Source organism: Misgurnus anguillicaudatus, chromosome 4 (genome assembly GCF_027580225.2).
Source record: "Misgurnus anguillicaudatus chromosome 4, ASM2758022v2, whole genome shotgun sequence".
NCBI lineage: Eukaryota > Metazoa > Chordata > Actinopteri > Cypriniformes > Cobitidae > Misgurnus > Misgurnus anguillicaudatus.
Window position 1 is genome coordinate 35,416,742 of NC_073340.2, and position 72,089 is coordinate 35,488,830.

General features: G+C 35.8%; 1 protein-coding gene across 4 annotated transcripts; it reads right to left on the minus strand.

The window, feature by feature from the left end:
* Window positions 1-2,196: 2,196 nt before the first annotated feature.
* Window positions 2,197-35,557, minus strand: pax2b (paired box 2b). Of its 4 annotated transcripts, none has more exons than XM_055176578.2 (10): window positions 34,514-35,557; window positions 33,199-33,364; window positions 32,228-32,425; window positions 28,644-28,723; window positions 26,962-27,081; window positions 16,021-16,196; window positions 11,362-11,463; window positions 7,104-7,205; window positions 5,814-5,900; window positions 2,197-3,473 (listed from the first exon to the last, which is right to left on the minus strand). In XM_055176578.2, the coding sequence occupies exons 1-9, from the start codon at window positions 34,554-34,556 to the stop codon at window positions 5,814-5,816; spliced, it is 1,074 nt and encodes a 357-aa protein (XP_055032553.2). In that variant the 5' UTR covers window positions 34,557-35,557; the 3' UTR covers window positions 2,197-3,473. The 4 variants fall into 4 exon arrangements, with proteins under 4 accessions (XP_055032553.2, XP_055032550.2, XP_055032551.2 ...); XM_055176575.2 differs by having other exon boundaries at window positions 11,358-11,463; window positions 34,514-35,554; XM_055176576.2 differs by having other exon boundaries at window positions 2,197-3,492; window positions 11,358-11,463; window positions 34,514-35,551.
* Between the last annotated feature and the right edge of the window lie 36,532 nt (window positions 35,558-72,089).

Sequence of the window (72,089 nt, forward strand, 5' to 3'; positions counted from 1 at the left end):
GAGTTTAAATAACATGTTATGACATTGGCAGCAATGAGGATTTCTACACAACTAAGTTTCTTAGTTGTCATACAAAATTTATTTCTCATTCAAACACTGAGATCTTGGACTCCGTACACAATATCCATCTTCACATAAGATCATATGAAGGACACTGCATGCCCTCTTGATCTCAGTCAAATGTTGTTTTTAATAATAAATTAAAGAGACATTAACTTTGTATAAGTAGATATAACAAAAGGAGTAAAAATAACTTGATGACATGTTTTGTAACAGTTAATACATTGTGAAGCAGATTCTGGTTTGGCAGTAATTGTAATGAATCTATTGTTGGGTGTCTGTAATCATGCAAACTTTCAGATGATGCAGATAACTTAATTTCTACCATGTCCAGTGAAACCTTTCTGCCATTAAATATAATAAATTATTTAACATACATTTATTCAAAGATGAAAATGATTGATGATATGAATGCAAACTGCACTGCATTGATTTAGAAGCTCATATTAGATGTTTTAATATCATATTTCTATTCAAGCCACGTGTGTCATATCCCCAAATAAAACCTTTTAAAGTTTATTTTAGTTATCTACAGATGAGCTGGTTGATAAGGGCCTTTGAGATGTATTTACACTACAGAAAGGACATTTCACACAAAATGATTTAGAAAATCATTATTTCACAAAGTAACATAAATAATGAATAAAACATGTCAGTAGTTTATATGCATACATGAGTTTTCTTTGCTCTGCATAGGATTTGTACATATATTGAAAATGTTTTGACTAGTTAAAAGAAACCATCAACAAAAGTCTTTGGCAGATGTGCTACATTATCTCAACTGTAAAATATTGATAAAAAACAAAGTCATATAATTAAACAGAAACCTTTAATGTACAGTACACGATCATGTGACATTTGTGAAATTGCACTTGTTGTAAAGCATTGAACAGAAGTTATATTTGAAGTAACTTTTTGTTTTTGTTCCCTCGGAGCAGAGTTCATAAATCATAAATCCAGCGCTCAATCTGTTTAGTGAAGCACTGCGGACTTCAGGTTTGGAGCTTTAAGTGCTTTATTTCATCAGTAGTAGGCCTATATATCTTTATCTTAAATGCTTCAATGCTAAAACTTACTCAGTATCCGATTAGACCAATTGATCTGATCTGATCAGGCGACCACACAGCTTCTGTTTTATTCTTTATTCAAAAAATCAGTCAGGATCTTTAAGATTCGCATTAAAACATGACCCATAGTGCAAAAAAATAATAATAAAATTATAATAAATGAGGGTGAATTCACTTAACAGTTCAATCACTTGTGTGTCACAGAACCAGACCTTTACACTGCGAAAAAAATGACTTTTTTACTTGATATTTTTGTCTCATTTCCAGTACAAATATCCAAAAAAAATCTCAAATCAAGATGCATTTTCTTGATGAGCAAAATGTCTAGTCTTTAGTTTTTAGACAAAAATATACAATTTAAGGAAAGTTTTCCTTTGTTAAATAAGGGGAAAAAATCTGCCAATGGGTTAAACTATTTTTTTTTAGATTTTTTTCTTGAGTTAAGGAAATTAAACAAAAAAAAATTATCCAAAAAAAATCCAATATTTTGCATGTTTTAAGCACAAATTCACTTAAATTATTTATTTTGTCTAAACACTACACCTTTTTTGCATCTTGATTTAAGAATTTTTTACATATTTGTACTGAAATGAAGACAAAAATACTAAGTAGGGAAGTCATTTTTTTGCAGTGTACACTTGTTTTGTTTTGTCTTGTTTTCAGAAAAAATATCTAAAAATTCATAAACTAAGATGCTTTTCTTGATGAGCAAAATGACCCAAGAAAATAAGTCCAATATTTAGACCAAAAATATAAAATATAAGTGATTTTGTGCATAAAACAAGCAAATCTGGCAATGGAGTAGCAAAAAAATCTTGAATTTTTTTTTTAAACACTAAATTCAAGAAAAATGTGTTTACCCCATTGGCAGATTTTTTGCTTGTTTTATGCACAAAATCAATTAAACTTATTTTTGGTTTAAAACTAGACTTATTTTCAAAGGTAGTTTTGCTCATCAAGAAAAAGCATCTTAATTTAAGATGTTTAGATATTTTTACTGAAAACAAGACAAAAATACATATAAAATGTTTTCTTGAATTTTTTTTTTTTTTGCAGTGTATTCACCAGATTCAATTCATGTTTACATTATCAGTGGTCAAATAATGTCTCAAATAAGGTAGAAAAGTATAATTGGGATTATTTCCAGATGCTGGCTGCAGTTTGAATCTCAGTGTAACTATAAACCAGAACATTTGGTTTTATTTTAGTGAATCGCTTACTATGAAAAGCAAACGGCACATACAAATAAATGATTTTATTCGTGATTCGACCCTAACGAATTCCCCCCTGAGAATTTGATTCATACTTTTGGGGATATTAAAAACAGAAAATGCATACTGTAATGTCCTTCATGGTATCTTTGCAATAATATATATTAAATAACAATGTACAAAAACATCTTAGAATAGCTCCATTTACAATCTGGCCTAAACAAGACCAGACAGCGGATCAGTTTCTCTTTTTCCATGTCTTTTCTTTCCTTTTTATATTTGATTGTTTCTCACGTCTTCTGCTGACATTGAAGAGAGCAGATCGCCTGTTTGATTTGTTGTTTCCATGCTGAGAGTTTAAGTACATATTTAGTAATAATTTACTGTGCAAAGGTTGGAGTTCTTGTAGGTTTTGTTCAGCAGTCATGCGATGGGTCTGAAAGACGATGTGTTTATCCAGGGTGATGGTATTTGCACGTATCCGTATGTAAGTGCACACGTACATTGTTTAACATTTGGACATACACTGAAATGTACCGTATCTATGTATTGACAGCATTTAAAACACAAAATGCAAAAATAAATTAAATCAGTCAGAATTGAATTTGCATTAGCAAGTTTAATAATCTGATACAATAATGTGAAAACAAAAAAAATCTTTAAATGAAAGCTGTCTATACGTTGATATCGTACATATCATTATTTACCCAAAGTGCTTAAAATGTTTGTGTGCAAAAACCATAATTTAGATACGAGTAGCAGAAAAACAGCAAGTAGATGATGTTGGCTCATCCATGAGGACAAAATAAAAAATATTAAAAAAGCAGATTTCCATGGTAGATTATAAAATCATTTTTACCCTCTGTCTTTAAGTTATACATTTATTGTTCACGTCATTTGAGTTCTCAGTCTTGTTTCAATGGCTGCATTGTTGTCAAGATGTTTTTCATCCTGATTGGTCTGTCCCTCATCACGTGACCACATGAAACCACTCTCTGTCCAATCAGCTTCACTGCTCACACTGGCAGAATATGAAGTCCAAGGCCATGGGCGTGGCGTCTAAATTGGTTTCCGTGGTAACTAGTGGCGGTCATAGGCAGTGGTAGCAGTTGGGGGGGCGGAGCCTCTGGATGCACTATAATAATAGGGGGAACCTGAAAGTTAATAAGAAAGGAATGCACCATTTCAATACACCATGAAAAGCTGCAGATATTTTTATACAGTATTGACGCTTACATGGTGCTTAAAAATAAATGAATAAAGAACTTCATGGCCAGTGGGCGCCGATGACTTCTTTCCGATGGGCAAAAAATCTAAATATGTGTTTGGTGTGTCGTGCATGGCTCGTCATGTCAAAAAATGTGTTCGGTGCGTCATGTGAACCATGTGCATCATGCGTCATGTCAAAATACGTGCCTGCAGCCCACGTGTCGAAAGGGTTTATGATAAAAGAAACGCTTAACAAAATACTCGTAAGACAATGACACTAACCTTCTCCTCACATCACTGCGATTATTCATTCATCTCTTATATCTGGTGTCATGCCTCAATCTCTTAAACATGCATTAATATCTCCTTTACTCAAGAAGCCAGGTGCAAATCCTACTGACTTCAATAACTTCAGACCTATTTCTAACCTACCATTACGGTCAAATTTTTTAGAACGTGTCGTTGTGGCTCAGATTCATGATTACCAACTAATTATTAACAACTTATATGAGGAATTTCAAACGGGATTTCATACCATGCACAGCACGGAGACGGCACTTGTCAGGATCTCTAATAACCTTCTGGTAGCCTCTGACTCTGGGCCTCTTTCTTTATTATTTCTTTTAGATTTAACATCAGCATTCAACGCTATTGGAATCAATGATATTCCTCTGACTTGGTTTACTTCTGGCTGATCGAACCCAGACTGTTCAGCTAGGTAAATTTAAATGTAGTCACTCTCGAATTAGTACTGGTGTTCCGCAGGGCTCCGTTTTGGGTCCTTTACTTTTTATTATTTATCTGTTACCGCTCTGTGTTATTTTTCGAAAACACGGAATCCACTTCCATTGTTATGCTGATGAAACCCAGCTCTATCTATCCTCCAAACCTGCTGCCAATCTCCCTCCACTAAGTTTACTTAATTGCTTATCTGAAGTTAAAGCTTGGTTTTCAAATAATTTTCTCAAACATAACATGAGTAAAACTGAAATTCTTCTTATTGGTACAAAAAACATTCGAAAGAGTACTGCTATTTTGGTCCATGCTCTTTTTTATGGTCTCCCGCATAAATCACTGAACCGGCTGCAACTTGTTCAAAACTCAGCAGCTGGAATTATTACTCCAACTCTCATTAGTGACCACATATCTCCCGTTATTCAACATCTGCACTGGCTTCCTGTTAAGGAGTTAAAAAGTCATCTTTTTAAGCAGGCCTATTATCAATGTTGTATTCTGTTTGTCTTTACTGTGATTTGACTGTTTTGTATTTTATGATTGTTTTCTATATTTCTTTGTTGTAAGGTGTCCTTGAGTGCCACGATTATTATTATTATTACTAAACTTTGATTACACATGATATTAAGCGAATATCTGGCATACATGAATGTCATAAACCCCTTCGAAGCGTCTGCAGCAGACATGAATTTTGACATGACGCATGATGCCCATATGTTTCCATGATGCATCGAACACATATTTTGACAAGACGAGCCCACACATGACGGGCTAAATACATGTTTTGACGAGCTTCGCATTCGTGCGCCCTCGAAAAAGAAGTCACCAGCCGCCACGGTTCATGGCCTAAAGCTGCTTGAAAACAGGTTTTCCTTGTGCAAGGTTTGCATTTGCTACTAATAAAGTACTAAAATATTTATATGCAGTTAATTTATTCATATGACCACATTCATACATTTTTGTATAAATTGCTGTTGCCCCGTCATATTGAGGTTAGGGCTGGGGTTTCGTTATTGTGTTTATGCTATTTGTAAGTTTAATGATTCACTTCGTACAAATTCATACAAATTAGTAAAATATGAATTCTTGTGAGATCAGGCTGAAAATTTCAAATCAATATTTAGTGTCCATATATTTACTAGTTTGGCAAGCAGCAGTTTAATAAGCACACATAAAGATTACAAAAGTGTTTTGACTGCAAAAATAATGCAAGAAGCACCACAAAATTGACCAAAGCTGTAATGTGAATCACTTCAGGCTGCAGTAGATAAAGCTCATCTTCACAAAACTTTCAGTTTAATAATTTTTACAGCAATTACTGTAGTACCTGCCAATAAAGCGGCTTAAACATTGTTAAACTATGAAACCGTACTAAATTAATAAACAATCTTTTGTAAATGCTATTTAGCTTTCATAATCGTTTCATTATTTTGTGTTTTGATGACAGTGGGTGCAAAATCTAGTTAACAGTTTGAATGTCTGGTCATTATTATGTGGTTTTATGAAGGAGCTGGTTTTCATTGTTACTCACTTAGTAGTGCTGGGTTACTGAATCTCCAGGCTTCATTGTAACTTGTGTACTGTGGATGGCTGTAGGGATTCCCTGAAAATTCACTCCCTGAAACAGGACAGACACAGATGTTTGAAGTAACAATTTCACATCACACTGCATGTAAATACTCTAAATCTGGAAGTTTACGGTTACATTTAATTGGTAAAATCTTCCACGTAATCTTAATATAGTGCACTGAGGTCTCTAGCAATCCTCACTATTAATATACAGGATTTAAACAGACCTTTAACCATACATATTAATCTTTAGTGTCTATAACTCATGCTGCAAACATCAATGTCACATTAAACATAAGGTTATGCAAAAGATTTAAGTGATTAGATGATTTTATTTGATCTGTATTTATCTAATAAAGGTGTTTTGAGGGCTGCAAGTCTCTTTAAAGCAGTAAAATAAAAAAAATGAGTTCAAATCATGTTTGATGAATTGATTTGAGCTCAATAGCCACAAAATTTCACTTGTAAGTCTTCTGGACCAGTTAATTTTTTAATCAATCGAGATTCGACAGTCTGGTTAAAGGTTTGCTTGTTCTAGAAGTCTGCCATCAGTTGTGAACACTTCAGGACTTCATTGAGTCACCAATGAACCCAGTTCACAAACGTGTGCCATTGTGGTATTTCTTTGTAAAACATTAATATAAATTACAAAAGTTTAGACATGTTTGATAAATCTTCTTTCATATAATCCTGAAACTTTTCACTTTGAAAGCTTCTGCTTAAATGTTTGAAATTAGTTTTGTAGACAAGTATAAATGGTTTCTTCATATAAATGTATAAGACATTCATTTTAAGGAAAATGGATTCTGGAGTTTGGCCAGATAATGTCTGAAAAGCAGCCAAAAATGTCTGACATGCATTTCTTTATTGCTTTTTTAAAAAAAACATCTCAGGACTTCATGAAGATGAGGGATGAATAGTCTGCAGAGATGTTGGGTTACTTTTAAGAAGGTGAAATAAAACACAGTTGTCCTTTATTTTATATTTACCATTTATGGTGACTGCAAACTTCTCACACTTCAATTTGTGTTATTTTTTGACTTTAATAGAAATGTAAGTACAGTTGTACAATGTAAGTCTCATAATCTGAATTGATTTGACTTTTAAGATCTTTCACAACAATGAATCATTATGAGTACACTTTGAAGCTAGATTTAGAAGATACTGTACTTCCTATAGTTTTACATTTTATTGCATCCCCAACTCAAATCTTTTTCCCATCTCAAGGCCTTGTCATAAGAGAAACACTCACCTGGAACCATTCCCGCCAGTGTGGATGTTGGGTAGCTGCCCTGTCCTGTGGGAGGGACATGAGGTGGATATCCAGGTAAGGTTGTGTTGGCCATATCCCGACCTGTACATACAAACATACGCGTTAACACAATGTCCTGCAGTCTAACATAATTTTCATTTGTCAAAGTGCAAACTGAAGTTTGTGAAAGCCCTATTCAAAGTTTTCATCACCCTATTTTTGTTTAATTTCAAAACAATAACACAACACACATAAAGAGTTGTTGATAGCCAATTAAGTTTCAACTCGTTCAACCTTGATTAAAAAATTGTATTCTGTAAATTAATTCATTTAAAAAGATTAATATTGGTTTTCTGTCATGCATGAACGTTGCAACACCTTGCAACAACATTTGCAGATAATATAACATCGTGTATGAAAGAAAACAAAGGTCATTCGGTCCGGCCCGTACCGGTCTCTGTTAAACAGTCCATTTCTCTCCTAAACACTAAGAAGTTCCACATTGAGAGCTGTAATTGGGGATGACGCTTGGCTGTGTTTCCCAACAACGTAAAGCCCTCGACCCAGCCGAGAACTGAAGCCTAACCCCCCCACATTCAGGTTTTTGTTCAAGAATAAGAGAGCGGGGTGGAGGCTTTAAAAGGGAAACTGGCCGCCAGTTTAATTTTAATGAGCAGGACAGTTTCCATCAAAGCTTCGAGTCTAATATGTGGACCATGACACAACAGATCTGCCAAAAAATGCAGCACAATGCAAAGACTAAACATCATTTAGAATTAAGTAAAATAAAGTTAACCATAACCTTTAATAAATGTGTTTCAGAGACAAGGCTTAAGCCCTAGTCCCAGACTAAAATGAAAATTTGATCTGTCTTAACTGAAAATAACGTGCCCTGAAATATCTTAAAATATGTCAGTGACATTCTTTTGTCTGAAGATGCACACCCAATGATTTTTATAAAGACATCTTTATAAAAGTGACTTAAATGTTCGTATTTAACTAAAGCATAGTCTGGATTAAGATAAACCTGTCTGTGAAACCGGGGCTTACTGTCCTCTTAGTAAATCTAAAGGTTATTTAAATTTATTAAATTGAGTTTGAAGAATTTATGGTTATTTGTTGTGTTTTCTGTACCAGTCCTCTTGATATATTTTTGTTGAATGAATGTAGAATAAACAACTTTTTTGAAGCAGTATTATAAAGAAACATTAAAATATATATTTTTAACACTTTTTGAATCTGATACAGCATTAAAATCTTAAAGCTTTCTTTTAGTGGTTTGACAAATAGTCTGTATTCAAGTATTTCTATAGGTCCAATAAGTGTCCATACTTTTTCATTTGGAAATTTAGTTACATGTGGAATAGATTGAATTATGGTATGGTAAGTATGTTGTACTGTATGGACCTAAATGTACAAATTTAAAAAAAAAATTCATGCTGAGAGCCGGCTTTCGGCATTTTTTCCGCGCTCAGCGCTTAGTGCCGAGAGTTGAAAAATATTCAACTTTGGGTGAAAAGCTCCGCTCGTCAATGTCAGTTCTTACACGGCTGTCCAATCACAGTGAAGGAGGGGCAGGACATTAACACAGTTTTGGTGTGTACAACCCCTTAAAGTTGTCTAAATTAACTTCTTAGCCACTAAATCCACTCACAAAAATAATATTTATATATTTACAGTAAATTTGCTAAATATCTTCATGAAAAATGATCTTTACTTAATATTTTTGGCATAAAAGAAAATTTATCATTTTGACCCATACAATGTATTGTTGGCTATACTTATGACTGGTTTTGTGGTTCAGGGTCCCATATTAGTTCTGCACATGATTACTTAGTGACCTGGTCAATACTAACAAGTTATTAGTGAAAGATCTGAGCTGGATATTTACAATGATAACATGCCAACAGGCCTTTAATTTGCTAAAACTTTAAAACAATGGGAAATATTAAGTAGAATCTTGATAATGTTTTTGTCTTTATTTAGTGGTCTGATGTTTGTGTAATATTCACTTGTTAAGCTGTAAGACTGGAAACAGTGTTAAATCTTGAAGTTACTGTGTAGAAAGTCTTCATTCAGCTGTCATGAGCTCTGTTAGTCCTGAACTCTTAATTAAAACGCACTATAGTATATCTGTCCCAGATGAAAAACACCACTGCCGATGCTCTCTATAGATACTGTACATCTCTCTTATAAACCCTGCTGTGAACACATTACATCTAGTATGATGGAAAAGACATCTGAAGGTAACTCTGTGATCCATTCGAGTCTTGAGGTTTTTTTTACAGTAATGCTACTGCATGAGCAGCGCAAAAGGTCATGGCTTCATTCCCAAGATACACATGTACTGATGAAATGTAGATCTTAAAAGTGATGTAAGTCACTTTGGACAAAAGTGCGTGCCAAACGCATGAATGCAAATGTAAAAATGCATATTGAGTCATTACATCAGGACCTTACTAGCACGTCTGCATTAGTGCAGCTAGAAAGGCTAAGGATACAAAGATCACGTTGACCTTTATTATTAGCCGAAAGAGTCAACAGGGTTGGGAAATGCTTCACCACAAACAGGGACACAGCAATGAGGCTACAGCAAACTTTGACCTCTATTTGGCGATTTATCACAAGCCAAAAAACACGGCACCCTAATTAATTACGACTAAGCAAAGGATGTTTGCAGAGCCAAATCGCTGAAATTCCCTGGATGCACAGTGAAAGTCGTTCGTTATCAAATGTGTGCTCAAAGGTTAGTTTGCTTTCCGTGTGGATGGAATGAGCATTAATTCGGGTGACTGGGAGCGTGCTGCCCTCGGGTGAACACAGGAATGAAAACCTGCCGCCCTTTTTTTTTTCTGGGTGCCAAAAACATTTTCAAGCAGCTTTGTGTTTAACTGCACAAAGCTTAAAGAAATCAGTGAACCATAAAACACTTACAGTGATACAAGTTGTTTAGGATCTCGTGTTAGCGATGCAACTTTAAAACTATAAATCTTATTCAGGTATATATATATATATGTGCTATAATGTTGAGTCGTATTATTCATAGGACGAGTGTAGGACACAGAAGATCTCTATCTGTGAGGTTTTCACAGTTCACCAAGAACCTGCATCTCCTCTGGCACGGACCGCTTCATGAATCATTCATTTTTAATAGATTATGCAAATTCCCCTGCATATAGTCAACAAGATCAATAACTGTGGGCATTTTAATTGGGGTTGGAAAACATTTTAAGGATGAGTGTAATCTGTGTTTCTTTTCCCGGAAAGCATCTATTCATCTCAAAATTGGATCTCGGCCTAAACAAGGAAATCGTTTAAATAACTTTGCCCGGCTTGAATTTCTATCCGGTACATTTATCATTTATATTTAAACGTTACTATAATCAAATTGAAAGATGTCTTATATTTCTATACATTTAACTTTTTACTGAGGTCATTTTGAATGTTTGTAATGTCTTTGGTGCAAAAATGATACTACTTTAGCCGTTTCCAACCTTTTTTTGACTTCTAAAATCAAAATTATTTGTCACCATAATTCACACCCCGATGCATTTTTTTTTTCATAACGCCAATGCACAGATCAGGTTTGTAAATACAGAAATAAATGTGATAATGTGTTTAAAATAAAATACTGTACAATCCTGATTAATACAAACAAGTACACACAATCTTCTCTCTCTCTCTCTCTCTCTCTCTCTCTCTCTCTCTCTCTCTATGAGTAGGCTGACACACACACAAACACACACCCAGCACAGGCTCTAATGGCTTCTGCATAATTATGTGAATTTTAATAAAAGCGCTGTATATTTATCTTTGACCTGAAGATGGTTGTGAAACTGTCAGTAAACTTTAGACATTTCACATTAATAACTGGCACAACAAGCGAGCAACGTTTTAATTAACCGTCCTATCATTTATTATTAGCGGGAGCGAGACAAAGAAACAAATACAGCACGTTGCCTGTCCGCCGTCAGCAAATGATGAATTTGTTTATGTAAATGCTAATATTTGATAGAATTCAGGGCTGCGATGCGGCAGCGCAGAGAACAAACGACTCGTTTAGTTTTAATTTTGGAAGTTTGAGATGTAAGTTCCAGGTCTGTTTTTAGACCAAAGTCACTATATTACAAGCTACTGAGTTTATAGTAACAAACTAGGTATGTAAACTGCAGACATTCGTAACAGTTTGACAGAATGCATGCTGGTCTCAGCAGTTGCCGATTAAGGTTAATAACACAGATCGAGTGATCTTACCTACAGGGTAGCTCTGTGACACGCTGGGTCCCAGGTCAGAGGTCGTGCTGGAGGATTTAACTTCGTCCAAGCCTGTGTTCAATGACGGGAGGTTGTACTCACTCGCCTAAAAAAAATCAAGAAAAACATCTGAGCATCTTGATTGTAAACTTCAAGCAATTATTAGGTTTTGCCATTCAAAACATTTTAGGGTGTAACAACTGGCAACCACCCACTGAAAGTTTTGCATGGTCAGGTGCTACTCGGATTTAATGAATTTTATGAATTTTGAAAGGTAGCCCTGACACCTCAGATGTTGTAAATGCTCATTTGTTTTAATCTTTGCACTTACAGCTATTAGAGCTGCTTTAGAAATGACAGCGATAAGATTTATGATACGGCAACCCCCTTCCATTACAGGCATGCTCCTCAGACCGTGTCAGCAGATGGGGGGGATTTCGTTCCCCTCACTCTTTTGTTATTTAATGAGATGAGACTTCCGGCGTCTGCGTGTTGAAAATGTCTGTCCAAAGTAAATGTGTGTGCGTGTCACATGGGAGGTTCCTGACCTCGGCCTTGTCTGTCTCTATCACAGATAAACTCTAATTGTGGGCTACAACTGTTTGCGGCGACCCTGCCTGATGTTTGCCTCTTTTCGGAGGAGTCTGTGAAGCAGAACAGGCCTTTTCTCATGCAGATGGGAGAAATGGTAAAAGGGTCGAGCACATGGATGGCAGAAGTGTGGGAGGAGAGTCTATCACGCTTAGCATCTCTGGAATGGCTTTTTAATGCCCCTAAACACAACCAAGACCCTGGCTTGGTTTCAAAATCTGGTGTGCTGTCTACATAAACTCTTAAAAATAAAGCCTCTAGAAGGGTTCTTTGCAGTGATGCCTTGGAAGAATCATATTTGGTTCCCTAAAGAACCTTTCAGTTAATAATTATTTGTTAATTATTAGTTATTAAAATAATACATTTTCTTATGTTAAAGGTTCTTTATGGAACCATACAGCATGACAAAGAACCATATAGAGCTAAATTCAGAGGTGCTCTCCTAAAAGCAAAGACTGTTCCAGTATGTTTCCTTATTTTTAGGGGTTTAAGAAAATATCTTTATTTTTGCAATACTGTATTGATTTTCTCAAATATGCAATATCAATATTTTTATCATGGCAAGGTTTATGGCAGTTGCTTCTTTTGGAGTTTACATCCTGACCACTAAAAGGCATTTTTATCTCTGAATTTAAACAGTGACAGGAAGTACTAACATAGGAGCGTGCCACAATTTTATTTACTAAGGTTTGCACATGGTGGTGTGTTCGCAATGACAGCTTTCCTAGAAGAAGAAATATCCCAATATATTGCCAGACTTTACAATAACGCAATGTATTGCAATATATTGCATTGCAACCCACATGTATCGTGATATGTATCACAAGATTTTTATTTTTATTTATTTATTTTTATTTTAAATTTTATTTTAATTTTAACCTAATTCAATGGTTGGATCACAATTATTGTTTGCAAAAAATACAAGGTCAGAAAAAAAGGTTTAAAACCTTTATGGGTAAACAACACATTGAAATGTTGTACCTTTTGGGGTACAATATTATACCTTAAGGACCAATTTTGTACCATTTTAATATTAAGGGTTCAAAACATTTAACTGTACCTTTGAAGGTACACAATAGGTCCTTAATGTACAGTAATAGGTACAACATTGCATTATGTTTTGTTTACTTGTAAAGGTAGAAAAGGGGGCCTTAGGGTACCATGCCAGCGACAGAAAAGGTAAAAAGTTGTACAAATTTCTTAAGAGCATAATGCATCAAATAAAACCTGTCCATGCACTTAATATTTGAGCATTTTCATTTTATCTTTGTTAATTATTTAGCTCTACAAAATTGACTTCTTTACCCAGTACAACCCATAGTTTGGTTTAAACAATTGACAAACCCAACTGCTGGGTTGTAAATAACCCTATGCTGGGTTGTTGTTACCCAACTAGGGGTTGAAACAACCCAGCATTTTTTTGTGTATTTATGCTTGTTAGATTTTTTTGCCTTGTTGATTGTCATTGACTTGAATGAACACCACAAACTACTAACATCAATTCAGTAAAGTGAGTCTTTCTTGTGTTTCACATTATGAATGTTATATACAGTATAAAGTGCAAAGTTTCTTCCTCTTTTAATAAGAGACAAACCCAGCCATTGGGTTTAATCAACCCAGAAAATTTCTAAATTTGACCCAACAGAAGGTTAAAACAACCAAGCATTTTGGGTTAAAATTGGTTGGGTTTGACATTTTTTCCAAAATAATATTTTTTTGAGTAGACTTGTTAGGTTTTATTTCACTAAAATGCTGCCTAGATAGACAGTACGCAGGAAGCCAACTCTCTGAATCTTTAAGTAGATCCACAAATTATAACCCGACAGGGACGGAGAGATAAAAATACAATGGTGGTCTGCATTAGAAATGGAGAGAGGTAAAATTAGGTCTATAGATGGGGGAAAATAGCCTGATTAATATTGCTTTAAATGAAAACTGATTTTTCTAGAGCGTTCCTTTACCCCATTTTTTCCCGTAAAGGCTTTCCGTGTTGCCTTCGTCTTTTTTCCTCCTTTTTAATACCCTCTTTGACGGCCTTTGTGATTGCGAGTCATTTCCAATTCATTTCGGTATTGATCTTGCAGTGAAAATCAGTTTTGTAATTAGCTGCAAATTAGGGCTTCTTCTGGAGGTGAGCGCTGTCGGCCTGATTAATCGCTGGAATAATGTCTCCCGATCGCCCCCAAATTAAAATGAACTCAATTACGCCGTTCCCTTTGCTTTACGGCTCTGACTCTCTGACTCGGTCTTTCAGGGAGAGAAATTAATCGTCACTTGTTGTTTAATAGTCTAATGAAAGTAAATAAAGGTTATCCATTATAATAAATCCAACACTTTTAATAAGAAATCGTACATAAAGGGTTTCATATGCTGGTGCTCGTGTCCTATTTATTCATTTATTTTCTGTGTGCTTTTCCACATTTAGATATTGTGAAGCAGTTCAGACGTAATGTTACAGGAAATGACATCATTTCTCATACGCTCAGGTTGTTTCTATGGGCGGTGATGGTGGTATAGCTCATCTTGTGTTGTTTTTACAGATAACATTTATTCCATCAGAAAATCAATATCCTCAATGCATAATCTGTGTACTGTAGCAACACTATTGCTTGCCAATAAACATCACATATGTTGTTTTCCACATGAACCTTAATACCTACCATGAATGACCATGTAAAACCATGGTATATGAATGTGATAATCATTCAGTACGTTGGTATATATCTGAGTAGAGGTACCATTATATTACCATTTGTTAAAATGGGCTGTATTATTGAACAATTGCCAGTTGGTGTGCTGTGATTATCTTCTTCAATGTACTAGTATTACTTTTAAATACCACTTTGCATTATTGCAAGTTTATAAAACAATTAGTTCCAATCCTTGATTCTGACTGGTCAACAGCTCATCAGCCCTATAGTCACGTAATTTTTTATTCTTTTTCTTGATACTGTCACGAATTTCTGCGTATTTTTGTGATTGTATCACCAATTTCTGTTTATGTGTCATTGTCACGTGTTGGTTACTCAACTGTTTTGTCCTATTTTCTTACCATTGTCGCATCGGTTTAGGGTTAGATTTACATAAAATAACATCCTTACCCAAACCCAACTCTATCCCTAACGCCAGGCGACAATGTTTTAAATTTAGAAAATATAGAAAATAAATCAGAATTTTTTTTTATAAACCAATACTTAAAGTGACATCCTAACGCAAACACCAAATCTAACCCTAAACCGAAGTGAAAATGGTTTGAAAAAAGAAAAAAACAGTTGAGTAACCAATACGTGACAATGACACATAAACAGAAATTTGTGATACGATCACGAAAAACGCGGAGATTCGTGACCGTATCACGAAAAAGAATAAAAAGATTATGTGACTATAAGTACGTAATTTTGTGAGACTGGGTAGCGGGTGCACACATCTTTGACCACTGCTCCTACAACACAAGCCCCACAACACAACAACCCAATCTCAAGTAAATTTGTGTTAGTCGCAAAATATTTAAATAAACGTATTCTTATTTTTGACACGATTTTACGCTGTTTTTGTCGTGCCACTGGAGCACAAATGTCTTTTCTATAAATACTTTTTCGTGTCTGTGACACGACTTTCTTTATGGTGTCATTTTATATTTTGTTTTCTCATTGTTGTTTCCAATTTTTTTTACCATTGTCGCTAAGGGTTGGGGTTTGAATCACTTTCTGTGACATCCTAACCCAAACCCCAACTCCAAGTGAGAATAATTTGTAAAGCGGAAAAAAAGATGTAGAAAACCAATGCATATAATTACATCCTAACGCAAACCTCTAATCTAACCCCAAACCCAAGCGACAATGATTTAAAAATAGGAAAAAAAGAATGAAGAAAATTATAATAAAATGACATAATGAAGAAATTCGTGCTGGGTGACACGAAAAAGACATTCATGCTCCAGTGGCACAATAAACAGCGGAAAAATCGTGTCAGTAACACAAATAAATTAATCAAATATTTTGTCACTATAACACGACTTGCCTTGAGATTGTGTAGAACACAAACAGAAAGAGAAAGACAGTATGTCTCTTACCTGTTCTGGTTTGATGTGATCAGAACTGGGAAAGACATCTGGGAATGCTGGTCTCTCAAACACTCGGTCCAGGGCTTCTAACTGTTGTTGTGTGAAAGCGTCTGCTCGTAGATGTTTCCTCAGACTCTCCACACTGCCTTGAGAATCACTGCTCTGTGCTGAACCTTCTGAACCATCTATACAAAAAGATAAAACACCATTCAGACTCTTCTGACTGTTTGAGAGATTCTGGGCGTTTGATTGAGGACAGCACAGATGCTTCTCCTTCGGTTTCTGAGATGCTATGAGACGTCTTGGGTAGATTGCTTTATTTATAGGAATAGTCTGGATACAATAAAATAAGTTAAGCTCTGCATGGTGTTGACACAAAAACTAATTTTGTAATGTGCTTAAGATGTAAGGCAGTCGTCTCCAACATGGTGCCCGTGGGCAACAGTCTGCCCGCACAGAGTCTGTGAGGTGCCAGCCAAAGCACATTCTATTAATAGCACATATTTTTTTAATAGCTTGCCTTCTTTTATGTATGTTACATTTTTAAACAATGATAAAACACATCAACAAGTAAAATAAAATAAAACCAACAAGTAAAACAAAAACTTTTGAGTAGTCTATATCAAAAAGGTAGCCCTCCAGATTGTTTTATCTGTTGTGTTAGCTCTTGCTCACAAAAAGGTTGGAGACCTGGGCCTTTATTTAAGGTCTATGGTGCATTTTTTTTATTTCAAGTTTATTTTCTTTTTTTTTCTAGCCATGTAGCACTGATTTAATTCTCCAGAGCCTCTTTATTGTTGAGAGGACAGACCCACACAAACCCGCTGTTATTGTTCACACTATCGGTTAAACGACGCTTCACAAACACAGCTCTTTTCCTCAGTTTTCCTCTAACCTGATTACATTCAGCAGTCGGGGAAAATTCCCTCAGCTCTGCCTTTTTTCTCACCCCGGAAAAACGCTTTAAAGGACCTTTAAATATCTTCAACTCCTGCGTTCCCTGGAAAGTCGCGTCTCCCTTACAAATGTGTCACTCTAAATTTGCAGCATATTATGTTCTGTGTGCAGCCCACAGGCCTTGTGATGTATGACAGGCACTGCCTTTATTGATCGAGAGAGAGAGAGAGAGAGAGAGAGAGAGAGAGAAGGAGAGAGAGAGAGAGAGAAAAAGGGAGAGAGAAAAGGCAGGTGTACACTGTAACTTTTTGTCCTTTGCAATCTTCCTGATTGTTACTTGCCTGAATAACTAAATGTCTCTCATCTCTCTCTTTATCTTTATTAATCTTTCTCTTTCTCTTTTTCTCTCTCTCTCCCTCACACACACAAAAGCTTGCATTAGTTTTTATTAGATGATTATTGCAGGAGCTATTGCAACTTCAAGACGTTTTGCACTCAGAAAACTTGTGGCTACAATCCTCATTTCCAAACCATCTAAGAATTTATTTGTCCACATGGTAAGCAAAAATCCTTATGGTCTTATCTGATTTTATACAGAGTTATTGTTAGCATGATTTCAGACCAATGGGATTTCATGTTGGGTTTGGTTATGACATCATGTAAGGTTCATAACAAATGCAATTAATCTGTGAGCATGTCTTACAAACCAGAGGTCTTCAACCTTTCCAGACATATTACCCCTTAATGGATATGTCAAATTATGCATTTACATACTTTATGACGGTTATGTTTAAAAGATTTTACAATTATGATTTTTGTATACACAAATAATTATACAGTAAAATAATACATACCATTTTAAATTTACTGAATAGATTTTAATGGGGGAAACCTTCATTTCAATCAAGTTTTGTTTATCATTTCTATGATTAGCCTGTAATGCATCTTTGTTGGATGCCTAATTTCTTTTTTTTTTTCAAAAAAAAATTGAATTTAAACTATATTTGGAGGAACCCTCAAAAAAATGAACTTTCGCCTTTGTCAGTTTTACTTAATCTTTTTATATTGTGATTACATAAAAAAAATAATTTAACAACATGAACTTAATTTAATTGAGTTTATTCAATAAAAGGTGTGTCTTGTCAGCTTTACTTAAAAATTATTTGTTCAGCCAACATAACATTGTTGTGTAAAATTAACAGATTAATAAAACCAATACAGACTGGCATCTCATTGGCTAATGATGTTGCAGTGTATTATGGGTAATTGTTGTTGTTCTGGCACCCTCTTGCAGAAGTGTAGCACCATTAGATTGGTACCTGTTGCCAACTATGAGTGAATTAACTTGTTCTGATATATTATTAGAACAAAAACAAACAAATTAATGGTTTGAAGTGTAACATTTCATTTCAAATATATTTGTTATGTACTTGATAAGTTATAATTAAGAGGCTTATATGATTAGTTGTATTAAGCAGCTGCACTATGATTGATTGATTGATTGATTGATTCAGTGTTAAGTAGTTATTAGATAAAAGGGGTGGAGATTATAAAATGGCATTATTCAAATTTTTGTCATAATTAATTAATTTTTTATGTACAATCAACTCAACTGTTGTTTGTTAAGTTTACTTAACTCTTTCCCCGCCATTGACGAGATATCTCGTCAATTAAGAGAAAACGCTTCCCCGCCAATTACGAGATTTTCCGTCTTTCCGCAATACCTCTATTATCCACCAGGTGGCGCCCTTCCGCAACTTTTTAAACCCGGAAGTATTGCCCTATGGCAAGCTGCTGCATGTCCGTGTCTGTTTTAAAGATCGCTCTGAATGGGATCTATATGAAAAGTCCGTCACAAACATGGAATTATCTCAGCTTTTTGCTCAAAATGTGGTGTTTTTGCAGAAACCTACCCATATTCAAAAGCTGATTACAAAAGAACTACTGAAGGTAGGATGAAAAGGTTTTTTTTGTTTGAAAGCAGAGGGTCTGTTCTTTCATTTGGTATATTGTATGTTTATATATCTGAAGAAGAACATTTTCTGGAAGGCATTAAACTTTGGTGAAAATCATGAAAAACGCTGGCGCTGGCTGGCAACTTTTTAAAAAAATGCTGCCGGTGAAAGAGTTAATCTTCTTTTGTTAAATGAACTTAATAATTGTTCGTTGAGTTTACTTAACAAATTATGTGGAACCTGTTGACAAAATATTTTTAAGTAAATCCAACATTTCATTTTTTTGAGTGCAGTAAAACCACCACGGACCCCAAGGGGCCCAGATCCACTTTTTTACGGTTACATATCACAAAAATCTGACTTTTAAGTGCTATAATTGGGTCCCCAGTGCTTGTATCAACCTAGAAAATGTAAGAGGACCAACTCAGTAACTTAGTTTCGGAAAACCATTCTCTGCAAGCATGTGAAAAATAAGTCATTGAAATTTGGCTCCCCCTGTGATGTCAGAATGGGATAATACCACCCTATTATCTGTACTATCCAACCATGGCACTGCCATTTAGTCCAAAGATCAGCTCATTTGCATTTAAAAGGACATACCCAAAATGGCACATTTTTGCTCATACCTAAAAAGTGACAATTTTAACATGCTATAATAAATTATCTATATGATATTTTGAGCTAAAACTTCACATATGCACTCTGTGGACACCAAAGATTTATTAAAAGTTTTGTGAAATGTACCCTTTAAGACCCATGTGTAAACCAAAACTCTAAAATTACTTACTGGATTAGTTTGTTGGGTTTGGCCATCTTTTATCTATGGATTGAAAACAACCCAGCATTTTTTTTTTTTTTGAGTAAACGGTTAGCAAAATATGTCTCAATAAACATACAATTATACAGTGTGTTTTTAAAGAAATATCAGGCAGGAGGAAAGGAAGGGAATGAAATGAAATGAAATGTAGGAAGAAAAGAAAGAAAGAAAGAAAGAAAGAAAGAAAGAAAGAAAGAAAGAAAGAAAGAAAGAAAGAAAGAAAGAAAGAAAGAAAGAAAGAAAAAAAGAATAGGATAGATGGATGGGGTGACAGAGAGTGAATGAAGTGTCGATGAGTCTCCTGGCTCATCGTGTCTATAATGCTCGCGTTGAACTCACATTTTTCACTGCTGCTGAATTCAATTGATCAATCATGTCTGTCTAATGGCACAATTTCAGCAGGTTATTACCACCGAGCTCGTCACTGTGACCTTTTCTTTCTGCACAGCTCAGTGTTTCACACACTCTGGACATTGCTCTCTCTCTCTCTCTCTCTCTCTCTCTCTCTCTGTGTGTGTGTGTGTGTGTGTGTGTGTGTGTGTGTGTGTGTGTTTGCGTGTGTGTATCTAACTAGATGTCTGAAGAAAATGTGAGTGGTGATTGCCAGTGCAGAACCTGACTTCATGATGTCGGGGTCATGTGAGTAGTTGCCAGGGTGTAACTATGTGGTTTCCATAGTGTTCTGAATAGCTGCACCATTGCTACGGTTGCTGGGTTGTTGCTAATTGATTGTTGCTTTGACTTGCAATGAAGTTCGATTATTTAGAAATGTACAGTTATTAAGATATCATTCATGTCTGTAGTGTAAACAATGCATGACGAGTGAAGTACTGAAGTTGAATACTTGAGAGTTTGGAATTTGCTTAAATGAGCAATAGTGATATTTGCTTTCAGTCTGTTAAAGCTGCATGTTTCTGAAGAGGCGTTTGGTGTGGACTGCTCCCGTGGGGGTCTTTCAGGTGGAGTGGGTATTTGCACTATTGGGCGCAGGGGCAAATGAAGTCATTAATTAGGTGCCATTAGGGAGCACAGGCTACAGACCTGATCAATACAACTGCATCTGTCATTTACAGCAGTGACAACAGCTTCCTACTCACTGATAAACAACACACACATGCACTGCTATTACTGCACAGACTGTGGCTTTTTGGCATTTGCCATCAACTTAACAATTCAGCTGCTTAGAAAAATAAATGACCAAATCAACATCCAGTCCCTGCTTTGTCCAGGAAACCAGCGTAATACGGTTATGGCAAAATCTGCTTTAACTTTATAGCCTAAAGATGATGGAAGGTGTTTCATTAAATTATAGAGAATACAAAGTCCCTACTACATAACTTCATTGTATATTACTACATAATAACTCTTTAATCTGGTTTTATAATTTTATAGCACTGAAACAGCCCTCTTAAAAGTGTATAATGATATCTTAATTTCGCCAGATGCTGGAAATGCTGTAGTTTTAATCTTACTCGATCTTAGTTCAGCTTCTGACCTGGCCAGTCACAACCTTTTACTCTCTTACTCAAAAAACTGTGTTGATTTGAGAGGTACTGTGTTAAACTGGTTCCAGAGTTTCTTAACGAACCAAAAGTTTGCTGTGCGGATAGGTAACCACTCATCTTCAAATGCCCCCCTTAATTGTGGGGTCCCTCAAGGTTCCATCCTTGGTCCAACCCTGTTTATAATTCATATGTTGTCGCTGGACACTATTTTAAAAAAATCTAAATTTATTTTCATTTATTTGCCGCTGATACTCCGCTGTACATTTCTTTTTAAGCTTGGGGATAAAATGGAAATGTTGTATGTGTTTTCAAGATCTGAAAGTGTGGCTTAAGAACAACTTTCTGTCACAATAGTGTTTGGCCCTAGTGATGCCTGCTCTTCTAAGGTCCCGATTGTGGACCTCGGTGTTTCAGCAAAATGGTTCACCCCATATGTAAAAAATGTGGATGTGTTTATTTCAACCTAGTCCTTTGGAAAATTAATGAATGCTTTTATCTTAAATAGATTTGATTATTGCAATTCGCTGTTCTATGGGATCAGTCAGTCTTCCATGGAGCGATTGCAATTGGTTCAAAATTCAGCAGCCAGGCTCCTGATGGGCACTCAAACCTTTCAACTCATTACTCCAATCTTGAACACATTGCAGTGGCTATCCGTCAAACTTAAGAGTAGAATATAATATCTTAATGTTGGTTTTTAAAGCAGCACACAATCTGGCATCATTATATCTGACTAAGTTGTTGCATCCTTACATCTCAGGTAGATCCCTAAGTCATTTTTATGCACTTTCACAATATTCAGATCGAAACTGAAACATGTCAATGACCTGATATAGATGTTCTTTTCTCTGTATATCCCTGTACTCTGTAAGTTTTTCACTTACAAAAAAATTAAATATAGATATAATTGTATAGCTTTATAGAAAGATAATGCACATCATACTTTCATTGCTTTGTATTTTGACAGCATTTGTTCACATTGTATGGTGTATGGAGCATTCTGCTTCCGATTTGGAAAGATGTGAGCTCACATAAAAAAAAATGAAAGGTGCGTGTTTCATTAAGGCACGACTCTCTGATCTTTTCTTGTTATTAGGTTCCCAAAGTAAAGTGCTCAGATAGTTGATCAAGACCGCAGCAGGGTTTCTTCAGCCATTTTTTTCTCATTAGAGCTTATGTAATGGCTTTTACCTGGAGCCTGAATGGCGCGCCGTTGAGCCGCTGGCACACAGTTGCGATGTGTGCTGTCCCGCTGCTGTGGTATTGATCTACGACTGAGTGGAGCGGATTTCTTCTGACGTGAGTCAGTATTAAGACTGAAGTAACGAGGGAACAAGCTTTATCAAAGCAGATAACACCACAGAATTCACACCTATAGGGCTTGACCCCATGAGAGAGAGAGAGAGAGAGAGAGAGACTGACTAATAATATGAGGTTAAAAAACACTAAAGCTCTTTCCCAATCTGCATACTTGTGCTACCCTATAAAAATACATGCATAGTATTTTGGATTGTTTAATAAGTCGTAGGTTTGGTGACAAGCAATGTTATGAAATTGTTGCTCGATAAACAGAATTATCTCTATACAACATTGTTAAGCCACATCAGCATGTCTTGGAGAAAACAATCTCATCCATAATGTTCATAAATGTTTATGACAATAATTATTGCAAGGTGTATTTTTTACAGCGAAAAATTAAATGTACGTTGTCCGGCATAAACACAAGCACTCAGTTTAATGTTACGAGAAAAACAGCCAACGCTCAGCTGAAACTGGAGCAGAACTGTGTGCTATTGGGGTTGGTCGCTGTAAAATCGCTCTCATCTTTTTAATGGTCTGCTCTTATCAGACAGCTGTGAAGGGGTTGGTCGTGATGAGGAGGGGCTCGGTGTGGATGTTAGATGTTAATTTGTGTGGTAATAGCTTTTCTCCGCGGAATTGCAAATTCTCTTAAATGTCACTTCCAGCTTCACAGCTCAGACAGCCAGGGTCCATGTGGATACCAAGTCTCTCTCTCTCTCTCTCTCTCTCTCCCTCTCTCTCTCTCTCTGTATCATGCTACTTTTAATTTGCAGTAATACAGTAGCGCTGTCAGATTAATGGCTGGTGTGACACCTGTGTCCCTGCGGCCGCTCTCTCAGCTTTGCCGTGTACATAACGCATGTCACGGTGCATTATCTCTCTGCTCGGCTCGTAATGGGGCCGTGTCGGAGGACGATGCTGACTGCACACTTACTGTAAGACCCGCAAGAGCTCTCAACCTCTCTGGGCCTGCCGTCACAACCGGGGCCACAACAACACCCATCTGTGACATTACATCAGATACTTGCTGTTGTTGTTTTCTCTGCGAATGTCTAGTGTGCTGCACCATCTACACACTTGTGATGTAAAGTTGTTGGGTTGGCATTTATTTTCTGCATGCTACTCCATAAAATAGATCACAGCTCCTAAAACCAGTGCACTTTAACAGTTAAAAGTAAAGGTGACAGGTTACAGCGATGCCATAGAGGAAACATTCAGGTTCCTAAAAAATAATTTCTTTAGATTATAAAAAAGTATGAAGGGAACTTTTTCACTAACTACAAACCATCTTTGTGAAACAGAAAGGTTTTTCAGATATTTAAAGTTCTTTTTGGAACCATACTTCCAAAAATAGTTCTTCTGGCATAGCACCTTCATTAGACAATGATCTCGCACATGCTTTGCATCTAAGATTTTATGCGTTATGGCATTACAGAGTTTCACTTTCTATTTTTACTAGATGTTGCTGGAGGGATGATGCTGGTTTAAAGCATCTTAAACTGGCGAGAGTTTGTGTGGCTGCAGGTTTCTCTGGCAAAGATAAAGTGCATCTATTCTGTACTCCAGGTGTCTGCTGTCTTAGAGCTGTGCATGTGCGTGTGTGTGCGTGCATGTGTGCGTGCATGTGTGTGTGCGCTTGCGTGCGTGCATGTGTTCAGGCATCACATGACCATTTGTGAAGTTATACATAAAAACACTGCACTCCTCATCAGCATCCTCTCTTCATCCTTAACACCCAGACAAATCAAGAAAATGACCACCCATCAAGAGGATCATATGAGAACAACACACACACAAGCAGACTTTTGATGTTGTGCTGATGTCATCTGATGCCCTGCAGCGTGTGGTAGCAAGAAAATGAATCGCAATGCAACACAAATGATTGCAAGCACAAGAACAACAGCATCCGTGTGTTGTAACAGCTGTATAAAATATCTTAGATTTTCATGTTTGAAAGATTAAACAGTGAGTTAATACATGTGTTTTTAACCCCCACTGTAGGACCATAAACATATGTGTTTAAAGGGGTCATATTATAAGATTTTTTTAAGATATGAAAGTGTCCCCAGAGTGCGTATGTGAAGTTTTAGCTCATAATACTTCACAGCTAATTTATTATAGCATGTTAAAATTGATAATTTGGAGGCCTGAGCAAAAGTGTGCCGTTTTGGGTGTGTCATTTAAAATGCAAATGAGCTGATGAAATGCAAACACTGATCACAATGATGGTGCTTTGTAGTAATTCAAACTTAAAAGTATTTCTTCTTTTTTTCCCTCTGCACTAAATGGCAGTGCTGTGGTTGGATATTGCAGATAAAGGGGCGGTATTATTGTAATTCGCCTTGCTACCTACCTCACAAAACAGGCAAAATCTGAACAACCTAATTTTCACATGCTTGCAGAAAATGACTTACCCAAACAAAATTACTGGGTTGATCTTAATCACATTTTCTAAGTTGATAGAAGCACTAGGGACCCAATTATAGGACTTAAACATGGAAAAAGTCTGATTTTCACGCTATGACCCCTTTAAACTACAAGGTCTTTATTACCTGAAGAAAGCTGTCTGTTAGCATAATTCGAATGTCTTGTGCACTCACAGAAGTATGTAACCTGCATGGCTCTTAGCTGTGTTACTTTATTTAGTTTTTATATCAGGGTACTTTAACCAAGCCCAAAGTGTTCAGTAACAATTTGTCTGTCAACTCAACATGATCTCACAAAGTTTCGTGGGATAGTCACAGAATTTTGTGCTCATTTTTCCGTGGCATTCTCACGGATCTCCGCATTTTCCGTGGCCCTGCTACGGACTGTCTGTTTTGGTTACTCAACTGCTTTTTACTATTTTCAAACCATTTTCGCTTCGGTTTAGGGTTAGATTTGGTGTTTGCGTTAGTATGTCACTTTAACTATTGGTTTATACTATTTTTTCTGATTTATTCTTTTATATTTTCTAAACTTTAAACAATTGTTGCCTGGGGTTGGGGTTAGAGTTTGGTTTGGGTAGGGATGTCATTTCATGTAAATCTAACCCTAAACCGAAGCGAAAATGGTAAGAAAATAGGACAAAACAGTTGAGTAACCAATCTGTGAGAATGCCACGGAAAAAGACAGTCCGTAGCAGGGCCACGGAAAAATGCGGACATCCGTGAGAATGCCACGGAAAAATGAGCACAAAATTCCGTGACTATGCCACGGAAATTCGTGAGATCAGGTCAACTCTATATCTGAATGACTCCACAGAAATGTATTGATGTAGTTCTTCTTTCGAAGTTGTATTGTTTCAAAACAGGTTTACATGAAGAAAACAGAAAAGTGTTAAATATGTAGTATAGAGTATATATAACCGAAAAAACATTTTGTAGCTTGCTGCAGCTGGTTAGGACAAAACACAGATTTACATGAAAAAGAGAGCTTTTATTGCTTGTCACTGTGTTGTCTTGTGTGTAGTTTCAACACCTTATAAGAAGCAACCATTAAAAATATATCATATTTCTCCAACATTATATTATAAGTCTTTAAATATATATTAGATTTTTAGGGCACAAGCTTGCGAACACCACAATAAAGATGAGCTAAAATTTGCCAGGTTAGTGGCTGTATTTCAATTATTTCTTTTTGTGTCATCTATAAAAAAATACTCACTCCTCAGAACTAAACATATCGGTCAGATCTAAACTTGTGGTTCTTTGCCACAATCAACTTCAAGGTGGATCAGACTTCATGCTGTCGGTCAAAGCAAGAGCCATAAAGACGGGGTGGGGATCTCTGGGCTAAATGTCCTCTCAACACTGTCGTTCTTGTTTGAGTGAGTTTGTTAGTTGGCTACATCATCTTGACATGTAATTACTGAAGCTCTCTTAATCACAGCGATGCGGATTAATAACAGAGGTCACATCGGCACATCAAACGCTCTCGGTCACACACTTGATATGTACTGCAGCCCATCATTACACATTCAAGGGCAATCTGCATGAAATATTTTAGGTAAAACAGAAAGTTGATTTAAACAAAAAGCCTAATGTGATGTTATCATTTATTGCAATTTGGCACACTGAACTATAGAATGGAGAGCCAGGTAGCATATTTTGATTTATACAGATACTTATGTTGCATGCTCAGTTATTGCTTATAATAAGAACAATAATAATTATTATTATGAATAATAATAATAAAGTATAAAATAAATATAATAATTGATCATACATTTAAATTATAAATGCAATCATTTATTATTAATTAATACAATAATAATCAATGTAAATATTATATATAATAATATATAACATTTAAATAACAAACTATTTTGGCTGACCATAATAATAACAATAATTAATCATTAACAAAATAAAAGTCTAATTTATAGTAATGTTGGTTCTATGCAGGTCTGCATCAGAAATACAAACCCAAAATAATGACGTCAAGCACAATTTTCTACAGCAGGTTGTAAATGAAAGAAAAACCGCAGACTAACCTGTATCTCTTTTCCGCTTTTCTCCATTAGAGCGAGGAATACCCAGAATCCCATTGATCGAGTAAGATCCCACGGGGTCATTGGAAGAACTGGAGACAGGAGGGGATACCGTATTGGGAACTATGGACCAAGAAAGAGACAGAATAGAAAATCAAAACTCTTCCTGTCAAATTACTGGAAACAATGGTTTATATAGCAACCTATATCGCCAACATTCACTGTGATGTCCAAGATATATTAGGGTTCAAGAATAAGCACAGTCCTGTGACCCAAAACCAATGTGGGAGGGGACAAATCGACTGACAACATACTGTACAGTATCAGGTGAGTGATGTGATGTCACTACATCTTACATCACGTACAGGTACACAAAGATAAAATGAATCTCCTAGAATTACAATAATGTCTTAATGCTAGTGCTGAGGGCTTAGTTTATATATGTTGAAAATAATAAACATCAGTAATGCTTTATACAGTAGCTGTCATTGGGTTATATATTTAAGCTTTTAATAAACATACTGTAACATTTATTTAGAAATATTAATTTTAGCAATCTGTAGCTGTTTATGTTGGTAGTTGCCAAGTGAAAACGTCCTTATTATAAGTCCTGCATGATTTAACATGAAGCTTAAATAAAACATAAAATAATGTAGTGAGCGGCCTGACGCCCCATTTAGACCGCCAACGACTAGCAGAGCAACGCAATCTCCTTCATTTCAATGGAAGCTCGGCAACACAAGCGAAAGTGACCGTTGGCGACTGGATGGGCGTGTCTAGCAACGCAATAAATTTATGCCTCGTTCAGACCACCAGTGACTTTCTCACTGTATGTTGCCTGTCTCTTTCAATGACGGCCCATTCAGACAGACAGCGGCAAGAAGTAGCAGAGCAACGCAATCTCATTCATTTCCAGAAAGCTTCCCGAGTTGTGGCAACATGAGCGAAAGTAACCTTTGTCGAGCCTATGGCCGTGTCCAGGGAAGCGAGAAAGTTCAGAAAGTTTAACTTTATACAAATAATGTAGATTTTCTGGAGCGACTACCACTGATAGCGAAGCAGTGGAGTTTATGTCTTCCTTCTCTCGTCAGTTACTGGAGATTTAGAAATGCTTCATTGAAAAAGAAAAGAGAGAAAGTTGCTGGTGGTCTGAATGAGGCTTTCTAAATCTGTTTTTCATAAACAAATGAGTACCGTCCACTCCAGTAACTGACGAGAGAAGGATGAAGATTAACTTTCTCGACAAGCCAATCCGGTCGCTAACGGTAACTTTCGCTCATGCCGCCGGAATTCGTCAAGCTTCCACTTAAATTAATGAGATTGCGTTGCTATGCTATTGCTAATTGCTGGCGGTCTGAATGGGGCATTAATAAAAGTAAAACTTTATGTAAATGATGAGCGATTTTTGGAGCGACTACCAATGGGAGTGGAGTTCATATCATCCTTTTCTCGTCAGTTACTGGAGTGGATGGTACTCATTTGTTTATGACAACCAGATTTAGAAACGCTTCATTTAAAGAGACGCTGGTGACACACAGCGAGAAAGTCACTGGTGGTCTGAACAAGGCTTTAGTCACAGATTATATCTAGCATTGACCTGCAGCCATTGGCCTCTAAAAAATTTAGTTTTTTTTTCAAGAAAGCTCCAAAAATGTCCTTTAGACCTAATGATGATGTGTTCTTACCCATAGTGTGTCCTGGGGTGGAGAGAGACGTCCCATCTGATGAGGGGTGAAACGGCTGCTGGACCTTTGTCCGGATGATTCTGAAGAGTAAACACATTTACACTTAAAACTCCAAAGCTTTCTGTCTGTGATAATCTCAGTTTTAGCCTATACAGTAGATCACCTAAGTCTGAGAGCAGGAGGATCTAACAAGACAGATAATCGCAGATCAGTTTTAGCCGAGCGAGAAACTGGCTAGCTTGTTCCTCTAAGGTAAAAATCTCTCTGAGCTGCTTCTTCCTTCAGTGATCTTGCAAACAAAGCATGAAATCACAACATTTCACCTCGATAATCATCCTTACAGCTTTCTCTCCCTCTCTCTCGTTCCTGAAGAGAGCCTTAGGCTCGGTTCTAGTGTGGATGAGGTTCTATTGATCTAGACTCTAGGATAAAAAGTTCTGAATTAGCCACATGGGTACCGGGATGCAAATGGAAAGCTATAAATTATATGTGACAGGAAAGCAATAGTTGCTCAGTGCAGTGTACAAGCTTACGCCAGCATCTGAGTCCGTTAATCTGAGCGGCACTTTGGGAAAAGAGCCCGCTGTCACGCTCATTTGTTAACTTTAGATCCATTCATCACTAATGCCACTTATTCTCTTTTAGCAGACATCTGCAAACAAACACATTATAGAGGGACGAAACATAGGTGAACCTTGCTATAGGTGTGTATTTTAGATAATGTGACTGGTCACAAGCTTCGTCAGTAAAAGTACAAATTGTTTATTAAAGCTCCATCGCTGTGTAGAAAAATTTGAGAAAGATGCCATCTGTCAAGAGACATTTGACAGTAAGGATATACAGTATCGTAGGTTTCCCATAACATATTTTTTATTTCATGCCCCATGAAGATTATTGATTGTAAAAATATTTCAAACACGCATTGTGAGCGTGCATCCTGTTCAAAGTGCACATATATAAATCCATTAAAATGCCTGCGCTAGTAATATTGATATCTGCTGAAATAACACTCAGCTTTAGAGACGTGTCCTCAGGGCAGAGTAAGAGAGATCAGACAGAGAACGTGTTTTCCACCAGTGACAACATATCAATATTATATTTCATTTCTCTCTTTTAAACCAGTGTTTGACCCTTTGCATGGCCTGGGGAGAATAAATCTGCAGACTTTATCCACAATCCATGTTTCTCTTATTGAATAAGTCATTTGGAAGAGTGAATTAATATCTTGGCTGTGTCTGAAAATCCTCTAAAGAAATATTAAAATGACTTTACGTGTGAATCAATAATATTGAGCGCCATTGGGGAGGTTTTTTTAAGTGCTGGCTTTGGTGCGTCACTTGTTGGTTGTAGAGACAGTTTTGTCGGATTTTAATAACGTATGTTGAAGAAACACTTTTAGGAGTCTTACGGTTTATGCAAATAAAATCTTTTTTCTTTGATGTGACATAAAATGAGTGAATAAGACTTTGTGAAAGCTTGTGGTTGACCGATTCTTTGCTTTTACACAACATGTTAGCTAATAAGTCAACAAACGTTGTTTTGAAGTTAAAAATTCAAGAAATTATTCTTATATAATCAATGCACTGTAAAAAAAATACTTCCTTAAAAAATGCTGCCTTAAATGTTTTTGTTAAATTAACTCAGATTTACAAGTCATGTCAACAGAGATGAGTTGTCACAACTTATAAAATATAGTTGAGAAAAGTCAACTTAATTGTATAAGTTATAACAACTCACCTGTAGTTATAACAACTCATCTCTAGTCAAGATAAATAATAGTAAGTTGAAATGACTTGTAAATCCAAGTTGATTCAACAAAAATTTTTAAGGCAGCAAAGTATTTTTTTACAGTGTGGAAATGGACTTCATATTGCAGTATAGATTATCTTTAATAGATTGCTTGTTTCTTGCCTTATCAAATGATTAAAGTCTCTCTCTCTCTCTCTCTCTCTCTCTCTCTCTCTCTCTCTGTGTGTGTGTGTCTCTCACTCTCTCTCTCAATTTCAATTTAAGTGTGCTTTACTGGCATGACCAAACTGTACATTTGCATTGCCAAAGCATTTGCAGCTGGGCTGCGTACAAATAGTGCAAATAAAAGTGCAAATAAAAGGGTATATAGTGCAAAATTAAAAGTAAAATAGTAAGTTATAGCAATAAAATAAAAGAATAATGACTAATACTAATCTCTCTCTCTCTCTCTCTCTCTCTATCTCTCTCTCTCTCTCCATACAGGACCTCAGGCATGAGTAAACCAACATACTGATAAATAGAAAAGTAGAAATACATTTTATTTATTAAAGTTAAACTATACAGTCTAAAAATTAATCACACTGCCATGCATTCATATTTTCATTTTCTTCATAAACAAAGTCATATTTTCTTGTTTCAGAATAGCCAGAGTGAATTCAATTAGATTTCATAGACGTTTAAGGACTTCAGTAATTACATGAACCTACATTTTGAATTTATCTCACAAGTTCATGCCAAAAGACGTTCAAATGGTCCTTTTTAGGCGACCACGAGGCATGAAATGAATTTTTTCTATCCTCCTCTTCTCTTGTGTGGGCTCTTCTATTCTTTGGCGTCATCTCATTAAAATGTAATGCAGAGTCTGGTTTTATGGAAGAGTGAATCTTAACCAAAGTTCAGCCTCACTGCTTCTTTTGACCTTCTTGATTTTCCACACAGGTCTAACACACAGCCGAAATCACAATTTAACCAATTATAAGGATGTAAATAGGATCATGTTGGATTATAGATTATAGTGCATACTGTAGATTCCATATATTTTAGTGCACATTAGCAACAAACGTCAAAACGCTAAATGTGCAATTTAAAAACTACAGCGAGAGAAAATCATAAACTGGGAAACCGATACATTCATAAACAATTAATTTCATTGCATTTCGTTTTCAATTTGTATTTGTGTACATAAAACTGTTATTTTTGCACACATTTTTTTTTAGCATTTAAGCATCTTCGTGGCATTTTAATAAATTAAATCGTTTATTCTTATAAACCGTGACCTAGTTTTTCTATATTTTCCTAAAATAAACTGAGCAGAAGAAGAACATTATAGAGTGTAATTGATGGTCTGTGTCTCTTTTAGCCAGTCTGATCACTGTTCATTGATCGGTTTTTACTCGGTCTGATAAGATTTTAGAGCTACTGTCATTGTTGCATTAGTTTGCAGCAGAGGATTGAATTACAACCATAAAACCACAGAACACAAAGCCATAAACCCTCTATACAAAATTACTAAACATTTTGATCTAAAAAATGTCTCCATCCATGTATGTTTTCCTCTTATTAACACAGAATGTTAAAATATATATCAATTTTATTTTAATAATATCCAAATATTGTTATATACTTGACATAATGCATAATTATTATTTTTTTAGGCATTATTCCAGTGAGGAGACGTATGTCATTTTTTACGTTTTTTACGCATTTGGCAGACGCATTTATCCATAACTTCCAGTGCATTCAATGTGCATTTTATCAGTGCGTGAATCAAACCCACAACCTTTACGTCGTTAACGAAGTGCATTAGTTGAGTACAATAGTTGTTGTTAATTCACCTGTTTATGGAGGAAACGCTTGGGACCGTGTCATTGTCACAGATGCCCTCCGCCAGCAGTCGATCACGGATCTCCCACGCAAACATGGTGGGATTTTGTCTCTTATAATCCGCTATTTTATCCACCACTTTCGGCGTGGCCACTTTGGGTTTGGATCCTCCGATAACTCCTGGTTTTATACTGCCCGTCTCATAATACCTGAGGAAACATCTGATATTCATAACATGACCAAAACCAATAAACAACAGCTGCGTGCTAACAAATGCATGAAAATGTTTAATCTAAACTACACGGATCATAACAGCATTATTCGGACATTATCATATATGATTAGAATACTGATGTAATATTGTGAGCTAACAGCCCATCTGTTTTAGCTATTCTCGTATTAGTCTCTTACAGCAAAGGCAAAACATCTCTCAAACAGCTACGTTAAAATCTTACATCAGTTTACAGGGTAAATGGATTTGGATTAACAATTATGTTTAACATTTTTTTGTATTTAATCTGTTTAATAAGCAAGGACTGTGCAAACTCATTAGCATTTTACATCTTGTGACCTTTTTATTGAAATAAGCCCAGTAATCGGATGCTGCTAACAAATTCCCATTAGCAGGTTTAAGTGGGCACAGTTCTGTTAAATAAAAGCTAGCTATTATTATTTTATTTTATATTTTGCCATTTTTACTGATTCCATGCGGAGATGAGTCTATTCAAAATTAAAATAATGCCAACAATAACATTAATAATAATTAAATTTTTCTTAAAATAACAGCCTTAGAATTTACTCAGGAGGCACATCAAGTTCCTAACACGGATTTTATATTTAGCTTAGAGAGGGGATCGTAATAAACAGATAAATATGAAAAGTTTCAATTTACTAGTATGATAACCTCATGTTGACATAATATTTATACATGCATTGTTCGTACATGGGCTTTTTTTGAGTGAATTGTTGTTTTTTGTCTCACCTGCCCAGGATTTTGCTGACACAGCCGTGACTGACCCTCAGCTGTCTCGAGATGTCACAGGGTCTCACCCCTTGATGCGCGAGCTCCACGATTCTCTGGCGCACGACGTCAGGTAAAGGCCTGCCGTTCACGAACACCCCGCCCAGCTGGTTCACTCCCCCGTGCCCTATACCGGAGACAACAACACCAAACCACAAACCATAACATTACATACAGGCCGTACGTTATTTAATACGGGAAACATGAAGTGGATTATCATTAAAGTACATTATAGTATATTACTGCCTTTAACTTACATTAACTCACTGAATACAAATCGAGAAGTTAAAAATTATGTTTATTTGCATTATTTTCGTTAAAAACGTGGAATATATACAATAGCATTATGCTATATAGCTTATGCGCATTAGCATATTTTCTATATGTACCCATCTTTATTTAGGCCAATGTGGTACTGTCACCAAACAAAAAGTAGTTTTAACCCCATTGCATAGATGTATTTTCCAAACAATTCGTTACAACACATAATATAGTGGCTAATGTTTTTATAAGGAGCATGCGAATTTTTCTTGGAGTATAATAGAGAATTTTTAATATATTTTTAATTTGTATTTGTTTTTGTAAAACACATTAAACTCCCACCCTGATAATGTATTCCTGCTGAGACAATAGTGGGGTTTGTTACTCGTAGGTGAGCGATTAAATTACACGAGCATTTATTGTTTTCATGCCCCCGGATTAAATAATTAAACAGTTATGTTTGATCGTATTACATATCGTTGTGCTGTTCATCTTATCTTTTCGTACTCTTAAAGTGTTGTTTTAATTTACTTAAAAATCAATACAGCATTGCATAAACAATTTCCTTAAAATTTTAGCCTATGTTGCGGTTCAAATATTATTATTGACTATTTTATTTTTATTTTATTTTTTTCGTTTTAAAATTGTAAATATTGCAAAAAATTTCGGCTTGAACATTTTAATCTTCCTTATAGCTTTACAACGAATTTCACCTTATTATATTTCCAAGCTTCAATTGTTTTCGTAAATATATAACCATATATAATTCGTATTTGTGATACATTATTTCAATGTTTTGGTCAAATGCATTTAAATGCATCTTGTTAATTGACTTCTTTATTGTTTACATTTAATGTTAATAATTATTGTTAGGCCTATTTGTTCTTTAAATGCAAAATGTATGTTTTTATCTGTTTTATATTTCTTAGAGCTCAGCTCTTAATAAAGGCGTTTTCAAGTGATGATCTAAATTGGCAGAAATATATTCTTCAGATAAACTCCTGTGGAAACTCACGGTGCATGGCGGTGAAGGGGTCTGCCTTACAATGAATATCCATTTGATAACAGAGAAAGGACAGAAAATCAACTGAAGTCGCCGTCTCGTCTTTCTTACACGAATAACAACTGTAAGAAACGAGGAAAGGTAACGTGAATCCAGCCGAGGACGAGGAAACTTCAGAAAGTTGCAACGGTCCGCTCAGTGCAAATGGACGGAGGATTTGTCAGGTGTCAGTCATGACCGCATGTTCTTCTAGGTCAGAACAAACTGCATTCAATGCAATAATTGTTTAGATATTTTGAGCATGCATGATTCATTCAGAAGTCGATTTCCAGTTTTCGTCCCGTCCATTCGGTTGTAATATCTGTTATATCCCGGTGGTTTCGTTCAGCAGGTGCAGGGATGCCGTGGTTCAGGTCTGCGCATGGATGACGGATAGCAGAACCATCGGAGACTGCGGGTTTCCTGTGTCTACCTGCCTTTCCCCCCTTTAATAATAACGCGATACGTTTTCATGTACACACGGGCCGGGACTGAACGACTTGGGTCGGTTGTGTTGGTTTGTAAAAGCTCCAGCCCCCCTCCTTTGCGCAGACCCCCTTTCTCCTCTTTGGATGAGTGTATCAGACAAAGGCAGTAGATTCCAGCACTTTGTGATTCGCTCAGATGTGCCTGTCACTCCAGAAGGGGAGGGAAGAGCTGAATGCAGCTAAATGAATGAGAGTTTAGTGGAAATTAGGCGAGGATATGAGCAAATCATTTCATTTTCTTTGTGATAATTGTTGGAGACCTTTAAACCGACGTGGAGTAAAATAACAGTTGCGTGATTTTTCCCATTTTAACAGTGAGTTATAACGAAGGGTGGTAATGACGACACAGAGCTAATTAGATGCGTAAAATGGGCATTTGTACTAAATTAACATGGTCACCTTCAGCCCTAAACATCCCATAATAACGCTTAAATATAAAAGCGCGCAGCTGTGGCCTTCAGAAATAATGCAAGATCAGCAGGTTGATGGTGAAGCGCAGCTCTCATTTCTCGCCCTGACGCCAGTTTATCTTTAATGGGGAGGTCGATGGTGTGATTATGGTTTGATTTAAACACCATCTTGTTTTGATTTTCTGCGCGTGTCTCTCCGGTGAGCAAGTTTGGCTCGGCTCAGGGTGCGAGAGACTGTCTGTAGGTGGCGCTGTATCGTCTCCATACTCTCCTGAGACTGCAAAAAGTGTTTGTTTTAGTATTTATTTATCTATCATTGGATAATGATGGGAATTATTAAATATGTCAGTGCTTTTAAAAGAATTCGTCTTACAGGGATTACAACAATGCATTGATATTCTTTAAGCATGTTTAATGTCCCCAACCCAAAATATTCCACTTCTGCAATTTATTTTACCATATTGGTATTTTTAATAATTAAATGTAATGTTACGTCTGTTATTTACAGTGAAATCTAAGATTTGTATTTGTATGTTGAAAACATCTTACATCTTAATGAGCAATCGCATCTAGCAGCATTACATTTAAAGCACTCTCTCTTATATACCTGATGCGTAAAAATATAAAATAAAAAAATCTACAAACTAAATTACTGATGCTAAAAAGTGCAATTATGCCTTACCTTGGGTGTCAATATGGAAATATGGAAAAGTTTGTAATAGTATAGTTCGAAAAGATAATTTGATTTAAAATATTTATGTAGACAGTATGGCTCCATACAATATTTAAATAGTTTCTTAAAAATTAGGAATAAAAATTTGAAATTTCTTAGAAATGAAAAACGTCTGATGTGAAAATAATTCGTGTGTCTAAAGCGGCAGTAGTTGAAATGTCCATGCAGTGTTGTCGGATCTCTGTGGAGCGCAGGGGGCAAGTCGGCTAGTCTGCCTCCTAGTTAGGTTGGAGGATGATTTTTCTTTCTCCTGGTGTTTTTGGAGAAGCTTCTGGTACAATATGTAGCACTGCGGGCTCTAATTTCACCCTCCGTTGCACACCTTCCCCAAAGCTGGGTTTTTTTCTGCAAGACCCCCTCCCAGCCTTTCCCCCTGCCCTTGTGCTCTCCGCGTCTCTGGCGCTTTTTGTAGACTTCTAAAATTAAGTGTTAGTGTTTTTGTCACCCTTGGAAAAAAATCACACTGAATTTGAGCAGCCATTGTAAATCATATTAAGACTTAGGTGTTGTATATTTGAGTGTATTCATCGGAGCCTTTATGGCGCCATCAGACAGACTGATCTCGAAAAGTGCTTATTAAAAACACTTAAATGTTAAATCATTACATAATTTATCATAAAAGCGATAAAACTAAACAATATGATTATATAACATGTTATACATAAAAACAAATTTCACTCGTTTGTCTATATTTTGTAATTGACATGAAATTGTATTATATAGCCGATTTCTGATCTTTTCACCTATTTCAAACAAAAAGTTTAAAAATCCCCAAAAACTAATATGAAATGTTACATCTTAAAAAAATAAAACATATTGGATCTTAATTTCATTAAGGCCTTGCGCACTGACAGTGAGTAATCCATCTTCACTGTGGCGCTGCGCGGAGACTCTGAGCTCTCCAAACACCAGAAGGGAACCGCTCACAACCCGAAGATGAATCTCTCGTTTTTACTTTCCTCTTCTCTTACTCGTCGTTCTCGTGAGCATTGAGGAAGCTCATTGAGGAAGCCCAGAGGTAAAGATATTTCTTCCTTCTCTCAGCCTCCCGTTCTCATGGCAACGCCACTAATAGATCAGACGCACCCTGCTCTTCATGTATACAACACTAGAAGTGAGTCTGTCTCTACACCATCCACACAGATAAAAATTTCGTTGTTCCAAATAAATTCTGCTATTGTTATGCATGCCGTTTTTATTATGCGCTTGTCCATTTGAGAGCTGTTCTAAGATTTTACGATAACCCCTCATCCAAAGATAACATTGCTTTTTGCTCATTTCAATAATGTAACAGCACACATATCATATCATTTTATATCATCACAATTTGCCATGCATGCCAATCAATATTAATATTTGATCTTTATGAGCAAATGTTGGTGCACATAACGTCTCAGCATCATTTATTTGCGTTCGATTTTATAATATATATATTTTCATTTCTATTACCTGCACAAAACATTTGAGTGAAAGCCATGAGCAGAATATAACCTAGTTCGGTTTTAAATGTCTGAATATGCTAAATTGTAGTATAAGTGATATGAAAACATCTAAACAATTATTGTACAATGAAAGGTTTGTCAGAAAATGAGCGGTATGATGTGTAATAAAGAGTTAAAGGTTCTCAGTTCTTATGTTGAGAGGGAGGCAGATGGAGGCTTTACGCGTGAGATTGATTCTGCGCTCGCCTTTAATTTCGACATAATTAATTAGATCATTACAACAGTTTTCCATTGATCTTGCCATTTAAGCCCAAAATTAAAAGGTGAATCAGTTAGCTGTTAGATATATGTTGTCTATTAACAACGGCATATTAGTTAGTAAATGGACACACACAATAAAATGCGGTGGTTGTTTTTCGGATTAATTTGTTTAGAGCAGAACTATATATTCATAGCAGATCTTAACACTAATAATAATACTTAATAATAATTTACTGCAATTAATCATGAAATTTATTTATTTATTTATTTATTTATTTATTTATTTATTTATTTATTTATTTATTTATTTATTTATTTATTATGCCAATTTTTATTAGTTCCAAACACGTTAATCTACTTTATAATACAATAATTTCCATGACAGACTGACTGAAATTTAAAGCACGTGCTGTCATCCACACAAACCATTTAAAGTTACTGTCCCCACAGCAAAGCATCAAAAAATACGCTGATAAATTAAAGTTCAATATTTAACTTTTACTGCTCTTCACCCTACGTTTTACACCATAAAACTGATTTCGCAAAAATGTGCTTTTTAGGATACAGCAGTAAAACGCAATACGCTGAAATTATAAATTGTAAAACGAAATGAGAAAATCTCCACAGATGAAATAACAGATGATTTCTGACTTTCTGTCCCTCCTTCTCATTATCTCTTTTATACTCAAATAATTACATAAAAATTACAATCCCATTCTACCAGACCATTCTATGCGGAATAATATAATATAATATAATATAATATAATATAATATAATATAATATAATATAATATAATATAATATAATATAATATAATATAATATAATATCTTCAAATGTCTTTAAAGTAATGTAAAAACCAGCTATGACAGCTCATGTCTGTTTTATTTTGTGTCCCACATGCTGATAATCAGGTTAATCTGTCTGATATTAAAAACACAAGGGATGTAAATCCTTCATACCAGGGGTTGTGGTTCATACAATATGCAAATTTAGAAAAGAAATCCTAAATGTGCCCTGAAGTGCTCAAATATAAATAGTGTTGGGGTCATTTTAAGATATTCTCTGTTGCTGTCATGGGAAAATGATCTCCTTGATTTTATACCTTATACTCTTTAATCCTTTACGAACTCATCTTACCACACTGATTTCAACTAAAAATGTTGTTCAGGTCAAATGAGCAGCTCTGTTTATAGCCCAGACCTCAGACATCAGACAGTAGATTAATCAATTCAGCTGTGTTTTATTAGCCATTGAATATAGTCACAATCTAATGATCTGAAGTTTAAAGATAGCAACAGACCATCTTTTCCCAGTGCATGCCCTAAAGCAGGTCTAGGAACTGTGTGTGTGTGTGTGGTACACAGCTGCGCTGCTCTGTGGTGACAAAAAACAGCTTTCTTGCACCCTGGTGCAATATGGGAACCAGCCCGTCTGTCCGAATCGGCCCATGGGCATAATCTCTCATTCCTGTGACTCGTGGCATCAGACATGGTCTCTTATAGAGCCTGTAGTTATGCTTATACTCTCATCAGTTATCTGGACACAAATATCTACTGTTGAATAAATGATATACAGGGTAAATACTTTGAGATGATAATGCTGGAGAGTCCATTCTGACTCTGCCTCTAACGATGCTTTGATGACTGTAGATAAATAAATGTTGGGTAAATGTGTTTTTCTCTATTTATTTTCTTTCTGTTTCTCACATACAGTACTTTCTCATTCACACTGCATGCTTTTGCTGACCTACATTAAAAGAAAGAAAATAGCTTTTAAGATATAGTGTCTGTTTAATATTTAAGATTTTTTTCAAGAGCACAATGAGATTAAACTGAGAGTTAATGGAGACTTTTAAACTGAATGCTGAGAATCCTGAGAAAATGACCACAGTAAGTTAACATTTAATTTGTGTATCAGATGAGAGCTCAACATTGTCTTAGACTGTAGTCTCATTTGGCAATATATGAAATTATGCCATCAATAATTAGCCATCAACATTTCTTATCAAATTCTTCCAAAATCAAACTTTCGGAGCAGTGCAATCCACACAATTTTATTTGCTCTTTACTCTATATGTAAACAATTATCTAATTTCTTTTTATATTATTTGTCCTAAAACACATCACAAGAAACATCTATTGATACATTTGGTAAATAAAACACAACTGACTCCATCCAGACTACTTTCATCAGTGGGATAGTCACAGAATTTTGTGCTAATTTTTCCGTGGCATTCTCACGGATCTCAGTAAAACTGCTGTTTACTATTTTCAAACCATTGTCGCTTCGATTTTTAGGGTTCGATTTGGTGTTTGCTTTAGTATGTCACTTTATTGGTTTATACTATTTTTTTCTGATTTATTCTTTTATATTTTCTAAACTTTAAACAATTGTCGCCTGGCATTGGGGTTAGAGTTGGGTTTGGGTAAGAATGTCATTTTATGTAAATCTTATCCTAAACCGAAGTGACAATGGTAAGAAAATAGGACAAAACAGTTGAGTAACCAATCCGTGAGAATACCACAAAAAAAGAGTCCGTGGCAGGGCCACGGAAAAATGTGGAGATCCGTGATATAGTGCCACGGAAAAATGAGCTAAAAATTCTATGACTATTCTACGGAAATTCGTGAGATCAGGCTGCCATTTGTGTTGTTAATAGGCCATCATTCTTTGAGCGTGGTGATTGTTTTAACATCATGTTCAGTTTGTGAATGATCAAAGGGATTAAGAAAATATGGCTTTACGGTTTTTATCTGTCCCATACATGACCCCCCCCCCCCCCCCACACTTTTAATTGAGCACATGTTTGAAAAATAAAAAAAGACAGAGTCATGTAAACTTGGTTTCAAAGTCAGCCGCTTTGCTGCATACAGTATTGCTTATAGTGAAACCTTAAAGAAACCAATTTGGCTGTACATAAAGTACATACTTAAAAGTAAATATACTGCACGATGCCATAGAAGAAAATTTTTGGGCGTTAACCTTTAACATCTGAAGAACCTATCTGTATCACAAACGATTCTTTGTAGTGGAAAATATTTTTTTAATGATTTGTTTAAGAACTTTTGACTGAATGATTCTTTGTAGAACCTAAAAATGTTTCTTCTATGCCATCGCTGACCTTTTAAGCACATTTATTTTTAAAAGGGGATGCAACAATTATGTGTATCATATGAAAAGGCTCGATCAAATTATTTAATATAGTTTGATTATAGCATGTTCCCAACTAATCTTGTCAATGAGTATGAAATACACATGGAATAACTGACGATGGGCTGTTGAATTATAAAAAATAATGCACACCCAAGGTGGTAATGCGGCATGACGCGAAGGGAGTGCATTATTTTCGAATAATTCAAAGGACCAGAGTGAATTATTCAGCTAATATCACGGTTACCTAAAACATTGTTCTGGTGCTTATTTTTAAGACATTTGACAGGTTAGGTGTGTGGTTTACAGAAAAATAATCAACACCCATGGAACATTTCTCAGCCAATCAGAATAAAGCATTCAACAGACCCGTGGTATAAATTAAAAATAAAATTTTGATAAAATATTCAATAATCAATTTAAAAATAGATCTATTTTATCAATATTTTTTTATATTGAATGAATATAAATATAAACATTGCCACTTTGATGTTATTTTTTTAACTGAGCTTGCATTATAACCTTCTCATTGTAGTGTGCATGCAATACTGCCAAAATTATGTTGTCTATGTTTTAAAGCATCATTGCATCTATATAGCACATAGGTTTTGGAAATGAGCTTTAAATGTATTCTTCTGGCAAAAGCGTTTTTCAAAGCATTTAAGCTTTGCTGTCGCTATTGCACAAGCAATGCATTTAGTTCACTTTGCATTACAAACCAATGCAAGTTATGATATACTTCATCACACATTTTAAAGCATCTACCTGTCCTATTCTGGTCCACAGTTAAACCAAGATCAATTACAATTAGACTGCACATTTCATACCTGTACTGGATGGCCCAATATGGCTGCCATGGGGCAGGAGTCAGTGGCTGAATCAGTCCATCACAAGTAATTAACTGCCCCCTCCATCGCTGTGACGCAACGGCCTCACCGCTCTCATCCATCCTGTGACACGGAGGAAACGAGCTCTCGTTTATCATTCCTGACTCACTCCTAACTCGCACAAACAAACAAACACATAAACAGCACATTACCACGGGTCTCAGACCTCGGCTCGTGTGTGCTCGTGTAAATGCTCTGAACGGAGATTATTTCTCGTTCCTGTAGAAATTTGGTCTCGTACTGTGGATTGCTGATAAATCTGTTCACCTTTCTACGGCTCACTCCACACATCTGTATCCTCTTCCTGTAAAATGAGAAACCGGTGGCGTGTTGCCGTGTGTTAGAGCACGTGTGTGTTTGTGGGAAGACTTCTCATCTCAGGGTCTCACCTGTGCCAGGTAAACATCTGCCAGGACTCCCAGCAGGCCGAGATCAGGGTGAAGGCGTGGCATGCTCATCGTGTGTGTCTGTACTGCAGGTGTACACCGGCGGACACGAGGGACCAATGGAGTAATTAACAGGTAAACAGGGAATGACACATAAATGACATCACCATCAGCCTGCAGAATGACATTAAATGATGTCATTAACTAAACTATGCATACTCTTTTGTTTTTTTGTCTAATTTCTTTCTTTCTCTGTTTGTAAAAGTTTTCAGTAGCTAATATTAACAAACATTATAAAAAAATGGTTATCTAATACAACAGCATCCATATATTTAGAGCGCCCAACCACATATATTCATAAATCCGTACAGTCAAGTCTTTATATAGTTTTAGCAATAACAGTGCATGATTGTTTGTTTGTGTTAGGTTATAATTGATTTGATTGGTTGTGTTGTTGATGTTTATTAGTATATTTATGTTAGTTGCTGTGTGTGTGTATGCCAGGCTAAGCTGTTTTACTAAGACTATTGATTGCAGGTGATGTGTGGACAAAGTCCATCTGACCCATCAGAGCCTTAAATACATCACTGTCCAACTCCAGAGTTCATCTCCAGAGATGAGAGAGAGATCTATCAGATCTTTCACTTATCTAAGCACTTCACATTAAATTGTTTATGAATGCATAAAAAACAGACAGTTTTTATATAAAGTACACTGCAGTTAACAAGCAAGCTGTCAGTCTGACATCCCAGTGTCCAGTAGAGGTTATACACACGCTGTAAAAAATAGTGTGATTAAGCCACATCAACATACTGTATGAAGAGATCTGATGCAAAAGCCACTAAGTGCGTCAGACATTTTTTTCTTGTAAATGAGCTTTTTTATTAGACTCTTAATGGATTCTGCCAACAAAGAGGTATTTCTGAAAGGACTGAGGATTAAGCGTATTTGAAGCGAAAGTATTTAATAAACGTATAATACATGCCGAGAGCATTCGTTTAATACCATTATCTCATTTTTGATGGAGGTGGCGTTTAGCGGTCTTTGCATTCTGAGCTGTTCATGTTTTTGTAAGACTGTTGCCTTAAAATAACGACCTAATAGTTTGTTTGTGCAAACTCCGTATTATGAGGTCAAGGTACGTCTAAGCGATTAATGCCCTCTAGTGGCTAGCAACTTATACAACCTGTGGTTACCTTTTAAGTTTTTTTACCTTATACGTCAAATAACCTTGCGAAATGAAGAAATTCATGAATGCAACGCAGAGTCAAATATCATTTAAACATAAACCAAAACATTAGAGCATGAAGCAATCGTTCACGACAGCCAAAAGTGCTTCACATTCTTACGTAAAGATGCAATTGGTCATGAGGTACAAGGCGCCAATGCTATTTCACAATGGGGTTTAGGCAAGATGGCGCCTCCCGTGGCAGACAATCCTCTAGTTCAATCTTGAATAAGACATAGACAGTTTTAGCAGTAACAACATAAACACACGGCTTTCTTGGAAATCACATAACTTCCGGTAAACTCTGAAAAGAACCAATAACAAAAAAGTCCTTTTAGAGTAGTTTATTTTTGATAACAAGCAAAAGTAGACTAAGTTAGTTCAAATCATAGCTAAAGCATATCAAAAACTTCACTTAGCTAACGTTACTGTAAAAAAATGTGTACTACATAATATATGCAATCTTAACTACAGTTCGGCTGCCAAACCTCCCATCAAATAGTGGTATTCCATGATCGCCATCTCCTTTCGTCTTTAGGAAACCAAAACATTTGTAATTTTCGACGAGGTATTTGTTCAAGAGACCAGAGACCAGAAGTTAGGTTGCACTAAGATGCGTAAATCGTGTCACCGCAGGTGCGTATACAATTACCGTCTATAATTGTATAACCTAATAAATTAAGTTTCACCTCCTGCCGGTAGAGGCACTTCTTTAGTAATCGCATAAACAAACGACCAAAGCAATAGTATGGGTTGGAAGAAAGTTTTGTGTTACTTTACCAAAATGTGTACTGTGATTTGAGTTGACAAAAAGATATGCAAGTAAACACACATTCAGTCTTAAAATGAAATTGAACCATCACAGATAAACATAACAATCTAAAAAATTGTAAGTTATTTTCAACCCAGCGTTGGGACGAAAAGGAATAACCCCAACCTTTGGGTTGTAATTCAACCAATGCTGGGTTCTTTAAACCCATTGTTGGATCGAATGTAAACAAGTTCTGGGTTAATTTAACCCAAAAGTTGGCTTTGTTCCTTTTTGACCCAATAGGTAAAAAATAAGGCAACATTTTTTTGGTTTAATGTATAGTCTCCGCATTTCCTTGGGCCAATATTGTTATGTTTAAGATTATTAATATTTTTTCCTAATGGCCTCTTTTTTGTTATGTTTATTTGTTGTAACACAGTCCAGATTTACATTTTACTGCAAGTTATATGCTGATGTGCATGTGAAAAATACACACATAAATGCATTGAATACACAGAAACCAACTTCTACATGAGTATTCAGGCTGAACTTATTCAATTTCGGATTTCCCTCTATTAATGTTTAACCTAAATCTGTTTACATTGTGGTTTTGTGTGTTAGTGGTGTCAGGTCTGAAGGGTAAATTAATTATAGAGTTGTTGACTAAAAGAGCATTTACTTAAAATTACATAAAAATGCTAATTAGCCCGGGGTGATGAACTCCCATTTAACCTTGTGAATGCGTTTGTGTGTGTGTTTGTGCGTCTGTACGACAGGCAGGCCGGAGTTTTGGGTCGGCCTGAAATCGTCACCTAATGGTTCTGACGGGCAACGCTCGCTGCGTCTGCGCTTCTTTTGTCTTCATTGAGATTGAAATGGACCGCTCGCAGCTCTCGCGTATCCATCTCACAGAACCCCAGCTGTTCTGCTGTCTGTAGCCCAGCGTCCACAGAGCGCTTTACAAATTGTCTGTGAATGCTGTGAGTAACCCCCCCCCCCTCCACCATACACAACACACTATTATCACTGTGTCCTGACAAATGGCCCATGTTCCTGAACTCATGTGTGTTTGATTGTACTGACTGTTCTCTTGATATCAAAACATCACACCTATGGTTCAGGATTTAAAACATTGATGGAACAGTTCACCTCCCTCCTAAAAAAATAAGATTTTTCTTATTAATTTTTTCCCCATTAGGTCTTTCCAAACCCATATGCTGTTATTTTACCAGGACAACAAAACCATCATTTTGGATCAGACTTCAGTCGTTCTTTAAAGTGAAGAGTTCTTCTTTTATGTTGTTTTTTACAAGAGCAAATGGGTTTGAAACGGCACAAGGGTGAGTTAATAGTTCTTGGGTGAACTTTTCTTTTAAATGTCCTCGGATGATTATATCGCTTCTTGTGTCTGTACTGGGTGTTATATTTCACATTTGTCCATTATTTCACGTGTCATCAGGGAACGAGTGTAAAAGAACTACATCTTTAAAAAAAAGATGCTTGATGGAATGGAAAGGAAACAGATTATAGAAAAACTGCAACTGTGAGACAAACAAATTGTCCTGTTTCCCTTTGTGAGAGTTTCAGAGGAAATAATTCAGATGGATGGCAAGATGAACGACCCGTCAGTCGAGGTCACATGCTGATTAGCCTTTTTCTCTGCTATTTCACTCTTCGCAAACCATTATCCCTGACACACACTCTGTTCTATCCATCCATAAAAATGAGAGAGAGAGAGAGAGAGAGAGAGAGAGAGATAGAGATGCTGTTGGTGTTCAGGTACATTACAGGTCTTATTGGGATTTGAGCCGTTGTCTGATTTTACTCTATAAATTAAAAATGTAGGAACAGACAAAGAAAAAAAAAAACAAATCAAACAACACTAGCTGAGTTTCCATTGAAGAAATTTCAACAAAAGACTATTGCGAAATGTTTCCAGTAATTGATGATATGTGACTAAAACATACAGTAGAAGTCATTTCAAACATCACGTCAACTGATGTTGGTACACTGTAAAAAAATCCGTAAAAATTTCAGTGTTATTGCAGCTGGGTTGCCGGTAATTTACAGTAGATTTAAATTTATGTTATTTACTGGCAAGAGTTTGTTCAAAGTTAAATAAATTTTTAATTTTAACAAGTCTTTATCTTTACAGAATAAAACTATATAATAACAGCCTAATGCAAAGCATTCTGGGAACCAGAAATCATCATCAATCTTTTTCTGTTTTTTGCTTCAGATTTTGTTTCCCAGAATGTTTGCTTGATGCTGTTTTTTTAGTTCTACTCTATAAAGACAAAGACTTGTAAATGTTTAATGTTCATTTAACTTTGAACAAAATGTTGCCAGTAAAAAACATAAATTTAAATCTACGGTAAATTACCGGCAACCCAGCTGCAATTTCTACGGATTTTTTTACAGTGTAGGTTTATTAATATCACCCAATATCACTAGGCATTATTTTTAACCGAAGGAGAGCATTATCCAAACATTATATAGGTGTTTCTTGGAGGTAATAGTACATTATTTTAAACCAAAAGAGATGTAGGAGTGTTATCCAAACGTTATTGGTAAAGAAAGCTTCTTATAGTTGGGAGCAGACATGTATTGAGGTGTTTCTGGGAGGTTTTAGCACTTACCGCGTCATCTTTAAATAATAATAATGACTTACTTCAGGCATCAGGTGATCTAAATTTTCATTGCAGTTTTGCGAAATACACCTTTTCCGAATTGCCTGAAAAACACCTCATGCAAGCGTAAAAAATATTTTGCGATATATGGGAGTTTTTGCAAAATTGACGTGTTTCCATTAGTCATATTTTCAATTGCAATGTCAATTTGCCCAAATAAAATGGTAGTGGAAATGCAGCTACTGAAAGATAGAAAATGGCAATTTTGGCAAATGTATTGAAACTATGGATTTTAATTTTAAGCAACTGAATGGCCAACATGATCTCATGGAAAGTCGTGTTATAGTCACGGAAATTTGATTAATTTATTTATGTCCATGGCACGAAATTCAGTTTTTTCATGCCTTGAGCACAAATGCTTTTTTCGTGTCACTTGCACAAATTTCTATAAATAGTTTTTCATGTCCGAGGCACTACTTTCTTTTTCGTGTCATTCTATGTATTGTTTTCTCATTTTCCCCCATTTTTGTACTTCTATTTATTGTTTGTTCTTCTGCTTTTAAAACTATTCTCGCCTGGAGTTGGGGTTTGGGTTAGGATGTCTAAAAATGTAACAGAAAGTCGTTCTAACCCCAACCCCAAACAACAATGGTAAGAAAATAGGAAAAAAAACAAAGGGGAAAACAAAACATAAAATGACATGAAAAAGAAAGTCTTGCAACACAGCCACGAAAAACTATTTATAGAAATCTGTGCTAGTGTCAAGAAAAGACATTCATGCTCAATGCAGTAAAAAGCAGAATTTCATACCATGGACATGAATAAATCAATCAAATATTTTGTGACTATAAAACGACTTTCCGTGAGATCAGTCTGGAATTGATCCATTTGGTTAAGCTTGCAGCTCACAATTCAGGATTCTGAATTCATTTTTTCATCCACTTTTATGAATTCAGACATTGTTTCATTCAGTTTTGATTTACTTTTAAATTCATATATGTGAGAGAGGTCTCAGCCAAACCAACACAGCTGTTTTGGCTTAGCAGTGACATAAAGTTGAGGTCTGTTTGTCTAAGCAATGGTTGACGGGGGACTGTCAGGAAACACTCATTGTTTCTGCTCTTTCATTTGCTGTTGCTAATGGTGCAGTAAATTTACACTGTCTCTTTAAATCAACCTGCCTTGTTTTATTATAAACCACAAAGTTATATAAACCATTATTATTATTATAACATTAAAAGATGCCAAATACTGCATTTTTGAAAAACACTGTCCTTTATGAAGGGTTGCACAGATAAATACTTGACTCTATCTTCATTGATGCTTGGACATTTTGCATAAATCCCACATGGAAAGGAAGTTTATCGTTTGTTTACTGGTTTATAGTGGTTAAAGTAACTCTCTTGTTATTGGATGGCTGTGCGGTGGTTCATTCCAACACTATCTCATGGCAATTCGTGGCTAATTCGTATTAATTTGTACTATCACATTCTGACATTTTGTATGATTTGCTTTTGCCCTTGTGACATTGAGGTTAGTGGTGGGGTTTTGTTATGTTTTTTTTTATGATAATCATTTGTTCGTGTGTTCATACAAATTACCCAACTTGTACAAATTCTTGTGACATCAGGCTGTTCATTAAGTTTCTTGTGTTTTAACATTTACCTGGTTAAAGTCTGATCACCTTGAAGTATAGCATCTCTGAGGTCTGGGATGTGTTACTATGTTCAATCAAATACGCAGATTAGGGATGTATTAATATTACTATCCCTGAGATAAATGAGCTACAGTAATAATGATGTTTGTATTAGCACAGTTTGGCAGATTCGCCACATTGACCTGACGGGAAAGATTGTTAATACATTCCAGCCAGGAATTTAGCTCATTAGTCATTTTTTTTCGCTGATTCGACTAAAACTTCAGAAGTTTAGTTATTCTATACAAGTTTCTTGTATATTATTAACTTATTCAAGTTGTATTTTAATATACAGGGTAGGACTTTTTAATATATTCCTGGCAGAATACCTTTACTCATATTATTGTTATGATACTCTGTACATCTACATTTAAGAAAGTAATTTCAGTATCATATCTTAGATGCATATATTTAACTATTTAGATAATTGAAGAAATCTTTTAATCATAGGGTTGAAATTAAAATAATTACATTTTGGTTTAGGTGAAGGTTGGCACTTTTGTACCTGTGTGTCTGGTATTCATCCTTACGAAAGTATTTAATTAAAATGAAGCACATGCAGATTTATTTTTAATAGTTACAGAGATCAAAAGATTTTGCATATTAGAAATGATCCTAAGAATAATGACGTGTGATAAGATGATTAAACGTTTGAATAATTTCTTTCAGTTTGTTTTATTGTTTCCTCCCTTCGTGAAAATATCTCACACATTTTGAGTTTAAACTGGATATTAACTGAGCAATGACAGCAGGAGCACATCAACCTATAGACTGCCTGTCACTTTAACTGTATATAAAGATGAATTACATTGTGTTGAATGCCACTTAATTACAAATGAAAATTTTCTGAACATGGTCATTTTCTAGCTGCTGCATTAAGTGTAAGAAGCTAATTAGGAGCGTTTCATTAGAAAAAAAGCGTCTCATTTTCAAGGATAATGAAAGTGAAACACTCCGGATTAATGGCACTATTTATCTTTTTTAAATTTCTATCTTTCTCTGCTGATGTCTGCCGTCCCTAAGGAAAATATTCATAAAATGAAATTGAAGTCGGAACTTAATAGCATATTAAAAATTTCTGAGTGCACATCACTTCCACCGCCTGTAAATTCAATTTCTTGTTTTTTTCTTACTTGATGAAGATACGCCGTGCATGAATCTTTGTGTGTGTGTGTGTGTGTGTTGGACATATTATCATACAGAAGTGTCGTTTGTGAGCAATGCAGCAGTTTAAGTGTTAGCAATAAAGAGTCTGACTCTACTTATGTGAGTCTGAAGGAAGATCATCTCAGACCATACTCGACAATCTACACAAATACATGTTAAGCACTAAGCTATTTGAAAATTGCTAGTTCCATTGGCTGGCCTTCAATGACTGATTTGGTGGATATAATGATGCACTTTTGATGTTGAACTAGTTACTGAAATTGCCAGGCTAGTATATATGAAGAGCTCAGATGCAAAACCCTCTAAGTGCATCTGACATGTTTTCTTGTAAAGTAGCATTTTTTATCAGACTCTTAAAGGGGACAATTCAATTCAAGATTTTTTAAGATGTAAAAAATGTTTTAGTGCCCCAGAGTAGGGGAGAGCGGGGTATGTTGTCACACTTTTCACACTGTCTAACATTTACTGAGCACCATACATCAAAATGGTATAAATCTCATACCAAATGAAAGAAGGAAGTCTTGGGCACATATGTTGTATTCATAACATCTTTATATCTTATCTCATTACAGAGTTGTAGACTGTTGAATAGTGACTGTGCACTTGTGACAATTTGCCCCATCGGAGGGTAAGTTGTCACACTAGGGCGGGTAAGTTGTCACACTAGATTATCTAAAAATAAGAACACAACTACTTAATTGTGAATATTGATTTTAATTTTTAAACTCAAACCAAACTGGAAATATAAACATCCGTGCCTGGAGAATCTGGAAAAACAATTATTTCAATCCAAATAATGCACATTTCAATTAAGTGGCAAGACCACTTTACTTTGAACTTTGGTTCAAATGTTCTATGGCTTTCACATAAAACCAGATAACTGAATGGAACGCTGCAGATAACTTGCTTAACTTAACATGTTGAACCTCTGAACAAAACAGATGCCCTGTATGACTAATAGGACTCATCTCCAGAATCACAATTCTGACACACATAAATTGCCTGGCCTGAGGTGCAAGCATCATGGGCCCAATTGTTGCATTTTACACATTTTACCCAGGTCTCCTTTGGACGACTCTTTGAAAATGGCTCTACACAGACGAGGCAGAAGCACTCTTCATCATCTGATGATGACTCTTGCATGATTTTTCTTCTTTTAGCTGCCTTGTTTTTCATAGGTCCAGATTTCTGCTTCCCTTTCTTTTGAAACAGCTTTTTGCTAGATTGAGGCTTATTCTTTTCTATATCATGTTTTCTGAGCATGTTCGATGTGTTTGTTTGTACAGGGGCAAGTTGTCAGATGTGACGACTTGCCCCAAAGTCATTGAGACAACTTGCCCCATACTTACTTGTGTGCTAATGTTGTCTAAATCTCAAGTTTAGCTCATCATATCACTTTAGCTAAAGTATCAAAAGACACTTTACGGTCTCCTCTATTTTGTGCAAAATAATCATTTTAAACATTCACACCTAACAAAGTTGTATTGCATAAAATGTAAAGTGATTTTTTTTACTTTTTAAGCAGAAAAATAAGAAAATTGTGCTAACCTCAGATTACAGTGATCTTGACCACATGTGAACAGGAAGTTCACTATAGAAGAAGAAGTCACATAAAGTGGCTATTTGATTTTTGAGATAGAGCCTCTAGTGTTGGAGTTATTAACAGTGTGACAACTTACCCGTGTGACAACTTACCCCGCTCTCCCCTACATATGTGAAGTTTAGCTCAAAATGCACAACAGATAATTTATTTGCTGTTTTTGGGTGTTTCCTTTTAAATGCAAATAAGCTGATAATGCAAACACTGATCGCCATGATGGTGGTTTGTTGAAATTGAAACTCAATTGTGCTGTCAATTATTTTCTCTCTCTCTCTCTCTCTGCACTAAATGGCAGTGCTGTGGTTGGATAGTGCAGATTAAGGGGTGGTATTAAGATCCCCTTCTGACATCACAAGGGGAGCCAAATTTCAATTAGCTATTTTTTCACATGCTTGCAAATAATGGTTTACCAAAACTAAGTTACTGGGTTGATCTTTTTCATATCTTTAGGTTGATAGAAGCACTGGGGACCCAATTATAGCACTTAAACATGACAAAAGTCAGATTTTTATGATATGTCCTCTTTAATGGATTCTGCCAAGAAAGCTGTATTTCTGAATGGCCTGAGATCGGGATTAAGTGGTTTTGAAGTGAAAGTATTTTATGTAAGGGATAATGTAGAGGCAGCCGGTAGTTATCGGGAAATAAGCCCCGACAGTGTGATCAGGACCCGACGCGAAGCTTATTACACGGCCACTTGCCACATAAGAAAAAAAACTGACATAAATATGAATTTGAAACATTTTATTGGCATATTTGTTTTAAATTAACATTTTTTTCCTTCCGCAAAACTTTGCACAGATGCATAAAATGATCGTAATACCTTATTTAGATCCTCTGCTTCATACTTGTCTGTCTCCATTTTTTTCTCTTTTAGCCAGTCTTTGAGAAGTTTTAATGCCCATTCTGTATTTTTTTGTGTGTTGGCTTCGTAGCTGTCATGCTCTATTTTGTCAAGTTCAGTCTCAGTCAGCTCTCTGTGTCTTGTCGTTCTTCTATCCATTGTTTAAATGTTTTGTTTTGTCCGTACATTTTAAAATGAATGTCAAAATTTTCCATTCTTAATTGTGGTTGTCCAGTGTTTGTCACAAGATGGCGCCAAACAGTAATCTTTGTTGGCGCGGAGGGATTTAAAACATACAAGTAGTACCGGCTATGCGTTATTACTTTGGAGTGGTTATTATTTGAAAAGAACGAACCTGCAAATGTCTCAACTGACCAATCAGAATCAAGCATTCCAGAGAGCCGTGTAATAAGAATGTATAATACATGCCAAGAGTATTCAGTTATTGTTTTAACGGAGGTGACGTTTAGTGGCCTTTGCATCTGAGCTCCTCATTTTTCTTACATTTCTTTTAAGAGTTCGTTTTTTAACTATGCCAGTCTGTTATTTGGCTATATTGTATTTTTTTTGGATAAACCTGCCTCTTAAAGGTGCAGTGTGTAATTTTTAAAAGGATCTGCAAAATAATATTTAAAAATATAATCAGGGGTGTATAAAGACCATTCATTATGAACCGTTATGTGTTTATTACCTTAGAATGAGACATTTTTATATACATACACCAAGGGTCCCCTTACATGGAAGTCGCCATTTTGGGCCACCATGTTTCTACAGAAGCCCTTAATGGATTTTAATAAAAAAAAATGTGTTCCTGTAAAAGGGACATTTCCTGTTTCTCTAACTTTAAGTATCTGTTTCAAGGTCATTGAGATAAATCTGTTCCTCTGAATCTTATGGTGAGGTGTTTTAAAGCGGTGCTCTGCTCAGGATGCCTGCTGTAAATTTGTTGCTGTAATTTAGCGCCTACGATGGAACAATCTTTTATTTGGCCTTCAAGGACACAAGCACACATCAGTTTACAAGCAAAATGACATGATTAAAGATGACATGATTATCTCACAGTATTTTTAAAAACAACCAAGAGATAAAAGTCTTTATTGCTTGATACGCTGTGCTAAATGCATTACTGAAGTGCTGCTGTGTATTTAGGGTTAATGACATCATTTGCCTACAGGAACATTAGGGTACTTGTTTTAGAGATGTGTTTAAGTGTGTAGTTTTATTTTTATGCTACTGTACTATATAAACTATACATTTGTAGATGAATAGTAAAGGACTTGCCTTGGGAACAGTCATTATTTTTGTAATTGATAATGTCAGTATCACAGAAAGGACATTTTTTTGTTTTGTCTCTTAAATGCTCATTTGATTTGTTAATGAAAATGAATTTTCCTGCTGAGAAAACATCTTGACGTACGTGTTGTGGTTGGTGTTAATCTGTCATGTGTCTTTATACAGAACAGAAGTGGCCCAGTACACAAAACCTGACACACTTTTTTAGAAATAGGCACCGTCACTCACCGTCTGTCAGGAGTATTACTTACTGAATACTGTTGTCTGCTCCTTTCCCATCAGTTTGAAAATTAATAACATTTTGTTCACCCATTTCAGGCACACAGATTCATCATTTCTGAGCTCAACGCTTCATTCCCCCAAGGTTTGTCTTCTCGATCTCTGCTTAGAAATTCTGCATGCCGAAAACCTTCAAGTAGAACATATTGAAGTGCTCAGACGACCCGGGCCGTTTATACAGCGGGAAGCCGATAGGCTGTCGGACCCCCAGCGGGCAGGTCCTGAATTCAGACGAACCATCCTTTAAACTGCCGAGCTGATGCTGCTGGATAATGTAGCAGATAAATCAGACAATAGACCTGAATATTTCATTTCACATCCATATTCCTCATGGGCAGAAATGATAGCGAAATGTAAAAACAGCCATCGCGGCCCCTCTGGAGAGAGAGAGAACGTGCTGCTGTTTTCCTCTTTGAGGATGGAGGTGCTTTGATGCCCCTGCCTGAATCACATCCATCTCTCAGGCAGCTGGAATCGCATGTTTTAATGCCATCGCATGTCAATGCTGTCTCTCAGCAGTCCTTTGTAACACCTAAGAGCTTTGCTGTGCTTTATATGACGTGTTTTAAAAGAACAGGAATGCAGTTTTACAAATAAATGCCATTGTACAGTAGAACCATTTTATGCATGTAAGAAACAATGACTGAATGGTTGCTGGAAGAACCATAAATGCCTTTTCTTGCTATGACCCTTCAATTTTTATTGTTAAGAGCGTGCATGCAATGGCTCAAATTAGTTGGACTCTTAAATGATTATTAAAAAATCCCAATAATTTACTCAACCCCATGTCATCTAAGATGTTTATGTCTTTCTTTGTTCAGTCAAAAAAAAAAATTTTTTTGAGGAAATCATTCCCAAATTTTTCTCCATATAGTGGACGTTAGTGGACCTCAACAGTTTACAGTTTCAATGCAGCTTCAAAGGGCTCTAAACGATCCCAACCGAGACATTTTCGCCAAAAAAAATGCAGAACTTCTCATCGTGCGTGACCCTAAGTATTACATAATTACGTGGAAAGGTCACGTGTTACATATGTGAAATGTATACTTGCGGACCATTTAAAAAATAAAGTGGCACAAAAACATTAATTAGTATCATTCCACATACAACAACATCTGAACGCTCCTCTTTCTTGTAAACACTGGAGCGGTAGTTATTTGTGACCTTTCGACATGATTATGTAATACGTACAGTACATCACATGGCTAGTGCAAGACAAGAAGTTGTGGTTTAAAAGTAAAAAAAAATTATTTTGGGGGGAAATGACGATGGTTTGGCTAGATAAGACCCTCATGCCTCGAACGTCTAGAGTCCTTTTAAACTGCACTTAAACTGTAAACTGTTGAGGTCCACTAAAGTCCACTATATGGAGAAAAATCCTAGAATGTTTTCCTCAAAAAAAAGTTTTTTTTTTGCCTGAAGAAGGACATCTTGGATGACTTGGGGGCATACCTTTCAACATTGGGATTTAAAAATAAGGGAAATTTCTCAAACCCTAACGACCCAAAGTTTTCTTTACTATGCGCATGGAAATATATGCACTGCAAAAGATGATTTTCAGGAAAAAAATCATAGTATTTTTATCGTTTTAGTAAAAATATCAAAAAATTCTTAAACTATGATGCTTTTTCTTGATGAGCAAAATGACCCAAGAAAATAAGCCTATATCAAATGTAAGTGATTTTGTGCATAAAACAAGCAAAACAATCTGCCAATGGGGTAAGCAAAAAATCTTGAAAATTTTTCTTAAACACTAAATTCAAGAACAATTTTAGAAAAATTTGCTTACCCCATTGGCAGATTGTTTTGATTGTTTTATGCACAAAATCACTTAAATTTGATATTTTTGGCCTAAAAACAAGACTTATTTTCTTGGGTCGTTTGGGAATTTTTTGATATTTTTTACTGAAAACAAGACTTTTTTTCTTGAAAATATTTTTTTGCAGTGTGTCGGAGCTCTGCCCACTACACCATCAGCTCCGACAAGCGCATCTTGATTTAAGAAATTTTAGATTTTTGTACTGAAAACCAGACAAAAATACTAGAAAGTCAGAAAGTAAGAAAGTAATTTTTTGCAGTGTATACCTTTTATCATTGTATGGCTCTCTTGCATCTGCAAGTGACTTATTATACACATAGGTCACAGATGTTGCAGTCTTTAACACTTTATGAGTAGTAAAGCAAAAATAGCATTGTTTCCCTACACGCAAAGTTAGAAAAAAGCACAACCTGCACATCCAAATGTGCGCGCTAATGGCGGAGCGGTTGTAGCTTTTCCCGCAGCTCATCATCCTCCATCCATCATCAGGAAGTTTTTCTTGTTCTTGTTTTATTGGCGGGTGTTATTTCAGTGCTATGTTACAGATATACTGCCGCCTGCTTTACCGGCTGTGAATGTAGCAAACATCAAATACGCCAATGGAGGATTTTTTTAATAGGAAGACTAAAAATACGTGAGAAATATAGGAAATTATTTTAACAGGATGATGGCGGGAAAGAATGGTAAAATACGGGAGTATCCCGCGAAAAACAGGATGTTTGACAGGTATGCATGGGGGTGAGTAAATCATATAACTTTTTTTAATAAATGTGTAATATTCCTTTAAGACACACGTAGAACTGTCTGAATATTAATGCATTTGATAAAATATTAAAAAGTGATTTGTTCAAGTGTCTTACTGTAAGAAAAACTCATTCCAAGCAAAACACTTAAAATTGTAAAAAGTAGCCCAAAACAATGTGATGGATCTTTACCTTTACTTTTCTAAATTTACACCTGCATGTGTAAAGTGAGCTACTGTATGCTGCATGTGATGACATCACTTCCTCTGAGAGACTGTTAACTTCCTGTCCTTATTTCCTTTCTCTGATTCACCTTGCCAGCTGCCCTCTTGCAATCTCTCACCTCCTCCTCATAAACTTCAGCTCATTTTCCACCATCTGCTACGGCATCTGCTCAGGGGGCAGAAAGTGGAATAAAAAATGATCATGAAACATCTCGCTTTTATCTTTCTTTCTGCCTGGACCCTTCTATTATCTCCTCCTCTCGTCTCTCTGTGTCTGATCTCAGTTCGGTTTCTCTGCTCTTAATCCTCTTTAAAGTTTAGTTTAACATTTAAAGCTGACCCACCTCGGTGAGGGGTAACCCACACACGAGAAGAATGAGATTTCTTCGGTTGGGGGGGAGTCACTTCCTTTCCATGTCCAGTCCGTTTGCTCAGTAGACACAGTGAACAAAATATCACAATAGATCAAAAAAGTGTTATTATAATATTTGGACAAAAGCTTGGGGTGTTTTCAGGAGGAGGGGCAATTGAACGGATCGTGTGGGCTTCTGTTGGCTTTTGCCCCCAATCCAAAGCTTCCTCTCTTTTTTCTCTTTGAGGGTGGCAGACAATAGGACAGACCGCTTCAATGGCGAGGGGGCAACAGACCCCCAAACCATGAGGATTACACATTCTTGGAGGCCCTGGATATCTGTAATACCTCAGCTGTTGTTGGTCTCTCTCTCTCTCTCTCTCTCTCTCTCTCTCTCTCTCTCTCTCTTTCTCTTTAAAATTTATCTATTTATCTATTTAGATATCTATCTATCTTTTGATGTAGTTTACATAATGTGCAAAGTATTGCATTTTTATGTCCAATTAAAAATGATTTGTTTACTCAATGATCATGAGTTTTGTAGCCATATGTTTGTCCGTGCAACTACTAAAAAACAGCGTTATATAGCAGTTTTAAAGTGCAAGTTAGTCATCATTTTTGCAATTGCTTAAAATTTCATGTAAAACTTACTTAAAAAAGTGGATGCAAAAATTAAGCACTACATTTTACAGTAAATCTAAATCCAGCGTATTATTTTTAACAGTGTAGTTCAACTTGCACTTTAAACAGTTATATAAAGCTGTTTTATAGTTGCACTATATTTTTAAGTAAATCTAGCTTTTATTTTTTTCAGTGTATGTTTTTACCATTTCTTTGTAAAAGTTGCCATCATGCATATGACGTGTTTGGTCTACAGGAAAGCGGGAATACTTGACAACCACAACAACAATGGCGGCATACAGGACTTTGTTTGTGCTGCTCAAAATACTTTATTAATGCTTCTCCAACAAAGTTTATAAAATGTTGCCACTTTATAGTCCAGGATGACTTTTAGTAATAAATCTACCTCATCAAACATCTGTCCAAACAAAACTTCTTGAGGCTATCAATAGGGATGTGCACTGCGACTAATTTTGCAGCCGTTTAAAAAATTTTTTTTGAAACTGACTACACTGCAAAAAATTCTTTTCACGAAAAAAAAATAGTATTTTTGTCTTGTTTTCAGTTAAAATATCTAAAAATTCTTAAAATTAAAATGCTTTTTCTTGTTGAGCAAAACGACCTAAGAAAATAAGTCTAGTTTTTAGACCAAAAATATCAAATGTAAGTGATTTTGTGCATAAAACGAGCAAAAAAATGGGGTGAGCACAAATTTTCTTGAATTTTTCTTGAATTTAGTGTTTAAATAAAATTTATTTAATTTTTTTTTTTGCTTGTTTTATGCACATATCACTTTTATTAAAATATTTTTGGTCTTAAAACTAGACTTATTTTCTCGGGTCGTTTTGCTCATCAAGAAAAAGCATCTTAATTTTAACATTTTTAGATATTTTTAATGAAAACAAAATACTAAGATTTTTTTTCTTGAAAATCATTTTTGGCAGTGTAGTTTAAAAGTTAAAATGCCCCCGAAAACAGTCAAAAAATCTGTATGTTTAACATGCATCTGTATAAAAACGTTCGCTTTTTTCCAAATGCTCCACACCTTGCAAGTCTTTTCATTGGTAATTTTTAAGCCCTGCGCGACTGCGCCATTAAAAATTAAGAAAAAGGACGTGAGATAACGTAATATTACACATTTATTAGGTAAATTATTTCGTTTCTGCTCAGATACACTTTAAAAAAATTACTATATTTTTAAATATTTCAAATATCGACTAGTGAAATACTGAAATGTGCATACACGTCATACGCATGATGTCAACGTTTACAAAGAAATGGTACATGCACTCAAACATTGCACTTTGCAACTGTTAGCGACTAGTGTTTTATGTGTCGACTAGTAACAGCTGTACTGTTTAGTCGACTAGTTTCGCACATCCCTCGCTATCATCATCTTCATTGTTTGTATTTACTGTATCGCTTTCTAGAAGAATGTGTATGTGCACAGATGTGTAGTGTTTCTTTACAAAGTTGCATCGCCATCTTCTGGCCTGTCACGTATAATAAAGCATTTATTGCTTTGACAAACTTTTCATATGTATGCAAAACTTAGTTTTAGTACAATCGTTGTTGTGTTAACGTGCCCTAAATGTGTGTCATTCTAAGATGAAATATTTTTGCGTCCCTTTGTTTATTTGGTTAAGATATGGTTTTGGTATTATGTTTGACACAACACAAGGGCAAATGATAAAGAAACTTTAAATGTTTAGCCTATAAGGTACACAAACTTAATCATCTGAAAGTAGTTACATTACAAAAGTGATGTTTTGGTACAGCATTAGGTAATATGAGTATAGTGCTTTCTTTTGAGCACACATACATTTATGATTTCTTTATCTTTAGAACTCTTTGGACAGTTGTGATCAGTTTTAGTTCTTTCTGTGATCGGTTTTAGTTCTTTCTGTTATCAGTTTTAGGTCTTTCTGTGCTCTCTCTCTCTCTCTCTCTCTCTCTCTCTCAGCTCCACAATTGTGATAAGGAGCAGATGCCTCTGGCGATTTCTGTGCAAATAAATAAAAGCTGACATAGTCCTTTCTGCAGATTCTCTCTTTGCCTCTTTGCACCCTCATGAGATTAGGCCTGCAACAACAATTATTTCAAATGTCAGTGATTTATGCCCAAAAGGCCTGAGGCAAATGAGGATTAAATCTTTAACACAGTGAGGAATTAAAATATGCTGCTCAAGAGAGGAGAAACAAGTGTGGGCTTCGCATCTGACACGCTTTTGGCTTGAGTGGTGTTTTCCTTTCTTAAGTCGGACATTATGTGCAGTCCCTAATGGCTGTTAACACCTTTGTGAGAGGGTCAGCAATCCCAGCAGAGGACACATTCATGTATAACTTTGTCAGATACTCACAGAGGAAGAGACTGAAGATCATGACTTCCTCTGATCTGGGTATTATGTAACTAAATAGTGCACTGTTGGTGAAGAGTCAACATTTGCAGTGGATCAAAACCTTTAATAAAAGTTGTCTTTTAAATTTAAGCAATACCCGTTCTTGTGTTAGGACAACTTTTTTATTCAATTCAAATGTTGACTAGTATAGTTTGCCAAGTTACATGCCAACCATAATTTCAATTTAAATTGGTATTACAGTTTTACGTGTATTGCATTTGAAGGCTGCTGCCTATGTAGTATGCCTACTAAGTTTCCAATTATTTTGTTTCCATCTATTTGTTTTTGCCTGTCTTATGAAAATCCTCCAATTCAAAGCCAGAGCAGGGTTAAATGTTTAATGTTTCAGAATAAGATCTGTCAAAGTATATGAAAAGAGTTGATGCCATGAGCCAAAATGTCCTTGCCATACTCTCTTAGGCTGGATATACACTGCAAATCTTGATGCCTTCCGATTTGTTTCCTGTATCTGAATTGTTCAACGACCCGCTTACATCATCTTTTAAAAGCAATCTGATATCTGCATTTACACTAAACACTTGGCAAAACAATTCATGGTAGACATACTGACCCAGAACAGCTTAAACCAAAGAGGGTATAATGTTGCGATATGCAATGGACACAGACAAAATGATTATACAAGAATATAGAGCTTTATTTCTGTAACAGGACATACAACTTTAACATAACTTCACTAAGTGGAGCCATCATCCTCCATTGCGCTGTTAAGAAGAGTCATGTGATCGCAGGTGATGTTCACCTGAGTTAACGCCATTTGCCAGCGTGACATTTTCAATGACATATGGCGCGTCTTGACACGGGAATATCCGAGCTGCAAAATACAGCGGTTATGAATAAACTTTACAAGCGAGTGTATTAATAATGTTACGTATAGAAGAGGGTCCTAAGTTAAGCCAATATTGGCTGACTCCCCGGGGTTGAAAAATCCCCTAGGAGAAAAACCTCCCAGCTTTTTAAGCCTAGGAGAAAAAGCCCTAGGAGGGAAAAAAACTTGGGAGATATATATATTGACTGTATATTGTATATATTTATATGGGATGTAAACGGTATGTAAACGGATAAGGAGATTAAACGGGTTCCGTCGGTGTTCATCACTTTGAAAGACGGCCAGAAGATCAGTGGTGTGTTGACCTCCACGGCAGCCGGAACTGGGTCTGTTTGTGTCAATGTCCTTGGGTTCGAGGACGAGACAGCGAGAGAGAAACAAAATCCTTTTAGCGTAGGGGCCGTTCACATGTAATGCAAGTGTCACAGTGTTGTGTTTTAATATATGCTCGGTTCCAGACAGGCTAGCTATTGCGGCATTAGTATATTACCCAGACGAGTTATATGAATGTTTTATTCCGTACAGGCTTACTATTGCGAGATAAGTACATTTACTAGACAAATTATGTAAATGGTTTGTTAAAGAGAAAAGACTTAAGTTTAGACTTAAAGTGATCGACTGTGTCTGATTCTCGGACATCAGTTGGCAAATCATTCCAGAGCTTAGGGGCTAAGTAGGCAAATGATCTACCACCTTTAAACACAATTTAGGTTCCTGATAGGTTCTTTGTCAGGCTGTATGGCTCCATATCCGATTATTAAATCTGATGTCTCATGCCATATCTTCCCGGTCCAAACGCTCCATCAGATGCCTTAAGCAAACTACAAATGATACTAATATACACTCACAGTTCAGTGAAAAATGACAGAAAAATTGCGATTCTATCCTTTATCTTCATACTGAAATCACAGATGGACAGGAAGTAATTACGCCTTTATGAATTGTTAAAGTATTGTTATCTGGGACGTTGTGAGCTTGGAGAATGTAGTGTACAACACGAGTTAACAAAAATATAGCTTTAATGTGTGATATGAATAAATGTTGATCACCTTCATTTTGGTGATTACATCTTTGACTTTCACTACTTTTAATGCAAATTTAGGCAGACATGAAACGCATACAAATTAGACAGGAATCCTTTCTTACATGCCAGTAATAATTCAATTATCTTTCTGCCTTAATATACATACAACACTAAATGAGAAAATCATGATATGTCTTTGCTGGTCAGCAAACTGTAAGGTTGAATGAATGAATGGGTAGTTGGTACAGAATTGCCCAGCAGTCATAAACGTCTTAATTATCTTGCTCACCCAACCTCAGTGTGGACTTTGCTGTTTAAAAGAAATCAAAGCAAAGGTGCGTATCTGTGTGAATTCATCCTTCTAGTTTTTAATTGCCTAATTTTCCAACAAAATAGTCACTTTAGTATATTTATACATTTTAGTTAACGCCAGTACCGACCGCAGATACTGTAGTAACATCCCAGCAAGCAATCCAAACACAGCCCAGACGTCTAGGCTAAAACAAGGCAACGTTTGGGCTGTCAGTAAAAAAGTACAAACCATTCTCACTCCCCAAGGCGTCAAAATCTGAAGCATGTTCAAACGCCTTCAGCGTCAGTATGAAGACGCGAAGGGTGCCCCTATGTGTCACTATATCGACGAAATGGGAACTCCGTTGCTTTCATGCTAATCCCTTAGCGTCGGATATAGACGAAAGGGAATCCCGGAAGGTGATGCCGTCAAGTTATGCGACGATCGGCAGGATCATGCCGCTTCTGGACGGTAACTACTCAATTTTTGTTCCAATTTTTTACCATTGTCGCTTGGGGTTAGAACCACTTTCTGTTACATAAAATTACATCCTAACCCAAACCCAACTCTAACCCTAACCCCAAGCGACAATGGTTTAAAAATCAGAAGACAAAAAGTTTAAACCAATACTTAAACTGACATCCAAACCCCAAGTCTAATAATGAAAGCAAACAGCTTGTAATCACTTTGCTTACATGATGGAATATCAAACATCTTGCAAGTTATTTTGGCAAAACCGACATGTAACCAAATTCAAATGGATTACTCATAGCCGGACTACATCGGGTCTATAGTTAACCTAGACAGTGAAATGACAGCGATTGCTTGCTGGGCTAACATTGTTTTCAGTCTGTTTCAGGATAAACCGAGACAATGGAGATGAATCAAGAGTTCAGGAGCTGTCAGAGAAGGTTGGACACTTTGTATATTGAGAAAAAGTGCACGGAGAGGCCCGTTTTCCATTTTAATTGTAAAACAGATAAACGCTAAACACTTCTCAAGAACAAATGACTTGTGAGTAATTATTGTCTAATAGCTCTCCTCCCTCGAGAGCTGTTTACGTGGCCCAGATGGCCACCAGAATGGGATTTAGAGAGAAAATTGACAACATTATTCACGCAGACATTATCAATTACCTGAGTATCAATTGTACTGTTATCAAGTGGAATATGAGGAGGGATTCTAAGAGTCAACGTAATTAAACCTTTTTGAGACCGCGGACATTCGGGTGTCGTTTGTTATTGAGATTTATACTGTAGCGTCGGACAGCCCTCCTTCTTTTGTGCGTAATGGATGAATGTGGAAGAGAAGACACACATAGTCCATAAAGAACAAAGAAAATGGCTTTTATGTGCCATGTACGGGCTCCATTACCACGGACGGCCTCGGCAGGGCACAACACAGCCACTGCTATTAAACCAAAGTACCCCAATTCCCATCGAGCATTGGCGAGAAGCTACATTAGACCTTGGTTTAGTAGCCTCATTAGAGAGGTTTAATTAACCTACTCAACTCAAGTGTGACTTTCATTTTCCACAGAGCTAGGTGCTTTATTTGTGCTTTATGCCATAGCGTACCTCTATGTGATCATAATGATAATTCTAACTTGTATGGAGGAAGCTAATGGCTTTAGTATGCTAATGCTCGCTCTTCTGCAGCATCCAGTTAAAATTCCCTCGGATTGACCGACCGAATTAGTGCTTGCGTCTGTTTCTCCGTATAATGTTGCTTTATTTTTAATCGTAGAGGTCAAAAGCGTACAGGGTGTCAAGGAGGAGTTCACGTCCTTTTAAGACTAAGGTCATGTTTGCAGGATGTGTCTTATGTTATATAATATTAGAATCTTTAAGACATTGAAACCTAATTCTAGTTTGTGCGTTGGTCTTTTTAACTTTCTGTTGTATTAACATTATCTATTGCTTATTTATTTAGTTGTTTATAATATTTTTTACAATTTATTTATTATAATAGCATCATAAGGGCAAACTTAATTTCAATGCATTTGTGCCGTAATTGTTCATACATTTACAATACAGATTTTAATTGATTGGTTGTTTGGTTGGTTGGTTGGTTTGCTCGCTCACTCACTTTTCTGTTCGTTCGGACATTCACTCGCTCACTTTTCCATTCGTTTGTTTGTTACCGTGCTTGCTTGCTCACTTTTCTGTTTATTCATTTGTTCGTTCTTTCATTTGTTTGTTCATTTGCTTACTCACTTTTCGGTTAATTCATCCGTTCGATCATTCACTTTCCGTTTGTTCCCTTGCTCGCTCACTCCCTTTTTTGTTTGTTTGTATGTTTGTTTGCTCGCTAGCTTTTCCACTTGTTTGTTCATTCCCACGCTCACTTGGTCTCTTTTCTGTTTATTAATTTGTTCGTTCTTACAGTTCTTTGTTCGTTCGCTTACTCACTTTTCTGTTCATTTGTTCGTTCGCTCGCTCACTTTTTCATTTGTATCCTTACTTTCCGCTTGTTCCTTTGCTCGTTCACTCACTTTTTCGTTTGTTTGTTTCTTCGTTTGCTCACTCACTTTTCCATTCGTTTGTTCGCTTGCTAATTTTTCCGTTCATGCATTTGCTCTTTTGCTCTCTAGCTCACATTTCTGTTTGTTCATTCTTTTGTTCCCTCACTTTCTCCATTTATTAGTTCATTCATAAGTTCTTCTGTTCGTTTTTCTCGCTCACTCGCTTTTCTGTTTGTTCATTCGCTCATTTGCTTGCTCACTTTTCCATTCGTTTGTTTGTTCCTGTGTGAGCTTACTTTTCTGATTATTCGTTCGTTCTTTTATTCGTTCATTCGCTTGTTCACTTTTCTGTTCATTTTTTCCCTTGCTCGCTCCAGTTTTTGTTCGTTTGTTTGCTTGCTCACTTTTCCATGCGCTTGCTAATTCACTTTTCCTTTTATTTTTTCATTAAGTTGTTCTTTTCCGTTCATCGCTCAGTTTTCTGTTCATTTGTTTTTTCGCTCGCTCATTTCTACATTCGTTCATTTGCTCCCTCACTCGCTTTTCTGTTCGTTCGCTCATTCACTTTTCCTTTAATTTTTTCGTTCATTTGTTCTTTTCTGTTCATCGCTTAATTTTCTGTTCATTTGTTTGTTCGGTCGCGCATTTTTAAATTTTTTCATTTGCTCCCTCACTCATTTCAGTTTATTGGTCTGTTCATTGGTTCTCTTTTTCATTCGCTTGCTCACTTTTCCGTTCATTTGTTCATACTTCCACTCATGTCACATTATTACACAGCAGTGTCCAGTATTAATTTTACAAAAAACATTGTAAAACAATGATCAGAACTATCTAGACTGTAATAAGAACTTCTGTCAGTCAAAAGTATTTAGTAATAATTTCTTGACATGAAAAAGCTCTTTTGCCAGTTTGCTCATGCAGTTATCATCAGACAGTGTGAATGATCTGTGAGCGTTTCTAAAATGAACCGTGAACTTTTCTATGTTTCAGTAACTTTCCCATCAGTTCCATTTACACCGAGTCACACCATTGGTTGACCCGATGTTGTCTGGCCCAGCTGCTTTCGTGATTGCTTTGGATTCGTTCATCAAATAAAATCTAAACATTTTGATGACACTGATAAATGCTTATAAACTTAAACGTTTCTCATAAGATTTGTGAACCTGAGAGCACAATTAGACTCTTAGATCATAATTCCTTTTAATTTGTGTCACTGACATGAAGAGGTTTCTAGTTAGTTAATTAAAATCATGGCAGTGTAAATGATTTGTTCAGGGCATTTGACAGTGATGTATATTACAGCCTTCATCTTCAGCTGCTCTGACTGGATAATTAATCAGTTTTATTTATGCAAGAACATTATCTGTAATAACTTGATTTATCACAACAGTACGACTGAGGAATCATTACAGGCATTTAGGCAAAAACAGACCGATTCAAACGCTTCAGGTGTTTTTCTGGATAATTATGGGATATGATCTAAAACAGGACCAACTCAACCAATAAATACATGCTGTTTTTTATTTACCATATATAAATATCAGACGAAAAAATGCATCATGATAATAGTAATTTTAATGATTTCATTTAAACATACTGTTGGTAGAAGTTAAGCCGTGACACGTTTACTCCTATTGAACATTATCATTAACAAATTATAGGCGTTTCACACAATATGCAGCAGTCGCTAGTGTCAAGTTCATTTTTAATAGGAGACCTGCGGAAAGCGGCAAAACACATTGTGTAATAAACAATGTATAAAGTAAATGTTATTATAGATTAATGTATATATCATTTTAAAGTGAATAGTAACAAGTTGCCCAAACATTTCCAGTGTAGTAAACGGTCATGCAAGGAGGACGCTATGACAAATAGTCCAGAGATTTCTCAGATCTTGGTCTTCAGGAGGAAGAGGTGTTAGATCTGTAACCCATGAGTCTCTCCTGTACTCATGCCAGTAAACTTATTAAAATCTCACTCGGTATCAAACTGTGATCAGTGCTACAATGATATCCATCTTCATGATGTTTTCCTTTATATGTGATGATCAATATCAAAGGTCTCCTGTCCTGAGAAACTGTATGTGTGTGCGGTCATGACCTTGTGTTTAGTACGGTGCTGTTGTGCGTCTCCTTGAGCACAAGCACACGTTCTCAATCATTCAGCAACATGTCATGTTACCTGAGTTTTCAACTGTCTCTGTTTGTATGAGATGTCTATAGAGGGCGATTGTTTGACAAGGAAAATGAAGAATTTATCTTCCTTTGTTAGTTTTCCTTCTGGGGGTTAAAGCCTTGGAAGAACTTTATATCCCAACTACAAAAAAATGTATGTATGATAGATATCTGGGTTTATGTTTTCTAATAATGAAAAATTCAGACAGGGTACACTTAGGATTTGAAAGTATGATGCATTTATAACCATAGTACTGAAAACAAACATATTTCTAATGAATACTCAAAATGACTAATCGTTTTAAGAGCCACACTACCATTTAGGTAGAAATATGTGGACATTTGTACATTTTTCTAGTTTTATACTGAAGCTTCTGCTCTCCAAAAACCCTGCAATGTATGCCTAAAACAAGAAAAACAATTTGCAAATACATTTTATCTCTTAATTATGTAGGTGAGAGTGCAAAACGCTTTTTGGCATTGGCTCTATCATTCAAAAAATATTTAAGTTAGATTAATCGTTTTTTTTTTTTACACAATTGACACACACATCACTGCTACAAATGAACACTTAAAGTTTGTTTGTGAGAGCTACTGTTATCATACATCTACATCGAAAGTGACAGGAGTGCAAACGTTACCCCATTGGTGGGGTTTATTGTAACAAACATAAAGTTTGTTGTAACACCTGCTAAAAATTTTAGTTAAAACACAAAGAATTCAATCAAATTCTGTCTATATACTAAAAGTGAATATTGTTTATATATCTGTCTATAATAGATGGGTGATTCTCACGAAAACTTGGTTTTAAAAATGTCAAGCATGAAAATGTAAAAATTGCTTAAATTTCCTTTATTCCCAACCAGACATTGAAAAACCAAGTCTGGAGTAAATGGGAACATTAATTTAAAAACTTTTACTTATCATTTAACACTTTTTGTAACATAATTTAAAAAAATTAGTCCTAAAAAATCTCATTACCGCAACAGTCAGAAAACATCAACACTGACATATTTTCAAAATGACATGACAAACCCAAAAGAATATAATTTGGAGATTCTGCACATGCATTTAAAATCAAAGTATTATGCTTCTATTAATTAAATTAACATTTAATAAGCATATGTTGCGGTAATGATAATCAAAATGTCGTGTAAGCATTCTGACAAGACAATATTTCAAATTAACTGTAAAAAAATTATCTTACCTGGTAGCCATCTTGAAGTAACTGGTCCATGTGCTTGGTCACTCAAAATCCGACTTAATTAAAATTCTGTATGTGTGCTTAAACTGTTCTCAAAAAGTGTTGCGGAGGATGAGAACATCAGGCATGGACACATCATTTTCCAAATTTTTCTTCATTATTATTATACATGAATATTCAGTAAATTTTTTCTGTCATCTAAAGTAGTCTAGCAAAACATCCATTTATTTTTTTTCTTAATATTTTTGTGTTAATTTGATTAAATTACAACATAACGCATGTTCAAACACAGCTGGACACATTGCGGTAATGAGAATTTCATCAGAAAATGAGATAAAATTTACAATTATAAATTCTTATGTTGAAATCACACATTGTGCAAGGTAGAACACAGTATTGTGTTAATTCTGATGCTTTTTAATGTTACTATATTACACATTTGAAAGCTAAAATCATTAGTGCCGTGGTGTTTCAATGGTTTCGTGAGAATCACCCAGATAGGTATCCACACATTCATCCATCCATTAACCTTCATCTAATCATCCTTGTATTATGCAGCAATGAATAGAAATAGATTTTTTTTAAAGGGCAAAAATTCTTCTGATATTGTATTAAAATGTATCATTTTGATGAATAGTATTGACATTGTTTTAATTACATTATCATTGTATACCTGAGGCTTCACTGTGACAACTAACCCCGCTGTGTAAAAAATGTTTTCAATCCCAGCTATCAGTTACCAGGAGCAGTGTATATGTAAAGTAGCCGTGTTTCAATTAACCCGGCGTTAGTTTGTGCCCCACTCACCCTTGTTAAATTCAAATGTATTTTTCCCATTGATAGATATTTCCCTTGTTTTAGGTTTTTGTTTTTCAGAAAACAAGACTTAACATCTTACAGTCGGTCATTTTGTTTCTTAAGTATCTTGATTTAAGAATAATTAGATAGTTGTACTACATTTACATTTAAGCATTTAGCAGACGCTTTTGTCCAAAGCGACTTACAAAGATTAGGAAACAATAAAAGCAATACAAAAGGTGCTTATAACAAAATACAATTTTCACTATTTCAAAAAATACCTAGAATGTAGGAACTAGAATGTACTAAAATACAAGGCAAAATACTACTGTATGCAAAGAAGGAATCCATTTTTGTAATGCAATTACCGATGACATATCTGTTTACTGAGTAGATCTTGAGTCACTTCATACAGATGGCACTCAAGCACAATCTACCTCTACTGTACCACCATGAAAGTTATGTCAATGTGCATTGGATACGGTCATCACAGTAATAATAGGCATTATGTTTGGCTATATCTACTGCATGCACAGACTCCAGCTTACCCTCAGTGTGCTTTATACAGACAGTAAAGAGAGATTGACCACTAAATCACACTGTAATCACCGTCTCTGTCCTAAATCACTCATGCATGCTCAACACCCCATTCCACAGAGCCCTGTGACCCCACACTTCATCTGACCCCATCTCTAATGCCTCTGAGACTTTATGATCACTTTTGTTTTTCTGGCAAAGCAAATGACAACAGCTTTGCTTCAAATATTTGAGCTTTACATGGATCAAAACACCTTGAAAGATGCCACAATCATTGATTTTCTGTTTTTTTAGTTAATGTCTGAAACCTTTTCATGCTAGTTTTTTTTTTAAGATATGCATTTGCAGTACAAAAGCGTTACATTATTTATCTTGTCCCCAGCTGAAAATATCACTTTCAAGGAAAGATACTGGCAAGCTAAGTGTAGTACTATTATAAAGTTTCTATAAATGTATTTATCCGCATTTCTCAGAATTACAGTAACGCAATAATGTTATACATCACTTATAAAAGAAACAGTGTTTTTACTGTATTTTTAAAGGGTGTTTACTGTATGCATTTGCCTTTAAAGGTGCAGTGTGTAAATTTTAGCGGCATCTAGTGGTGAGGTTGCAAATTGCAACCAACGGCTCAGTCCACTGCTCACCCCTTGCTTTTGAAATGCATAGAGAAGCTACGGTAGCCACCACCGGAAAAACATGTAATCATCGGAGACAACTTAGTAAAAAAGTTTGTCCGTTAAGGGCTTCTGTAGAAACATGTCATCACAAAATGGCGACCTCCACATAAGGGGACCCTCTGTTTATGTAGATAAAAATGTCTCATTCTAAGGTAATGAAAACATAACGGTTCATTATAAAAAGGTCTTTATACACCCCTAATAATATAGTTTTGTATATTATTTTGTATTTCTGTCAAGAGATCCTTCTAAAAATTACACACTGCACCTTTAAGTTTTGTCACATCTTGTACATTATTGGTGAATTTAAAAAAAATGATTAAAAAATTGATAGTTTTTGTCTAAATTTTACACTGATATTTCACTGATGAGATCAATGTTTTTATTATTTATTAAAATAGTCGATCAACTTGCTCATGGTTAGAGACAGGTGTTTTTAAAATATCTCATCTGAGCCGATGGAGAGCGCAGCATTGCTTTAGTTCTCATGTAATTATCAGACAGCACTTGATAGAAATCAGTGACAGCTGATCTCAGAACTGTCTCTGTAACAGATCTATCACACACATAGACAGAGCTGCAGAGGACTTTAGATTAACTCCAAGCCATGATCATTTCTCTGTCACTTACTGAGGGCTTGAAATGTCACGCATCAGATCGCATCTCTGCCCATTACTGCAGCCAGACGAGAGCTGGACATATTGGGATCTGAGAAATGGAGTTATCTCTATATTCAAGGCTCCAGGACTGCACAATCTTCAGGAAACTTCATCAGGACAGCCACACATTGGGTTTTGAGAGGTATACTGAGGATCATTCAGCACTAGTCTTGCTCTTTATACTGTTATTTGTTCTGTGGAAAATCATTTATTATTTTGTTTTACTATACAACATTTCTGTCAATAAAAACACACATGATCAGTGTTGGGGGTAACGCATTACAAGTAACGTGCGTTACGTAATAATATTAATTTTCTAAAGTAACAAGTAAAGTAATGCATTTATAAATGTACACATTAATATTTGAGTTACTTTTTAAAAAAAGTAATGTGAGTTACTTTTCAGTTTAATTAAAAAAAAAATGTACTGAATTAAACTGAATGTAGTCACATTTGAGGAACAGTTTGAGTCAGAAAACGGAAATGGCAGGCCAAAGCTTGACATTTTTGTGATTGAACAACCCTATATCACGAAATTGCGTGACTATTTCACGCATGGACCAGCGTGAAAATGTCACGCTTTGCCGCGTTTGAGCATGAGCATGTCACGCTTTTCTGTTTGTGTTACTGTCACGTATTGGTTACTCAACTTTTTTGTCCTATTTTCAAACCATTGTCGCCTCGGCTCAGGGCAAGATTTGGTGCTTGTGTTATATGTCACTTTAAGTATTTGTCACTTTAAGTATTGGTTTATAAAAAAAAAGATACAAGACTTATTCTTTTAGATTTTCTAAACTTTACCCAATTGTCACCTGATGTTGGGGTTAGAGTTTGTTTAGGTAAGGATGTCATTTTATGTAAATCTAACCCTAAACCGAAGCGACAATGGTAAGAAATTAGGACAAAAAAGTTGAGTAACCAGTACGTGACAGTGACACAAACAGAAAAGCGTGACATGCTCACGTTCAAACACGGCAAAGCATGACATTTTCACGGTGGTCCATGCGTGAAATAGTCATGCAATTTCGTGATACTGGGTTGGATGGAAATATGCAATTTCTGAATGCAGAACTTCTAAGTCATAAAACTAACGCATTTAGTTACTTTTCAGGGGGTAACTTAATATTGTAATGCATTACTTTTAAAAGTAACTTTCCCCAACACTGCACATGATGCATATGACTTTTATACTTGTACCTCAGTGTGAGGAACAAGTATGTAATCATTTTTCCCTCCAGCAAAATTATAAAATCTTCTTATTTACATATACTACAGTATTATGATGTGTAGTTTTATTGTGTGGTGTTTAATGGTTAAAAAAAATAAGAACTATTATTGCTTGCAAAACATTTCTTACAAAGTTATTCTTGCGTTTCCCTCAGAAATGTTGTGTGTTGACATCTTGTGTCCGACTCCTGCTCTTTCATCACTATGGAGAAGATGCTGGAGTTTTGATCAGTTCAC

Excerpts from the sequence above, each read along its gene's own strand:
- pax2b (XM_055176575.2), bottom strand. The coding sequence starts at position 34,556 with ATGGATATTCATTGTAAGGCAGACCCCTTCACCGCCATGCACC. Across the intron at positions 16,197-26,961 it reads AAAGCGGAAAAGAGATACAG|ATGGTTCAGAAGGTTCAGCA; the intron begins GTTAGTCTGCGG and ends CTTTTTGTATAG. Across the intron at positions 11,464-16,020 it reads ATCACATCAAACCAGAACAG|GCGAGTGAGTACAACCTCCC; the intron begins GTAAGAGACATA and ends GATTTTTTTTAG.